The sequence below is a fragment of the Pogona vitticeps genome, chromosome 5 (assembly GCF_051106095.1).
Source record: "Pogona vitticeps strain Pit_001003342236 chromosome 5, PviZW2.1, whole genome shotgun sequence".
Taxonomy (NCBI): Eukaryota; Metazoa; Chordata; class Lepidosauria; order Squamata; family Agamidae; genus Pogona; species Pogona vitticeps.
The window spans coordinates 166797921-166870009 of NC_135787.1; the positions used below are offsets into that span (position 1 = coordinate 166797921).

Sequence of the window (72089 nt, forward strand, 5' to 3'; positions counted from 1 at the left end):
TGCTTTTATACAGGAAACCTGAGGTTCATCAGCTGGAGCTAGATGTAAGATAATAGCTCAGAGATAGATGAACAAGCACTTAGATTTAACAAACACGGTGCCTCTGCATTCATGCAAAGTTTAGATATGTGATCAAAAAAGATGAACCATCTCTCTCTCTCTCTCTCTCTCTCTCTCTCTCACACACACACACACACACACACACACACACACACACACACGCGCACGCGCGCACGCACGCACGCACGCACGCACGCACACACACACACACACACACACACACACACACACACACACACACACACACACACACACACACACACACACATCTACTCTTAGTTCTCTTTCCATGAAGCTTTTATTTATTCCAACCTAAATGAAGCTTTGGGAGCTATTTTGCTCAGAACTGCCTGAAGCAAGCCATTGAGTGAGAACACCTACTGATGTAGTGAGTGGGTTTAAAGTTCTCTCTCTCTCTCTCTTTTGGCCTGAGGCACAACAGCAAAAGCCCTGTCCTCCAAACCCCAGGTGAAATGCATTGTACCCATATAGCTTGGATTTATTCAGGCCCTTCCTGGCCATAAAAATACAACCACCTAAAGCAATTTATTTCAGTGACACCCAAAATCATCACCCTGAGATAGCTGAGATGTCCAGACATATTTGTGCTCATTCCTGTTGTATTGAGCCAGCTCTATTATTTGCATAGGGAAGCCAACTCTGCTCCAGATGTTCTCCATGATCTGTTCCCCCATAAAATAATTGGCTGCATGGTGAATGCTATTCCATTGCTAACACATTCAACTGACCATCTTATCTTTCACTTTAGGCTCTAAAGTAACTTTGCAGTTGAACACAATTATGTCTGCTAGCATATTTTTATCCAAGAGAACCAAATCAACTTGGCTTTAAACTGTTGGATGACGGCATGTTGCAAAACAAATAAATACAGCACCGAGAAGCAGAATAAACTCAGCAATTTGTAATAGTGATGTGCGTCCATGGGTGTGCATGCGCACATGCACTGCCAGACAGTAAAAAAAGGAGTGATACAAGCATGTTCAAATACTAATCTGTGAAATGTCAAATAATATTTTGGACTGAGTGACTTTGAAAATATTTTAGGTACAATACTAATCCAAATACCCAGCTTGTGTTCCTACCTTTCTCTGTTCGCTGTGTGATGTATGAAGAGATTAAGACTCAAGAGACCTGTGTTTGACAGCATGTAAAAACATAACAACAACATCTGTGGTGTATCTCTAGTGTATTGTATGTCCCTTAAAGAAGGCCATCAGTTAAGGTATACAGGAACATACCTGACCTATCTCTGCTGCAAATTACAGATGTTTGGCACAAGCATTGTCTATTTACAATATTCACAATACTATAAATGAATAGTGATTAAAATTCCTATTTGACTAGTTTTCCTGTATTTTTAAGATGGTTGCTTGAAAAAATAGATGAGTTTAGAAATTTCCATGATAATAAAAATGATATCCAATAAAATTAAACCATGGCATGTTTAACAATTTCAAAAGGAAATAGTGGTTGTTACCCATACTGGATGGATACAATCTTTCCTGCAAATAGTGTCTGTATGTCTTTAGGGATGCAACTCACCTTTGTTTGTTTAAGTAATGCATTGTTTAAATCAAAGCAAAAATGTAGAGAAGTTTAAGTTTCCTTCAGAAGCAGCACCTAGAACAAAGATCATGGTTCTCTTGTGGTTTGTGTTAAAATAACAGGCCTTGCTATGTTATAGGCACTATAATCATCTTGCTGGGTCACATGCAGTTTCCAGGGGAAGATGTTCTTCTCAGAAGGCCAGCTTCTGCCCTGCATCACCATGAGAGTAACATCCTCATCAGACAGCAGGCGAATCAGATCACCCTCAGCATCACGGTAGTTCAGAGCAATTTCCTCACACCCAAATTCTTTCCTGCAAGATAATGGAAGAGTTAATCCTAGGTCCTGGATCATGCCAAGAAAAGGATACAAGAAAACTTTGATTCAACTTTTAAAAAATTAAAACTGGAAGAATATCCACTGTTGGCCTTGCTTCAGTGCCCAGCCATCAGTGGGCTTAATTTCATACCAGCTGCAATGCACAAATGGGTAGAACAGTCCTTGCAATATCATTCAAGAAATCTGATTGATCAGTGCTTAAATCAGAGGGGAAAGAAGATGCCCTTGATGGATACGCTCTGCAAAATTTGAGATCCCATTCCAACATACAGCTATATATTTTATCAGGTCTTCTCACTGGATCTGCTCTGTGTCAGGATCCAATCTGATAACAAAAACAGTATGTTATTGAAAGCTGACCACAGATTCTACCAAGATTTGGGCCTGATCAAACAGAGCAAAAAACAAAACAAAACAAAACAACCCTCTGTTTAGTACCTTCCAATGGCCAATCATAAAACAAAGCAGGCTAATTTGCAAGATACTGGAATTGAGAAGCTCCTACTATGACGATCAGATTCTTTTCAGAACTTAAGGAGTTCTTGGTTTGAAAAATTTGTTATCTGTATCATATAGTTGAGTCTCAGATTTACTTGTCTGAAAACAGACTCATATCAAAGTCTCCCTGCATGAAGAAAATCTTACACGGTGAAGGGAACATTTAGCTTTATCTGAGGTTAGCTTTTCACTGGGAGGTGGCAAGAAGCTTATCACTTGCTGAGTGCCAACGATAACATTGCCAGCATTTATAGTCACCCCAGGGAGTCAATGATAGACTAAGACACTAGCCTTATCAACCTGCAGAGTGAGGTGTTACATACAGCACTGATGTTACCTGTCTGTCATGGGTTTGGAGGGAAAGTTCCATCCTATGGGGAGTGGAAGGCGGGACATCAGGAGGAGGGGCTGTACTGTATATATATATGTGGAGCGTGTGTGGTGAGAGAGGAGACACTGTGAGACACTGGGATGTGACGAAGCAGCAGCTGGGAAGAAGAAGCTGTTGTGGGAGTCTGTGTGTCAGACAGGGTACTACTGTGTGTCAGAGTACCAACCTGATAGGTTCAGGTGTCTGTTGGTTAGCCAGAACTGATAGGTTCAGGGTCTGTGCTTCAAGTTAAGGGTTCTGTGTGAACCAAACTGTATGCTTGTTGAGTGAAACTAAGCCACGTTACTTTATCCTATTCACCTGATTGTTTATTTTCCCTGTGTGTATTGTAAATAAACCTTATTCTTTTTATTGTTTGAAAAATCCATCCCTGGTCTGTGTGACTTCTTAAAGGGAATGGTTGGTGGCAGCTTAGTGTAACGTGTGGCATATCCCAGTAGGTCTGGGTTTGTCACATTGATTGGTGTCCAGCGTGTGGGATACGACTGGTCCAGTTGTCCAGCGGTCCAGCAAAGCCTTGGCAAGTGTGCCCAGAGCAAGGGGGGTCTAGTCAGGGACAGTCTGAGGCGCGTAGGTAATCTTCTAGGTGTACCTCACGGGGAGGTGCGCTAGTAGAAGAACGTGCCAACTGGGGAGACTTAGATTAAGGTGCTCTGAGGTAGCCTAGTTTTGGCGGGAAAAAGCTGAGGCAAAACTGCGTAGTAACAGTGAGCTAGCTTGCCAGCTGAGAGGCCCAGCAGAGGGGGGTAGGCTCTGACTCGATACTGTTGCAAGTTAGTGCTGAAGAACAGCAGCAATCTCTAGGGAAAGCTGGTTCTGAGGCAAGAAGGGAAAAAAGTGGTCGTTTTATTTTGAGGCTTGACTTTTAAAGCAGCCTGTTCTGAGGGGGGATTATGCCCTTGACTCGAAGCCAAGTAGCAGACATGAGTGAAGTGAAAGACCCCCAGATTGACCAAGGTTCTGAGGATGAATTTGGCTCAGTGCAAGGTGACAGCACAGGAGAGCAGAACCCAGAACTTAGAAAATTGCTCATAGCCCAACAGCATGAACTGAGGATGAGGCAATTTGAAATGGAGGAAAGGGAAAGAGAAGAAAGGGAAAGGGAGAAACAACGGCAATTTGAATTAGAGAGAAGAAAGAATGGAGAGAGAGAAAATGGCGTTTGAATTAAGAAAACTGGAACTGATGAACCAGAACAATAATAATAATAGGGATTCTGAGGGAGGCCAATTATCTAAAGCTGACCTGAAGAAATTCCCTGTGTACCACAAGGGAGATTGTCCCGAGGTGTTCTTTTCCTTAGTGGAAAGAGCGTTTGTGGACTTCTCAGTGAGGGAAACTGAGAAGATGACCATCATGCGGTCTTTAATCAGTGGTAGCCTGGCTGAGGTTTATGCCGAGATGCCTGAGGAACTGATGAAAGATTTTGCAGAGTTTAAAAAACTGGTGTTTGCCAGACATGGGATAAATGCAGAGCAGCTGAGACAAAGATTCAGGTCCCTCACCAAGAAACCAGAACAGACTTTTACCCAAGTGGGGGCCCAATTAGTGAGGCTGCTTGAGAAATGGCTATCTCAGGAGGGAACAGAGACCTATGAGCAGCTTAAAGACTTGATAGCGCTGGAACAGTTCTATTCAGTCCTGCATGGGGAATTGAAATTCCAGGTGAGGGAAAGGAAACCGAGGTCTGTGGCAGAAGCCTCAGAGATCGCAGATTTTATTTCCCAAATAAGAAAGCCCTTGGGTGAGGGGAAATCTGTAGGTAAACCCAAAGAAACCTACAGCAAGTACTCTCAGGGACCAGGGAAAAGCCAGCAAGGGGGAGGGGCCCATGGTGAAGGGAAGCCCTCAGACATGAAACCAAGACCTCAGATTTTGGAGGGAAAACCAAAACAAGATGAGAGAGAATCAAAATACACCAGGAAATGTTATTTCTGTCAGGGAAAGGGTCATCTAATCTCAGAGTGTGAGAAATTGAAGCAGCTAAAAGGAATGGTGCCTCAGAATGCTAGTGGAACCAAGCCAAAAGCTGTGTTCTGTGTCCAGAAAGAGCAAGGCTCAGTGTCACTGAGGGAGCCTGTTGCCATGGCTACTCAGTCTGGAACAGCTACCTCTGCTGATCAGGCTGAGGAAAATGGTCCTCTTGTGGAGGTAAAGCGCTGCTTGCTGATAAAAACAGATTCTCAGTTGTTTGAGACAGCAGGGGTGGACGTAGGAATACTTGACCGTCAGTATAGGGGGCTGCGGGACACTTGTTCCCAGGTAACCCTGTGCCATCCAGATATTATTCCTGGGGAGTTTATAATCCCAAATGAGAGCATGAAGGTGGCAGGGATTGAGGGGCAGGTAATCTCTCTGCCAGTAGCAGAGGTACCTGTCAACTTTCAAGGCTGGAGGGGAGTGTGGCGGATAGCGATTTCATCGACTCTGCCAGCAGCCGTGCTCGTGGGAAATGACCTGGCTGAACATGTGAAACGGGTGCTAGTGATTACACGCTCACAAGCCACCACGGGGACAGTTCAGGGGGGTAATGATGAGCCAGAGACGGAAGCAGAGGGGAGTTCAGAAGCTGTGGTGGAAACCTTAACCACAGACAGCAGATTTGGACAGGAGCAAAAGGCAGACGCCACTCTCCAAAGGTGTTTTGAACAGGTGACTGACGCCCAGCTAACACCTGAAACCCCAGTGAGATTTCTGGAGAAAAAGGGGATTTTATATAGAGAAACCCTGAGGAATATCTCAAAAGGGGGAGATGGGATCAGGAGTCAGCTAGTGGTACCTGAAAAGTATCGCCCCATGATCTTAAAAAGGGGTCACTCTGACATGTTTGCTGCACACTTAGGGGTGAAAGGGCCCCTTGATTTGATCAAACAAAATTGGGAGCAGATCACCCAGGATGACCCACAAGACGTTGTGACATACATAGACACCTTGATGAATGACCTAAAGCGAAATCTAGAGCTGGCAGCAGAAAACCTGCAAGCTCAGAAGGTCAGGCAGAAAACATGGTATGACCACAAAGCTAGAGAGAGGCACTTTGACCCAGGGGAGGAAGTGCTTTGGCTTAGGCCCTGCAGAGAGAATAAACTGCAGCTCAAATGGGCAGGACCATATAGGGTCATCTCCAAGATGTCAGACCTGAACTACCTAATAGAGCAGGAGGAGAACCAAGCAAGGAGGGTGGTTCATGTAAATGCCCTAAAACCCTACTACAGAGGGGAACAGAGGGTTTTATTCGCGATAAAAGCAGCTGAGAGTGAGGAAGCTGAATTACCCTTCTGGGAGGGTAGAGGGGAAGTAAAATACAACCCAGAGGAGGTAAAGATCAGTCCTGCACTCACCCAAGACCAGCAGCAAGAACTAAAAATGCTGCTTAGTAAATATCAACAGGTGTTTTCCAACAAGCCGGGGATAGTGAAGGGAGTGATGCATCGGATCCACACAGGGGATGCACCCCCGCAGGCAGTATCCCCATACCGAGTAACGGGACCCTATAGGGACAAGGTGCGGAAGGAGCTGGACGAGATGCTTAGGGAGAACATAATCGTCCCCTCTTCTAGTCCTTGGTCCTCTCCGATAGTCCTTGTGGACAAGCCTGATGGGAGCATTAGGTTTTGTGTCGATTACAGGAAATTAAACCGTGTAACCACTCCTGATGCCTACCCAATGCCCAGGCTAGACAACCTGATTGAAACCATAGGGGGTTGTCGGTTCATCTCATCATTGGACCTGGTAAAGGGATATTGGCAATTAAGAATTGATCCCAGGGATCAAGAAAAGACTGCCTTTTGCAGCCCTTTTGGTCTCTATGAGTTTCGAGTCCTGAGCTTTGGTCTCAGAAATGCACCAGCCACATTCCAAAGGCTGATGGACCAGACCTTGGCAGGGCTCAGTGACTTTACAGTGGCCTACATTGACGACATAGGGATCTTCAGTAATACCTGGGAAGATCACCTGATACACCTGGAGTTAGTGCTGCAGAGGTTAAGTGCAGCAGGGCTAACAGTAAAGGCCAGCAAGTGTCAGCTGGGTAGCCCAGAAATAAAATACTTGGGTCACATGGTAGGGGGAGGAGTGATAAAACCCCTGGAGGCCAAAATAGAAGCTGTTCGTGATTGGCCTAGACCCAACACCAAGAAAAAAGTCAAATCATTTCTTGGGTTGGTGGGCTACTACAGAAAGTTCATCCCGAGGTTTAGCGAGATTGCGGCTCCGCTGACCGATCTGACGAGGAAGAAGGCTGATGACCGCATCCCGTGGACCAGCGACTGTGAGGCGGCGTTCCAGAGGTTGAAGGAGGCGTTAATCAACTATCCAGTCCTGCGGGCTCCAGACTTCGACCGGGAGTTCATCATCTACACCGATGCGTCTAACAGCGGGGTAGGAGCAGTTCTGTGCCAGGAGGATGAGAATGGTGACCAGCATCCAGTGTCCTACCTGAGTAGGAAACTTCATAAAGGTGAGAGACATTTGGCAACCGTGGAGAAGGAGTGTTTGGCCATAGTCTACGCGATCCAGAAGGCCAAGCCTTACATCTGGGGAAGACATTTTGTTCTGTGCACTGACCATTCACCACTGCAATGGTTAAAGACAATGAAAACCCACAATAGCAAACTTATGAGGTGGGCTTTAAACCTACAGGACTATGACTTTGAAGTGAAGGTAGTCAGAGGGTCAGTGAACTGTGTTGCTGACGCCTTATCAAGAAGACCTGAAGAATGAAGACGGCGAAAGAACATGGACTATGTGTATATAATGATGACAAAAAGTAAAATGTACCTGGTTTTAACTTGGTTTGTATGAATAAAGGTAAATTGATGTAATGTATATGGTAAATGTTTAAATGCCTAATTGCTATGGTTAACTTAGAATGTAAGTATGAGTAAGTATAATATGGTATGTATAACTGTTGTTGTGTGTTTTATTCAGGTTGTTTTTTGGTGAAAAGCACCTTAGCTTTCCCCCTACAAAACAACTTATAAAGAGGGGAGGTGTTACATACAGCACTGATGTTACCTGTCTGTCATGGGTTTGGAGGGAAAGTTCCATCCTATGGGGAGTGGAAGGCGGGACATCAGGAGGAGGGGCTGTACTGTATATATATATGTGGAGCGTGTGTGGTGAGAGAGGAGACACTGTGAGACACTGGGATGTGACGAAGCAGCAGCTGGGAAGAAGAAGCTGTTGTGGGAGTCTGTGTGTCAGACAGGGTACTACTGTGTGTCAGAGTACCAACCTGATAGGTTCAGGTGTCTGTTGGTTAGCCAGAACTGATAGGTTCAGGGTCTGTGCTTCAAGTTAAGGGTTCTGTGTGAACCAAACTGTATGCTTGTTGAGTGAAACTAAGCCACGTTACTTTATCCTATTCACCTGATTGTTTATTTTCCCTGTGTGTATTGTAAATAAACCTTATTCTTTTTATTGTTTGAAAAATCCATCCCTGGTCTGTGTGACTTCTTAAAGGGAATGGTTGGTGGCAGCTTAGTGTAACGTGTGGCATATCCCAGTAGGTCTGGGTTTGTCACATGAGGGAACTGACTGCGGGGGGGGGATGGAGATGGGGGGCAGCCATGACATCCTCCCAGCTGTTCTCTTGATCTTCCTGCCTGCTCCCTTCCAAATAGCACAGCACCTATCCTGAGCTGCCTTAACTATCATGCTGCCTCAGGTGTGGTGGAGAACATAATCTCATTGCTAGCAGTGAACTAAAATTCAACTGAGAGTCCAAATGGCTTCTGGATAGGAAAGGGGAAGGGGCTATCATTCATCCCAGAAAGCAAAATCTGCTGATGTACAACAAAGCCTTAACAGAAAGTGTGGGCTTGCTTCGACCATTCCACTGAAAAGACATATATCTCATCTGATTTCAAAAGCTAAACAGGATGGGAGACCAACAGAGAATAACTGGGATCTCCAGGTAGGGCCAGGAAAGGAAACCAGCTTGAAACCCTGGGGTGCCACTGCCAGTCAGAGCAAGCAATAATGGCTAGATAGATCAACTGTCTGATTCAGGGCAAGGCATCTTCCAGTAGTCATGTTTCATGCCACATCTGGGACTGGATTAAGTTCTTGCAGGACAAGAAATCTTCCTAGGTAGGAACAACCAAGTTTTGGATAGCTGAGTCACATGGAAGCCAATTCACTGGCTCAGCATAAAAGAGAGAGATGAACTTAAAACCTAGGTTGGGGATTCTGAGTTTCATTCTGACCATAGTATAAGGATACTGGGCTATGGCAGTATAAGGACAGACTGAAAAGTAGAGATGGATCAAGGGCTGGGCTCAGATGGTCAGAGCTATGGAAAATGAGTGAAAGGTCAGAAATGAGGATCACTCAAGAGAGAGGAAGACCTTGATGTCCAAGCAACAGTCCACTCCAAACAGGAAGGCCTTTATAGCCCTTCGTGCACTCAGCTTGAACTGGCAGGGCCAATCCAGAGCTTGTGGACACCTCACTGTCAGGAAGGGGTTTCATCCTGCAGTTCGTCTAGCTCAGCAAGGAGGATTCCCAAAATGAAAGGTTCCTGGGTTGAGCCCCGATTGCTCCTGATGGAAGAAAAGAGCCTCCGTGCTGTGGCCTCGAGAAGTGGCAGGGTTCTTTCTTGCCCAGACATGGAAACTAGAGTTTCTTTGGAAGACGGAAAGGGGAACCAAAACCCACTAACAGACTCCTGCATCCATAGAGTCCCCAGGGAGCATTTAGACTCACACATGACTGCCATAAGAACATAGCTATCAATGTCATTTGGTCACATTCCTGGTAAGCTCTCAGATGCCCATTTATTTATATTTTTGGTTTACATCTGCCTTTCTCCCAGGGACTGAGAAACAAAGCAATTAGAAATGTGGGTATAAGGCTGCTTATATCCCCAGACCGCAGAAACAGAGAAGGCCACACAGTAGGCCAGAGCTGCAGGGCCACCTCTGGAAGCAGCTGGCTAGCAGCGTGCCAGTCTACCTGTCTGTACACAGTGCATGCCGATACCCTGCCCAGATCAGGTCCTGGCTGAGAACCAAGGAGAGGAGCGTCCCACTCCTTTATGAATCCTCAGTTTGAACAATTTGATCGTGGCTAAAACAACAGCTCTCTTAGAGTGTCAACAACGCAAAGCCTTCCATTACTGGGGAAATGGACCAGAAAGTGCAGTTGAATGACCTTTGCTCTCTGCATGGGAATTTCTTACAGATTAGTAAGTCAAGCAATTACGCTTTGAATTAGGGCTACCTTAAAAATGATGTTTCATTCCACTCTCATATGTGACAGCATAATTCTCCTAAAATCAGTAGACTTTTTACTCCTCTGATATTTTTTCCTTGTTGTTCATGAGTGAGGCAATTTTCACATTTTCTCTCCTGAGTACTGATGTACCCAGTCTTCCCAGAGATGATTTATTACTTTTTGATCTACTTCATCCCTAGGAGCTCACTGTGATGCACGTTGTCCCTCTTTTGATTTTATTGCCACAACAGCCTTGTGAGGAAGAGCAGGTTCAAGAGACGACAACACATTTAAGGTTATCCAGTGAGTATCGTGTAGAGATTCAAACTCAGCACCTTTTTAATGAAACCACACTAGCTCCTGGAACTTAGCAGTAAGGTTAGGCTCTTATTTAAAGGAAACAACAATCAAATGCATTCCCGGTCGAAGACATGCATTATGCTAACTTTTTTGTAGATTATATAATCTAAAGAGAAAAGGCAGGGATACTTTTGAGAAGAGTCTCTAGCAATTTAAAATCAAAAGAATACAAGTAGGTCTGCTTTGGAAAGCTTGGTGAATATGCGCATATGCACATCAACAGACACAATCCAACATGCACAACAATCTGAAAAATTCAAGGTAAAGGAGACTGCGAAAGACAATGAGCAGAAGGAAAGGTGTTGCACTAAACCTAGCACTAATGAAGACATATACCAATTTATCTGTTTAATGAGGTGCTAAATTTGGCATTTTTGAACGGAAGTGGAGTGGAAATAAGGGCAGGGCATGGCATTGTGTAAGAAGGGCTATGTAAGTTAATAGCAATGGGATCATATCCTTCATTAGAGAGAGACTGCATTAGAACGGTAAACTGAAGACACCGATTCTTTTTTTAAGTTCCACAAGAGAACAGCTTTCATTCAGGGGATGGAATACTTCAGTTGTTTGGAAAAAAAGAAATGCCGGAACCATTCAGTCATTTTAGTTTAATGAACATGGAGCTAAATTCTAGATCAGCTTTCTAGCAGCTGAAGGATTCAGTTAGCAAAAGGTCCCAACTGAAGGGGTTTCTTTCCTTCCCTCCCTCCAACAAAGCCCCACTCTATTCAGCAGGATCCCTGGCTGGCTGAGAATGCCATGTAAATGGAGTGGGGACATCTGCTTTTGCCAGTCTGATTCCATGTCCCATATCTGGCTACCACCCTGTGAAAACGTCTTGCAGAGATGGACTTTTCTGGTACAAATGCAGAGAAACTGGAATTTAGACAAATGGATATGAGTGTGTGGATTTTCCTTACATTCTGATGGGGAGCTCATGTGTGCGTGCTTTTACCTTATGAGGTCCATTAGATCTTGGAATAATGGGGTACTACTTAGATCTTCTTCCACCGATATGTCTCTGAAACCAAAGAGGTCAAGATCAGCATCACAGGCATACTATGAAGGAAATCCAGGCAGTGGATACATGCATGTTTAGGTTTGAAAGGAAGAAGGAGGAGCCAGTCTGAAGAGATGTGAACCAATGACTCCTGGGGGAATTGGGAGGGAGAGAGTGATCTGACAGAGACAATAAGGAGGCACCTGCAGAGTCCGGGCTGTAGGGGAAGTGCCAGCATTTTGACCCCATGCAGGTTGGCACAACCGCACCCCTGGAACAGCTTCATTTGCACGTGTGATGTGTCAGGTACTGTGGAAAGATTTACATCTGCTTCGACTGATAAATTTGTGAGAGGAGGAAATAACCATTTGCCTTGCCATGGGCTTTCACGTGAGGCCCTGAACTTCTGTCTCAGAGTTTTGTCCTGGTAGCAGAGCTGAGGGTAAACGCTGTTCCCACACCTGGTAAACTTTAGCAAAAATGGGTGTCATACTGGGGCATGAAACAATGTTCCAGTGCCTTTATCTAAAAACTGCTTTCAAACAAGAGCAAAATCACTTCACAAAGTGAAAGTACAATCAGAAGTATGAAAGGGAAGGAGTAAGAGCATGGTGTCACCTCACCCTCCAGATATCATCTCTGCAATCCAATTTGCTTCCTAAATGGCTTTTCTTTGTTTAGGATTTAAAATCCACTGAAATCATACATAAAGGAAGTTCATTGGGTAGGGCTATTTGGAACAGGAACAGGATAAACGTCCTCCTTCCTACAACTTCTCCTCACTTATATACTTCTTCAGGAGCAGTTCTGTTTGTAAAAGAATTGACACCTGGTGCATTTGCTCCTCAAGGGGAGCTTATATGTATTCTTCACTACTTCTCCCTGGCCACCACCTCCTCCTTTTTCCTCCATTGTTTGTCAGATTTTGCATTGTATGCATCCCTTAGGAAAGGCCTGCCACCTTTGCTCTCTCAAGCACCATGTTCACTGGTGAGCTATATAAATATGAGCATAATAAATAAGAACCGGTGCCCATTTTGGTCCCAGTAAGTTCAGAAATAGGAAGAAAGGGTCCTCCAGGGATTTGCCTGAACCTCAAGACCTTCAGGAACCAGGAAAAGAAAGGAAGGGAAGGATAATGCAGGCTCATCGCAGTACCTGATGGTGCTGACGTTGTCATCATGGTAATAGCAGCGCAGCCAGTTGAATGAGTCCTCTTCCTGTGGAAGGTCTTTAATGACCGTCACAAAAGCACATGGGAAAATGCCAGTGGCGCCTCCAACAGTTCCCTGGGATGAACAGATAACTCAATTTGTTGAAAGGGAACATTATCAAAGTTAGAAAACAAAGAACAGAGTAGCAAAATTTCATTATCTTTGGATGCAGTGCAAGATTTCTTCCTACAAGTGCAGCTGAGGGGAGATCTCTATGAGATGGAATTAGCTGGCAAGGAAATTATCACTGAAGCCCAGGGCAGCAAATGAAACCCAAAGTAAAGGGCACTATATATTCTTAACAAAAAAACAAAACTGGCACTAAGAAACAATCTGGTCCTGTGTAAAGTCACTCCAAGAGCCATGACATCACTACAAGGCATTGTCAGTAGAAGTTATCTGCAAGGGAGAAATGTCACAGCAGTATAGCTGTGCAGCTTTTCTCCCACCTTCTCCCAGAAACTGCCAGCCCCAAAGCACTTGTATTCTTTGTCTATTTTGCAGCAGCAAAAAGAGTGCAGGAGGGTGGAATATGTAACCAGTTTTCTATAAAAGAATAAAAATAATAATCCAAGGACACCAGCAATAAATTCCCCTCTATTCAGATCAGAAGCTGATTAATTATTTAATCAATATTCCCTTAGTCACAATGAATGGGAAGCAATAACATAGAACCTTCGAGCAGGAAGTTTTTAATTAAAGGTACAATCACTCTTAAAATCTTATATAATATCTTTTTTTCCTTTCAACACTGGAAAGGTGAATGCTGCCATTGTATTTTATTGCAAACAAAACCATCAAAACATGTCTGAGCAAACACAGGACAGTCTAGAAAAGAGTGGGATACAGAAAACTAGGAACAAGTTATCTGGAAAAAAAAAAAGCTTGAAACAGCTATGGTATTGAGCCATTCAACAGAAACACATGCACAGATATACCACAAATGTCTGGTGTGTTTCACTACTTGTGGTGCAACTGAAAGGATGTCCAGTGAGGACTGCAGTGAATGGCTCAGCTGACACAGAAGGAAGGTGCTCTTCAAAAGTCTAAGCTTGGTATCAGGACATGACAGACTTGGACATAAAATCTGGTACTGTTTTCATCCATCCAGTAGCATCAATAAAGTTAAACCACCACCTGATTTAAAAGGAATGACTATACTGTACATGCTGGATAGATATTGCAACTCAAACTGTGTCTCACCATAGATTAGGCCTTGATATTTACCTCAAACCAGTCTTTGTTGAGCTTGCTGAGCAAATAGATCAAATCTCCTTTCTTGAAGCTCAGTTCCAGTTCATTGGCTCCCATAAAATCAAATAGTGCCTATAAGAAGTAACCAAGAAAAGAAAAAGAACAATGCTCAAAGTTTAGATTCAGTGTAGGGTTACGCTGATAAAGATCACATAGTTCCCTCTCTTTGAAGATGCCTGAGCTAGCATCCAATAATTCAGATTACCTATTCCAAAATTTGACTGAAAGCACACCCCACCACTCCATAGTAAGAATGTTTTTTGTTGCTCTGTATCTGGCATGTACTCCACTAAAAAAATATGAGTGTGTGATAATTCCTATATTCAAGTCGTTCCCATCTTAAGTCCCCATATGTTCTTGGACTACAATTCCCAGAATAATGGCCAACCCAACTAATGATGAAGGCTTCTGGAAGTTTTAATCCAAGAACATCAGGGAACCCAAGGTAGAAAAACAATGTTCTGTTACCTGTTATCTCTATATTGTGGGGTCACACAACAGCACTCCTCGAACATCTAAGTTAATATCACATTAAGGGCACAGTCACACAGACCGTAAGAGCCACAGTTTTATCAATTCTGCTGTTGGTTGTTGTGGGTTTTTTGGGCTCTTTGGCCGTGTTCTGAAGGTTGTTCTTCCTAATGTTTCTCCAGTCTCTGTGGCCGGCATCTTCAGAGGACAGGAGTAGCAGAGGACAACAGTAATTCTGTTGTTATTTAAATTGTTTTATAAATTTCTGGTAACATGATGCATAGGTAAAGTTGATTCCTTTGGCCAACTGATCAATTATTTTCAACCTTGCCCGCATGTTTTTTTTAAAATGATCCAATGCCTGAATCACTTCTATCTACATTGGATTGACATGTGTGAACACTGCTGTCAACCTACTCCACACCCACTTGTGCTTTTGGCACCATAGGCACTGCTTGGCCACCATGCGTATTCCCCTTTTAACTTTTTTTTTCAAATGCTAAAGTAATTCTTTTCCCCAAGAGATTACTGCTTTGTCAGTTTCCTGTAACAGTCACCCCATTTTGTCCCTTAGCTTGTCAATGTGGAGAAGAATCTCACCTACTGTTCTTTGAGAAACAAGGCACCCTAAAACCAAAGAACAACCAAGGGAAAGCTTGTGTTATGGAACATCTTTCAATATTGCCTCCTAAAGTTCTTCACATTAATTTAAATGGTGCTTTAGTGATATATCATTTAGGTTTTTAAAAAAATTAAAACAGCAATTTTAGAGCAGGTTTTTTTCTTGTAACAGAACAAAAAATGAGTCAATTTCATTGAGATGGCACATGTAGCTTACAAAACTTTTTCAAAGTTGGAGAAATGTATAGAAAGAAAAAACAGCCATGTGAACGCACCCAGCGATTTATATACCACGTGAGTATACATAAATGATATACCAATAATGATATAAATATAGGATACTGAAACAATTCAAATGACCTGTGTGATTAGGCCCTTAGATAACGAAGCAGACCTTTTCATTCCCATTCCTAATTTGAAACTATTTTCTACAACAGCATATCTCTCTTGAACTTGCTGCCTCTCTTGACATGTTTATTTACAAATACAAACGGGGTGGGGGGAAGGGTGTCTGCCTTTAAGTGGTTTGTAGAGCTGGTTCCAATACTAACATCAGAAATGAAGAGTATTGTACTGATAGACAAAACAATATCTAGCCATCACTAAGGGACCACCTTTTCCTCCAGATTCCCATAGAACTTCATTTGCTGTTGTCTTTCCAATAAATCTAATTAGACACTAAGATGGTCTCTCTCTAAATATGTTCTCTTCAATGAATACTATGTATGTTTTAAAATACGATTTGTTGCTATCTGCTATCAAATCACTTCTTCTTTAGGGCAGCCCTATGGCTTAACGACTTCCAAAAGGTCCTGCCGTTAGTAGCCCCATCCAGATTTTGCAAATTTAGGGTCATGACTAACTTTACTGAAGCACTCCATCTCATCTTTCTTTTTTCTCAATGCCTTCAAATTTTCCTAGCATTACTGTGGAAATGGGATAGATAAGACTTATGACTGAACATATGAGAAAGGGACACAGACTGGAAATATATGTATTTTATCTATTACTAGTGACTGTTATATACTTTCTCAACAATGTTTGTCACTGCCAAGACGGGAAGATCCTTCACGCTTCCTTACTTCCCCTTTATTTTTAAACAGTGTGCTTTCCTAAGTTGAAGCTGACAACCTGATTTCTTTGCACTGGCTGGTTAGCTTAGACTGTGCTACTGGAGCAATATTTTCTGGCTGTCAAATATTCAGCCGCGTGTTCAAAGAAATGGCTTCATACAGCCACACAGCCTTTTGTACAGCATGTAGCATGTTGGATAATGTACCTACCTCAGCCCTTGGGGCTGCCATTCGGTCAAAGCTAGGTTCCTTTGGAGAAATACTTTTCCTGTCAGAAAGCAGAGGGAGACCAATGGCTTATCAGTTCCACTGAGGACAAGGGAAGAAACAGTGAGCTTAAAATTTCAAGCAAAGAGGCTATAGTTGAATGTGTTGTGTATTGGTGAAGGCTGAGATAAAAATACTCACACTCGGCGAGTGCGTGGGCGAAGCCTCCGTAGACCCTGAGGTATCTGTACACTGTCAAATTCCGACTGATAAAAAAACAATCGGACATCTTCATCTAACAATAGCCAAGAAGGAAGGCTAAGCAGTTTCTGAGTCAAAGGAAAGAGAGAGTAGGATGTAAACAAGAGAACTTTCTCCTCATGACATTCTGGCATCTTCCTGCCATATTTAAAGGCTACCACTGTCCAGATTTTGGATGCAAACCAAATGTCTACTACAGCTTGCATGGGTCCTTTAAGTTGTGGACCACAATAAGCACTAAGGATATTGAACTTTGCCTGCAAAAATTACCTTAGGCTGCAGTGCTCTGAATAGATCTGTACACCATTATTTCCTAATAATAGCTCCCTGGCCAACGGTGACTATGTAGTTGAGACAACAAAGCTTACTTTACCTTCATATATATGTTAAGCAGTGGAATTCGACTGTCTGCAATTTCTCTCTTTGCACCAACATAAACTTTTCCTGAAAAGAAACAGAGTAAATCAAGAGAATTAAAGAAGTGTCGTCATGGGGAAAAAGGGTAGAAAGGAAAGCAATAGCAAGTTTGACAGCTAATTGTCTTTTCTTTGAGCAATGCAAGGACTGAAGGTTATATTACAAACACACATTACTTTGATACTGATTTAGTTCTCATGATTCACCACAAAGAATCCAGAAAGTTTTACTTTGATGGACCACTGGGGATGCTCAAAGAACCTCAGAGGTTCTGGAGTTCTACAGGTACTAAAAAAATGGTACCTGTAGAACTCACAAACTCTATATAACAGATATTGCTCAAAAACAGAGTGCAACTCATTCTCCCCAATATCTTCTAATGACAGATATAATTAGGAGAATCCAATTTCCTAGAACAAGCTGTAAAAGCTAGGGGAATTTGGATGTGGCCTTTGGAATTTCCTATTTAACCTACAAACATCTTTCACTGGTAGGAAAAGGTAATCCGACAGGTAGCCACATTATTCAATTGTAGCAAAAAAAGAAACCAGAAATCATGTAGCACCTATAAGACTAAGTAGTGTTCATTTTTCATAAGTTTTAGTGTGTCCAAACACACTTCTTCAGAGGACTAGAAAGTCACCTGCCGGGAGGGAAGGGGCAACTATTAATTGTTATATACGCCCCCCCAGTGACACAGCTGCTCCAAATACTCTATATCTAGAAAACCATCTCAAGGGTTGCCATGAGTCAGAATCACCTTGACAGCACATGATCATTATCAATATAAATAAATGAAAGGAAGCTTTATCAGTGGCTTTTTGAATGGCAGTGTTGTGGAGAGTATATATTATCTTAAAATGGGTGAGCATTCCCTCACCATAGGAAGGTGTGTTTGTGAAAATACATGATGTTTACACAGGCAGGTGGGGATCATTCTGGAAGGAAGGAGGATGTGCAAAATAGAAGTATGAAGTTTGCATATACATCCATGAGAAAGATGGGTTTAGGTCATAGGAAGAAAGCTGTGTGGGTAAAATACATCCTTCAGTAGCTGAGCACATACAACAAAAAGGATTCTGTACAAGATTCCTACTTCTAAGGAAAGTGATGAACAAACTTTACCCCAATCCCACATCCCCCTATGGGCACTGCAGTTCAGAATCAGCAACCTCCTCCCAGGGAAGACATTCCACACTTCTGTACTGTTGAGATGGAAAAATGATGAGCTTCAAAATTAGAACTGTGTGCCAATTCCCTCAGTTTATGGTGCTTCATATTAGCCTCTGAAAGTCATCAGACAAAGAGAGGCATCGAAAATGGTAACACATTATTAGCTCTTGTCTTTCAATAGAGAAGACGAACTTTCATGAGGAGAAGAAAATTCGATATTTAGGAATACAAATTACAAAAAAGACAAGTACATTATTCAAAGATAACTACATGAAACTAATGAAGGAGATACAGAACAATTTGGAGAAATGGGACAAATTACAACTATCGTTGTTGGGAAGAATTGCAGCAATTAAAATGACTATTTTACCAAAAATCCTATTCTTATTTCAGTCAATCCCTATAATATTAAAACAGTCATTTTTCAAAGAATTTAATAAGATAATCATGAGATTTATATGGCAAGGTAAAAAACCAAGAATTAAAATTAAGGCAATGCAAGATGCTAAGCAGAGGGGTGGCTTTGGTCTTCCTGACTGGGTTCTGTATTATAGAGCTTGTATTCTAGATTGGATAAAAGAATGGATAACTCTAGAAAATGATAGATTACTTAGCTTGGAGGGACATGATTTGCAATTAGGCTGGCATGCCTATTTATGGTATAAAAAGGACAAAGAACAAAAAATTTTTAATTCACATATGATAAGAAGAGCTTTACTGGGAATGTGGAGAAAAATTGTACAACAAATTTATTACAAAATACCTGTATGGGTGTCACCGTTAGAGGCCTTTATTCAACCCAGTCTTATGACAAAAACAAACTTTTTAAAATATCAAGATCTATTAAAAAAGGATGGTGAACTAAAGTCTAAAGAAGAGCTAGAGTCACAGAATATATATATAGAGTGGTGGCCTAGAGCACAGCTAGAATCTAGATATACAAAAGATAAAATAGAAGGCTTCTACTTAGAGCAAACGATTTTTGACAAACTTTTATTAGGTTCAAAAGAACAAACTGTTAAGAAAATGTATAATTATATGTTGGAAATTAAGATGCAAGATGAAATGGTTAAGGAATGTATGATTAAGTGGGCACAAAATATAGGGCATAACATTGATATTGATCAATGGCTGAAAATATGGCAAAATAATATAAAGCTTACAAGATCGGTGAACTTTAAAGAGAATATATATAAGATGTTTTATAGATGGCACATGACCCCAGAAAAATTGTCAAAGATGTATACAGATGTATCAAATAAGTGTTGGAAATGTGAATCACAAGTGGGAAGCTATTATCATATGTGGTGGTCATGTGGAGTAGCGAAACAATATTGGAAAAGAGTACATGTAATGTTGGAACAAATATTGCTCTGTAAAGTGCCATTAACCCCAGAACTGTTTTTATTGAGTATGATACCTGAAAATATAGATAAGTCAAAGAATTATATAGTTATATACATAGTTACGGCAGCTAGAATTTTATATGCTAAAAATTGGAAAAGATCAACGGTACCGAAACAAGAAGATCTTATTGAAAAGATACGGGAAATAGCCGAAATGGACATTTTATCAGAAGTTATGAAGGACTATCCCTTGCAAAAGGCAACAGAAAGATGGGATCTATTTAACAAGTGGACAGAATCAACAGGCAGCTTGTGAACAGTACATATTGAAAGGAGAACTGAATCTAGAAGGCAGAAAAGAGTAAATAGAATAATTTAAAATCTTGATATGGCAATAGGTACAGAATGGATGAAAGTATGTTATTGTCTCCCCTCTTCCTCATCAATCCCAATTCCCTTTTCCTTTTTGTTATCCCTTATAAAAAATAAAAAAATACAAAATGTAAAAAAAAAAAAAGAAAATGGTAACACATTATTTATGTATGTATGTATGTATGTATGTATGTATGTATGTATGTATGTATGTATGTATGTATGTATTTATTTATTTATTTATTTATTTATTTATTTATTTATTTATTTATTTATTTGATTTATACCCCGCCCATCTGGCCTACAAGGCCACATGATAACCATGACATACAATGAAAAGATTCAACATAAGTTACACTGAAATGAGACAGTGGACTTCTTCAGTATGTAGTATTATCTCAGCCATTTGCTAGATCTTCTTTTATACACATGGCAGGGCATAAATTGCACACACATAGGCGCTATGTTAATTGAATTTCTCCACAGTCACATAACATTTGTCCTGTATCTAAGTGGCCCTGTTTTATGGGAGGTAAACATGGGCTTTATTTGTAAGACTGCTAATGAACAAAGCTTTGAAGGAATTAAGTTTCTGGAGAGAAAATGTGCTAATGATTTTGAACTGCACAGTTGTTGTCTTGTGTAATTTGACTGATTTGTGTGATGAGCCCATTTCTGATCACAAGAGCCCATTGGCTGAGCTATTCCACTACTGAAGTTACATTCTATTCTGCAACTATAACTCTTTTATTATTCACTGACTTAGAAAGATTCATTACCAGATTACCAAAATGACTAGAGGTAGAATCAGAAAGCCTTTGTGGCTTACCTGGCAGAACAGGAAGCATACAGGTGAAGCGGCTGTTTTTGCTTTCTACGCCATATCTTTCCTCCAGTTTAGCATGCAAGTTATAGAACTGTCGATAACGCCTGAAGATCATATACCTGCCCCCTCCTTTCGTTTTGACTTCTATCACAAACATCTAGAAAAGAAGAAGGCACCAACTGAATCTCTGACACCGTCAGTTAATTAATCTCAGATATTATGGCCTAACAAGCAGGAGCAGATGCTTTGAGCTACACTCCCTAAGATGCAGCTTAAGATGATCGATTGTGAGGGATTCTGGGAAATGTAATCCAAAACATATGGAGGACAACTGCTTGCTTACCCCAGCCTGGCGAATTGTTGTAAGTGAACTGTAGTGGGCTAACACAATGAGTAGCTTAACTTACTATAACATTTGTATCCCTTTAACAAGAGGGGAACAGAAGCAAATACAATTATGTAAACTATCTCTTGCGTCTGACTTTCCCTTTGGTGCACTAGGGTGGTTCTGGATAAAAGGGATACAATAAAATACAGTCTGCAGCTACTAGGATAAATCCCCCTGCATTTATTTATTTATTTATTTATTTATTTATTTATTTAGTTAGTTAGTTAGTTATTTAGTTAGTTAGTTAGTTAGTTAGTTAGTTAGTTCGTTCGTTCGTTCGTTCGTTCGTTCGTTCGTTCGTTAGTAACATTCTGGGTGGCCTCCATGAGGGCAATAATGAAATAATTACTTTGCTATCAATAGAGGGTCCCCTCTTTCAACTCTTATGCATGCGCCAGGGCATAAATAAAGGAGATGCAGAGAAGGTTTAAGCCTCTCCCATCCATGTGTTCTAGTCCTGTTCAGATTGGATCTTTTACTTTAGATTTAAAAAGAGAACGATCTACTACACATTTAACCCAAAGAAATAAACCAAAATTGCAATATTGACAATCACTCATTGCATATTTCAACATTGATTGTGAAAGCTAGCACTGTGAAAGAAGCCATTACCCAAGTGAAATATCTCTTTTGTGAAATAATAGATAAATGCTGTTTGTCAATAAAGCAAAACACATCCTGCATTTCTACCTTCCTAGCGTCCCCAGCCCCCCCCAATAACATGGATCAGATCAATATCCCTTTTAAAAAGTCCTTTTCTTACAAAGTAACTTGAGAAGCCTCTTTTTTCTTCAATATCTGCAATATTAGCAGAAACTGGTACATCATCTGGAAGCTGGTCAAAATCACTGAAAGGCAAGTTATGAGAATACAGTATTACTGAACGCAATGGTCCTTATTAGGGTGGGAAGATCATGAGGTCATGGATTTGGGAAGAGATTTGTATGGGATATCAAGAATACTGTTAACATCAAGGCACAATAAAAGCCAATGCACAGGTTTTGGTGTAGTGCAGGGTTTGAGCATAGTCTGATGTCATTTATAGGGGAGGTTTCTCTTCCTTCCCACCACTACAGAAATTGTTGTTGTTGTGGCCTGTGCCGTTTTCCCAAGGCTCTGTGACACCCTGCCTGTTTGCTTTGTCTCCTCTCAGTCCCCTCTGGAGGGACAGAAGGCTCAAAGCAGAGCTCTTCCTATGGCGCACTTGCCTCCTCTCCTCATAATATCCCCAGGATGGAGGCCGTTGATATGCCCTGCCTCCTCTCCACTCTTCCCAAACAGTTCTGATCTGACCGCCGCTTGAAATTGATCAGACACTCTGTCCCACATTGTTATAAAGCTCCGTGTTCCAGGAGGACACCATAGAGCTGCCACCATTGCTGCTGAGCAATGGAAGCTGTGGCAACTGGCCCTGGGGATGAGGGAGGTGTGGGTCCTGAAGGTTTCCAAAGACGACAAATATGTTTCCCACCTCTGAGAAATTACCCACTCACCCTTTAACCCACCTAAGAGTACATTTCCTTGAAATCAATAGAATGTACTACTGAAGGCATCACCATGCAGACATTTGTCCTGGGTTGGTGCAAACGTCCCTATACTGCGCTCTAGAATTTAAAACTGTTATGTCATTCACACATAAATGCTGTTATCCCGGGAAGATGTGTTTCAACTGTCCCTGAAATCACACAGCCTCCCTTTTCCCTCACTCTTCACCACCACCTACTTTTACCCCCTCCTTCCAGCAGTAATCGAATCCCCTTTTTAATGTTTAGTAAGTGAAAGTGCACTGAACTAACAGGATATTTGAATTAGTTCTGCATCAATTTATCACTATAACGCAAAGCTTACTGGTGCAGCACTAAAGTAATGGGGAAAATATTTTTAAAAAGACAATTTACAAATTGCATTACAGTTGTAGTCTTTACCAGCGTGATCAGAAGGTATGCAAAAGGATTCGTGTTCACTCCCACTTCATACCTCACTCTGTGTATCATCAGTGATATTGTTTGGCCATGTCCAACAATAACCCTAAAGGACTAATATCAGCGACCCCATAGCCAAAAGCAAGACAAAGTAATGCAAAGTGGAAATGCTACCAAAAAGTGCAAGTCCTGTTGGCCAAGCAAAATGCACTGCATACTTATGTCAAGAGATGGGATCTATTAGTGATTATTAGCACAGCACAAACAGTGGGTTAAATATTTGCTCCTATTGCACACGTGCATGCTATTTCTCATTATTAAATTTCCACACGTGCATGCTATTTCTCATTATTAAATTTCCACTATTAAATACAGTGGGACGTGGTGGCGCTGCGGGTTAAACCGCAGAAGCCTGTGCTGCAGGTTGAGAAGACCAGCAGTCATAAGATCGAATCCACGTGACGGAGTGAGGGCCAGTCGCTTGTCCCAGCTCCCGCCAACCTAGCGGTTCGAAAGCATGCGAATGCAAGTAGATAAATAGGGACCACCTTGGTGGGAAGGTAACAGCGTTCCGTGTCTAAGTCGCACTGGCCATGTGACCACAGAAGATTGTCTTCAGACAAAACGCTGGCTCTATGGCTTGGAAATGGGGATGAGCACCGCCCCCTAGAGTTGAACATGACTGGACAAAAAATTGTCAAGGGGAACCTTTACCTTTACAGTGGGGTCTTGACTTGAGAACTTAATCCGTATTGGAAGGCGGTTTTCAAGTCAAAAAGTCTGTAAGTCAAGTCTCCATTGACCTACAGTGCATTGAAAACCGATTAATCCCGTAACAGGCCGTTTTTGTTCCATTTTGGTTTTTTTCTGGTCTGTAAGTCAAATCTCAGTCTGCAAGTCAAACCTAAATTTTGCGGCCAGAGAAGTCTGTAACTCAAAAAGTCTGTAAGTCAAGCCGTCTGTAAGTCAAGGGTCCACTGTATTAAATATTTTAACACTTGCCTTATCTGGTCAGTGTTTTGATTTGCCTAAGGAAAACTAATAACAGATCTTGGAAAAGTTACTCTTTTTTTTTTTTTTACCACTATTTACTTCCAGAATAGGGTACAGGGTTCCTGCCTCTTTGTTTCTTTGGAAAGATGTATGAAAACGAAGAAATTTCTTCTGAGATTTCTTCCCAAGGAAGTCTATTTGGCACCTGCGCTGCTGTCTTTTGTGCAGTATCATGTACTGTACATTTGGGAGGAGGGGGGCATTGGTCAGTCCACCATAGGCAGCACCAAGCCTTCGGCCAGCCCTGTGAGAATTAGAGAGGAAAGGAGAGCTGAAATGATGCAAGTAGCCTGAACAGTCAGGTTACATTCATGCTCTTAGGGCAGCCAGATCCAGATCCCCTTAAGAAATCCATCAAGCTCTTCAAGGAGACTTGAAGAGGGAGGCAAGGAGGAATGCATGCAAGAAACAGTGTCTGAAGAACTCACCTCTCTCCTCGTAGCTGCCTGGGAAGAGACATTCCTCCAGCACAAGAGCAAACTCTGCAATGCTCGTGGTTTGGTTTTCTAGTGGGCCGCTCGGCCTTGATCTATGGCCTGTGAATTCTCTGCAAGGCTTCAGCAATCTCCTTCTTACTGAATACTTCTCTGTTCCCTAACAAAACAGCTTTTCTCAGCCTACCCCTCCCTTGTTCAAATGAGGAAGTGAAAGAAGAGGCCTTTTGAAATGAGAGAGTGAGGTTGCATGACAAAAGCCTGTGTCAAAAATGCTCTGCCCTGTTAGAAAAAAAGGAAAAGAAACAAGAAAAATGAAACACACAGCTGCAACTGAAGCCAAATTTCCACATGTATCAATACTGATATTTGAAGACCACAACACAGTCCAACTGAGGCTTCGGAGAGTCCAAAAGTAACCCCCTTTGCTTACTTTGCACAAATGTAAATAGCTGAGGACAGGCTTTGACTGCACTGTTGTTCACATGGGAGAGAGGGGTTTTTATTCAGAAGTGGGATATCAAAACTTTCTATTCAGATGCTACACTACATCTCCCAGAATCCTCCAATTACCAGCCTGCCTGGTAGGTTCTGGAAGTTCTAGTTTGAAACCAGAACATCTCTGACCTCTGCCTGGCACCTACAAAAGTAAGAGAGTACTACTCCAGCATGAGCCCCCGTTCATCATGTGGAACATTCAGAGGAAAGAGAAGGAAGTTACAGGCTAGATCCTCTTTGCCAATGTTGTGGTTATACCTTACAGTATAGGATTGCAACTCTCCACAAATATAACTGCCACTTTAATCATCTTCTTCTTCTTAATTCATATAGCTGAGGTCTGACTTCCTTCCTTTCTCTGTCCACACTGGGTGCCTCAAATGCAATTGCTAGTCCTAACTAAATAGGAGATACATTAAATAACAATGAACAGTGAACATATAGCCACATAAGTGTCAATGTATCATTCAGCATTTAGTTCAAGGGATGTATAGTGGAGCCTCGCTTGACGAGGATAATCCGTTCCAGCGAAATCACTGTAGAGCGAAATCCTCATCAAGCGAAATAAAAAAGCTCATTGAAACGCATTAAAAATCGCTCAATGCGTTCCAATGGGCTAAATATCTCAGCATCCAGCGAAGATCCTCCATAGGGCGGCCATTTTCCAATGCAAAAGCGATCGCAAAAACCTCATCGTCAAGCAGATTTGTCGTTTAACAAGGTAATCATTGCGAGGCACCACTGTACTCTAGTTGGGACGTAACCATTCTGTGTACATCCAAATCTACCAGACACTTAATATTTTCTTCCTTCCTTTTTCATGTCTCGTATAATTCAACATTACTTCCATAATTTGACAGAAATATCTCAAGCTCCTGTTTTTCTTATTTTGCATAGATTCACAGGCAATAATGCACACATTTCAACTTGCTAATCAATAACAAGAAACCTTGTTCCCAATGCAAAGAAAACTGCAGAAGAGAATGTGAAGAAAACAACAGCGTCATGAGAACCTCAAAAGACAGCAAGGATGGGTGGGTGGGTTAATAGCTGAAACTGATGGCTGATTCAGTAGACATGGCCTTCATCCAGAGTTCAGCAACACTCGGCTTGTAGTCTGCGTGGAGCTCCTGCCAACTGTTGCTGCAGACCTCTCTGGGTCACTGCTGGCATGGCTCCTATCACTGCTACCAAAAGCTCAGGGGTTCTGCCAGGAAACTGGTGGTGAAGGAACAACTGTTGACTTGAAGGCATTTCCCCTCTGTTTGAAGGGCTGTCCAGAAAAACTGCAGAAGTTCATAATTCACCAGTAGACAAAACTTAAGTCTCCTTGTGACAGTGTGGAATCTATGGACAAATCCAGAAGGAATGAAGGTGGGCCTGAAACATGGACTTTAGAAGAATGGACTTCCACAGGACTAGCTTGGGCTTAAGGCTTGCGATGCCTACAAAGAAGGATGCTAGTTGTGTGAATGCGAGAAATCCTAGGAGAAACATGCATTCATTATACAGTATACCTATATGATATAATAAAGCAGTTGGTCTTCAAGCTGCCACAAGGCTCTGCTATTTTTACTTTACGTTACTCAGACAACATGAGTATCCCATCTGGAAATAGGTGTATCTAGGACAGTATTCCCAACCAGGATTTCAGCAAGCTGCTCCTATAACTCGGTAGTCAAGCTGCTTGTTGCTCAATCAGTCACAATAAGACAATGACAAAGACTTTACTGTTTTTATATGCATTTTTTCAAAATACTGTAACCATTTTGCATTTATTTTCTCAGCAGTACTGAACAAGCCTGTTTAATTTGTCTCTTTTTATATTCAGCCTTTCTTACATGGGGGAAACACATGAAGTGTACACACAGGATTCCCAAACAGTCTCTCTCGCTGACAAACTGGTCCGAGATTGATTTGTGCAACTTGAGCAGAAATTGCAGAAGATAGTCCTCTGTTTAATGGAATGAAAGCCCATCTAATCCAAAACAACACTTGGAAAAGTTACTGCATTGGACTACCAGAATCACACAGAAAGGAGCTGCAGGCTCAGTTCAGAAGTGTAGGTTGCAGATTCCACCTCTGGTGGTGGTTGTTTTCAGAATGTCTTTCCCAACCTTGTTAGAGAAACGGTTGCCAGTCATTTAGCATTCCCTACTGCCACTAGAGTTAAAATCTGAAAACTACACATTTAAATTGAGTCTGCAGGTCCCATTTTCAAAATATTTTAAACAAAGGAACCTGGCATATGCGCATCTGGCCATGATTTTGAAAATGTTTATATTTTTTCTGCACTATCCATAGTTCTGTTTTGCCCAGCCTGCACAAGGTTGAAAGCAAGCCCATGTTTGTGACTTTTTTAGTGATCAGCTGGCTGGATTGCTCACTATGCTTTCTGGGAGAAGAGCCAGCCTGTATGGCCTTGGGCAAGCTGCACAGTCCTAGGGTGCCCCCAGAAGAAGGGAATGATAAGACCACTTCTGAGTATTCTCTACCTAGAAGACCCTGGAAAGAGTTGTCATACATCAGAATTGACTTGATGGCACACAATTATTAATAATAAAGATTTCACTCACCTTTGCCTTCAAAACTAATATGTTTTGCCACTGAAGGAGAGAAGCCCTTCATTTCATCTCCATAAAATAGCAAAGTATGGTTTGATAGAAACTGCTGCTTACATTCCCTTTTCTTCTCAACTGTCTCCATCTGATCCCTCTCCACCCATTTCATCTCCAGTGAAGGGACTATTGCATTACATCTTTAACTCTGAATGTATCTGGCAGTGCCTAGCAATACGATTGCCCCTCTATCATTTTACTTTCCTGACGAAATGTTTACCCCTTCCCACTCCACCCCCCCACAGAGATGAACTCAGAAGAGGACAGAGGCATAGATGAATAATCTACATCACACATATCCACTGTCTGTGTTTATGCATAGTTTAATCAGAAAGCATTTATTTCTGAATCAGGTCAGCATTCTTTTGGACTTGATCTAAATGGCTGCATGTATCAGTTTTAGATCAAGGTGATCTTCTCTCAAAACCAAGAGCTTGCTATGATATAGCACTACATTTTTTAATAACAAAAAGTTATAAAGGTCCCCCAAATTTTTGTAATGAGCGATCGTGTCTCAGTACAAACTTTTCTCTTACTCCTCTGGATATACTGTAGAAATATCCAGCTTTTCCAGCCCATTCTCTTTATACAAGGAATAGTATAAAAGAGACACTAATTCTTCTTCAGTATTCATTGTGCCCTCCCTTACAGGTTAATTGCTTGCCTTCTTAAATTGTGGACTTAAGCCTATTTAAAGAATCAGTTCTCTGCTTTTCCCTCAATAAAGGTTAACAAGGGTACTTAAATATATTGTCTTGAGCCTTAGAAACAGTGTTGGATTTATTATACACTATATACACCTTTTCTGCCACTGACTTTGACATTGAAATGTTTCTCAGATTACTGCCTTATTTTATTCATCATGTGTCCCTTCCTTCCTCTGAGGAAGGCAGAACAGCCTTTTATCCTGACAGCAACCTTGTGGTGTAGATTTGGATGAGTATTACTGACTTCCTCAAGAGAAAAATTGCTTCAATGAGGACTTCAGTGCTTAAATGAGGATTTGAATCTATGGTCACACACCTGAGCTGAGTGGTAGTCATGCTAGCAAGCTTGTCTGTGCCACAATGATAGGATCTTATGTTAGAACAGAGTAAGGGCAGAACAGAAGGGACACTTCAGAATTTTGTTTCGTTCAGGTTTTTACAGCAGCTTTACAAATTTTCTTCATAAATTTGAGAGGGGAAAAAAGCTACATTAAAAAAAAAAAGAATACTGCATGAGGAAAAGTGAAACTGACAATTTTGACAAATCTACCTCACCAATTAGAGATACCTTGAGCATTTAATTCTTTAAAATGTGTGTTTGAGTTTAATTCTTAAAAGCGGGCATTTGACCACAGATGGTTCAAGAACTGAATGGGGCAGTTCTTCACTCCAAATTGGGGAGGGCACCCTACTCTGTTCATAAGCTAACTGTGGGCTTGAATCCTTATGCACTGAAAAATATATGTAGTGCTGAACTGTGGTTACCAATTTTTTAAATGCCGTGTCTTCTTCATGCTAGGAACAGATCGGCCTATATATAGGAATCTTTCAGTTTCGAGAGACTATGGTAATGTGCTCTGAATAGAGGTCTTGGAACAACGTCTAGTGTGACTGAGAAGGCCAATTCAAGAGTGACAATCCCACACTGAAGACAAATACAATCTGTCCCCTGTCCAGCTCCCTGATTTTGCTGGTTTCAGGATTGCCTCTTTGCCTCAGCCTGCTAAACAAGTGCCTCTTCAAATTGCACCGCCTGCCTTCAGGCTGAATGCTCAGATGTCAAGGTTTCCTATCTGTTGAGGTCCATTCCTAAGGCCTTCAGATCCTGCTTGCAGATATCCGTGTATCACAGCTATGGTCTTCCTCTGGGATGCCTTCCCTGCACTAATTCTCCATACAGGAGACCTTTTGGAATCCGACCATCAGCCATTCTCACGACATGCCCAAGCCAACGTAGATATCGCTGTTTCAGTAATGTATACATGCTAAAATTCCAGCTCATTCTAGAATTACTCTGTTTGGAACTGCCAGGTGATACCAAAAATGTGTTGGAGACAACGCATATGGAATGTGTTCAGCTTCCTCTCCTGTCATGCACAAATGGTCCAGGACTCACTGCAGTACCGGAGTGTACTCAGGACACAGGCTTTATAGACCTCGATCTTGGTATATGCTGTGAGCTTCTTATTAAGGGCCTATAGAATTTTTGCAATTATAGAGGACAAAGAATTTTGTTAGATCCATAGTTATAAGAACTTAGAAGAATTTGTGTGGTTTTTCATAAATGGGATGGAAAAAGACTTAAAAAACTGAAATGTGTAAGAACGCAAACTTTGCTTTCTGCTTGTCCCATGATAATGGAAATATTTTAAAGACATGCCATTGTCTCCTTGGAAAGCTGGAAGACAGCATGGATGCATTGGATCCTTACCTCCCTGGCTTATAAAAGTGGATCAGGGTCAGTCAGGGTGAGTGGCAGGATTCTAACCAGCCTAAAATAGGTAGTGGAGAGCCGTTCCTGCACTGGACAGTTAACCATGCATATACCAATATCCCATTTTTTGACAAAGTACTGCATTATATGGTGGCTGGAGTTCATGGATGAGATGGATTACTTAGATCCACTTCAATCGGGGTTCAGACCTTGGTAGGTTATCTGTACCAGGCATGTCTTATTGCTAGTTCTGCTTGACTGCTTAATTTTTGATACCATCAACCATAGTATCCTTTGGGGCAGCTCCTCTGGCATGGGACTTAGAGGCACTGGTTTATTGTGTTCTACTCCTTCAAGGAGGTGCAAGTTCAAAAGATGATGCTGGCAAACTTCCATTTGATGGCTTGGTTGAAGACCTATATAGTTTCTAGGGCTTGGCATCATGCCTCCTGTGCTATTCAACCTTTACATGAAATTGCTGGGAGAAATTTCCAGTGCCAACAATATGCAGATGACACCCGAATTTCTCTCTCCTTCTCATCTAAATCCAAAATGTTTTGGTGCTAAACCAGTGTTTGATGCCAGTGAAGAGCTGAATGAAGGTGAACAAATTGATGGGTAATTCGGGGAAAAGAGAGATGTTCCCAGTCAGTTACAAGACAGATCAGGGAACAGGAATTCAACCTCCATTGGGTGGAATTGTCCTCCTAAAATCTCAGTTTCACAGCTTGGGTATACTCCTAGAGTCAGCCCTCTGTTTGGATGCTTGGGGTTCAACAGTAGACAGAAGTGCATTTGTAGTTAAAACTAGCACAACAGCTGTACCAATTTTTAGAGATGTCTGATTTGGCCCTGTTGATGCATCCCTGGTTGCATGCTTTTTAGATTTTTGTAATGTGCTCCACAGGTGGCTGCCTTTAGAAAGTTTTAAGATCCCTCAACAGGTATAGGCTGCTGTGGCCAGATTGCTGACTATAGCTGGTTATAAGGAGGACAGATGTTGCTTGTTATGACAGCTTCCCTGGTGATTTAACCTGTTTCCTGTCACCTTCCAAAGTGACCTGCAAATCCTACACAGGCTTGTCTATCTGAAGGATCACTCTTTTCCAGAGGAGTCTGCATGGGTTTTTAGATCTTCAGGAAGAACCTTTCTCAACATCCCACTACCCTCACAAGCACATTTGGTCAGGAACATGAAAGAGTCTTCTCAGTGGATACTCTGAGGTTGTGGAGCTTGTTTTGAAGAGAAGTTAGGTAGGCCTCCTCCGTGCTCAGCTTCTATTAGTGAATGAAGACCGTTTTATTTATTCAGAACGTTGGATACTGACTGGCCTTTGGAAAAGGGGCTGTTAATGGTGCATATTGTACATTTTCATGTTCCTTTGCTGAGCTTTAAAAAAAATTAAATTATATATGTATTTTCAATCAAGTCTCATTCTAAATGCCACATTATAGTGCAACAAGAGGGGCATACTACTTGTTCTAGTCACATAAATTTCTTAAGTGAATAGCCAATAATTCAAGAATGTATGCATTAAATACCAAGAGAAATAGCTATATTTATATGGTATTTATTTTTTAAAGTATTAAAAGCAAAAACTAGAGCTTTTGTTGTATTTTAAATGTTTTGTTAAAAAAACATTTTTATTCAATAGTGATTTTAATACAAAAACTTTTCTGACTGTATTATTTTAATATTATAATTTACTGTCTTTTTAGCTCATTAGTCTTTCTTCTTGTTGTTGTTGTTTTGCTGTCTTTTTACCTGTACCTGTTTTAATTCATTTTGTGAACTACCTTGAGTCTGAACTGGGAGAAAAGCAGGATGTTAATAATATAATCAATCAATTGGATTTGGCCATTGCTAGTATAGTCATGTAGTGTTGTGGTTCAGTGAGCTAGAAATCCATGATTTAATTTGATTTACACAAGGTCCTCCCACCCACCAACTTCAGGTATTCCTTCAGGGTTCCTCTTCTGAGCTCCAGATTGAGGTGTCACAGCGGACCAGATTCACAGATGCTGCAGTTTAGCTGCTGTTCTAAAACCCTATTGAAAGATGAAATTCCATGGAGCACTATCAACGTATTCTTGTAAAGTAGTGGCTAAGGCTTTTTTGAACTACAACAATATTTTTTTAAGCTCTGTAATGCTAATTGCATATAACCAATTTACAGGCTGAAATCCTGTTGCTTAGTGTAGTAAGCTGGAACAAGAGTAGACCCATTGAATCCATAGGGTTTTGATGCGTTAACTCCTCCATAAATTCCGTTGATTCAATGGACCTATTCTAGTTGCAACATATTACACTAAGCAACAGGACTTCAGCTATTATATATTAATTTGGCATGTTATGTTTGTATCCCACCTTTCTTTCAGTGAGCTCAAGGCAGCATATGTGGTTCATCTCTTCTGCACAATGAGATGCAGCAGGATGGGAGAAAACTGACTGGCCTAAAGCTATCAACTGGATTTCAAAGCCAAGTAGGGAACTGAACCCTGTTCCTCTGAGTCCTAGTCCAACACAAAACCCCTGTCCCAAACTAGCTCTTTTACAAGGTTCTGTAGTCTTTCTCTTCCTATGGTTCTTTAAACTGGGCTCATGTGCTTTTCCAGGATTTAAACTGCACAGTACATTAAATCCTTAGTACACCTTATTTCCTTTTCCACTCCATCTTGTTGCAATCTTATTGAAGTTCTCCCAGGGTTTTTCAGATACAAAGCACTCAGAAGTAGTATATCATTCTCTCATTCTTCTGTTGCTCAGGGACTGTGCAGCTTGTAACTCCATCAGCCACAGATGCCCCTGGTGATCTCACCTGGCAGCATTCTAAAGACCACACCTGTGGGGATTGGAACTCCCAATCCAAGTGCTCCAGCCACTGGGCTCTGCTGGCACTTGGAGGAAGCACGCACAGGTCCAATTCATATAATGACCACTACATGGGGGGAAAGAAGGCTTGTACGTAGTCCAAGAAGCTTTTTTCACCCATAAATTTGCCCATTTAAAGGTATGTGTGCTCTACTGATATATGTTCCTTGTAAAAGAGGAAATGCATCTCAGCTGTACACTGCATACTGTATTTAACATGCTATATATTTAATGTAGTTTAGAGACGTGGTGGCGCTGTGGGCTAAACCGCAGAAGTCTGTGCTGCAGGGTCAGAAGACCAGCAGTCGTAAGATCGAATCCACGTGATGGAGTGAGCGCCCGTCGCTTGTCCCAGCTCCCGCCAACCTAGCGGTTCGAAAGCATGCAAATGCAAGTAGATCAATAGGGACCACCTCGGTGGGAAGGTAACAGCGTTCCGTGTCTAAGTCGCACTGGCCATGTACCACGGAGGATTGTCTTCAGACAAAACGCTGGCTCTATGGCTTGGAAACAGGGATGAGCACCGCCCCCTAGAGTCGAACACGACTGGACAAAAATTGTCAAGGGGAACCTTTACCTTTACCTTTACCTAGCCTCTATCTGTTGTCTACGTCCTCACTGGCAGCTCTTCCTTCTTCTTGCTCTTTGTAAAATTTGGTCAGAACATCCCTACAAACAGAGGAGGATGCCATCAGAGCATTGTTTTCTGACAGATATTTGAATATTTATTTTATTTATAAATGAAGGAACGGCAGGATACATATACCCTGGGTATATAGTATATTCTGTCTTTCCTTCATTGAGCTTAAGGCAGCATGTGTGGCTACCCTTCCCATTTTATTCTCATACCCAACCTGAGATTGTTCAGGGTTTGAGTGAAAGGTTGATTGGCCCAAGTTTACCTGAGTCCTAACTTCAGGACTGAGTGGGGATTTGAACCAAAGGCTTCCGCATCTTAGTCCAGAATTCTAACCACTGCACCACTCTCACTGTCCTTTGTAAAGTGGGTCTCATGGCCACTCTGTACAGTAGTAGAGAAATAAAGAGGGCCCCTTCTCCTGTCAGTTTCTGTCACGGTCACCCTTTGACATACCCTTTGTGAGCAAACAGAAAATTCTTTGAGGTGAGTCTTTGAATTCTTGCAAAGAGCTTTTGAAGAGAATTGGAGAACAAAAATGTGAGCGGACGTCATCTATGTGATGCTTCTTTTGAGGCCAGTATAACTAATTATTTCATCTCTAAATGTTTTGTGTCAAGGAGTTAATCGATTCTGGGCTCTCCCAGGAACTAGAAGGATTGGATTGTACAGGAAAATAGAAGTCAGGGGAGAAGGGTTGGAGGCGGTGGCAGCAAAGTAGCTGGTGAGAAATAATTCTTCAAATTCCAGGTCTCCCTCTTTTCTCCTTCTGCTGAATGTGACATTTTCCCCTGGCGCCTCACTCCAAAAAACCCTGCTGCTAATTTTATGCCCAGGGCTCTGATGCTGTGTAATTTGAGACTCCTCCAAGCTGTTTGCCAGCTGGGCAGACTGTGTACACCCACTGTCCCACACTACTGGGAAGCAAGGGGAGAGAAGGCAGACATGAGGTAAACATTTGGAAGACTTCTGGTCTTGTCCAGCTTCAGCAACTTCTGCCCACATTTCTCTTTCCTTCGTGCTCTCTTTTCATCTCCCCTCCCCACCTAGACAGTTGGGGTTGGCCCAGGACATTTTGCTTCCTGAGGTAAATAGCAAGATGGCTCCTTTCTCCGCTTGAGGTACAGAAGCTCATGGGTCTCACTATTAAGTGTTACTCAAGAACACAAGAACTTGCCTTATATTAAGCAAGGCCATTATCCATTGTGTGCAGTGTTGTCAACTCTGTCTGTTGGCGGCATGCAGGGATTCAGCCAGGGTTCTTTCCTTGTCCTACATGGAGATGCTGGGGATGTGATGGCACCAGGGGCCATCTACAAAGCATGTGCTCTCTATCTCTGAGCTATGGCCCTTTTTCAAAAGAGCATTTAATATTCTGTGGTGATCTCCTATCCAAAAATTAACTAAGCATGCCACTGGTTTACTTCAAAAATCAGATGAGACTAATAGTACTCGAGGTGGTAGGAAGGATGAAGACTGGGCAGCAGCGTCTACCACACACTTGCAGACAGAAGGCTAGTTTGAGGCAGGGGGAGGCTGCATGGTATAGAGTGCTTTGTCTTCCGAGACATTGGCAAGGCTCTCCAATGAGCACATAAGAGCTCTGTTGGATCAAGTCAAAGGAGGATCGTATCCAACATTTTGTTTACACAGCACCAATGGGAGTCCCTAAAACAGGATGAATGTAACAACACCAATCAGCTTGCACACTGCTGCAACTGAGATATAGAGACATACTTCCCCCGACACTGGGAGAAGCACATAGTCATTGTGACTATGTAAAGGAGATTCCCATCCCCCATTAATTGGTCTAATCCCCTTGAAGGTAGCTACAGTATTTTGGTCTGCCTAAATGGTAGGAGCAACCCTGCTGATTATGTGGGCTTCTAAATGACACAATTTCAGCAGTAAATGTTGCTTCAGCCATTATGGCTCCACCCGATGGAAACCTGGGATTTGAAGTTTGGTGAGAAACATAATAAGCTTCTCTCCTAGAATCCTCCAATGCTGTATTTTAGGATTCTGGGCAGGTCCTTTACGGTACAATAGCAGAGAATTCTAAGCACCTTATCAGACTACGGCATGGTGGAGCCATGGCAATGAGAGACCCCTTACAGGGTTCCTATGATGGAATAAAAATGCATCCATCATCAAGATGAATTCTAGCTGGAGACATTCATTTGTTGCAGAACTCAAACAGGTTTGAAACAGGTGTTGCTTCTGACATCGGGCACACATTGTTATTGCTCCACTGTCATCCTAGGTCTTGTGGAGTTTTGAACCAATAGAAAAACCTGCAAAACCTGTTTATTAACAGGAGAATAAAAATGGAGTGAGGCTAAATTTCACAGGAGCAGAGACAATGGCCTTTTATAGAATTAAACTACTGTACTGGTCTCTCTTGTTCAATTTACAGTCACAGCAGGGCATAGTGAGGCAGCTTCTTCAGAGTTCTGACAGCTTTCCAAGACTTGTCGGCAAAAGGGTCACCGTGTTCTAGAATTACCTTGTCTCTGTTATCAGCCATGTTTTTACATCAGCTATTATACAGAGATTTTTTTTTCTTGGCATCTCTTGAATTTTTAACTGTACAGGTGTTCTTTTCAAACTGCATGTTTCATGTATGAGAAAGTCCAGCTACTTTAACAGAACAAGCCCAGCTGGATATGCACCTGTCTATGTACATTAAAAGAAATAAATTCTCTCTCTCTCTCTCTCTCTGTCTGTGTGTGTGTGAGAGAGAGAAAGAGAGAGAGAGAGAACATGAACAATCATGCTGCTACTGTTTGAAAGAATGAAGAGTAGGCATAATAATCCAATCCCTACAGAGTGTTCCGCATTAACAGGATACTAGGGTGAATGAAACAAGACAGAGAGGAATGAGAAGTGGGCATAGGAGAGGGAAGGGAAAGAGTCCGTTCCTTTCTCCAAAGGCATGCAACCCAGCTGTAAAATGCAACCCACTTGTATCCTTCTCCTTAATTTATGAGAGGCACTGTGCCTTGGACCAGTCAGCAGCTGGGCCATAAATCACTCCTCCTGGCTTAACCAGGCAGAAGGCTGAGTGAGTAAAACAAGGGCCAGGCTGAATGAGTAAAACAAGAATCCAGGCCACCGCTCCTCCTCTGTGCACTGTGTACACAGGCTCTTGATTTAGAAGTCTACAGAGGAGTGTTGAAGTTATACTCAATTACCAGGAAGCTCTTTGTTCCAAAAGTGGTTTTTTAAAAATAAATAAATAGATAGACAGACAGACAGACAGACAGACAGACAGACAGACAGACAGACAGACAGACAGACAGACAGACAGACAGATAGATAGATAGATAGATAGATAGATAGATAGATAGATAGATAGATAGATAGATAGATAGATAGATAGATAGATAGATAGATAGATAAATAAATCTAAAACTCACTGGTACAAGAAAAAATAATATTGATGGGATGAAGATAGGCATTTCTTGTTGTATTGCCTTTCCATTTGTTCCCCAACAAACCACCCTCAAACCATTACAGTATTTTTCTTCCCAACTAGTGCCCCCCCAATTATCATTACCTGCCCCTTCTTTCTCCACTTCTTCTACAACCTACAAAATGTTCTTTGCAACCTTCCTGAAGAGGTAGTGATAAGGGACGAGTCTGCCACGTATCATCCCCTGTGCTTTCACAAATCTGCCTCAGTTTAGACCAAGAATTCACTATTTGCTGCAGGGTGAGAAGACCAAGCAGTTGTAAGATCGAATCCACGTGACGGAGTGAGCACCCGTCGCTTGTCCCAGCTCCCGCCAACCTAGCGGTTCAAAAGCATGCAGATGCAAGTAGATAAATAGGGACCACCTCGGTGGGAAGGTAACAGCGTTCCGTGTCTACGTCTGTTGCCCCACATTCCCTTCCCCTTCCTCTCTGGCTGGTTCCCCCGTTCACCAGTCAGAGCGTGCTCCTGTCCTCCTCCTCTTGAGCTGTTCAACCAGTCCCCAGCAGCAGCACAGATTTGCCTGTTCTCCCTCCTTGTCTGAAGGGGCAATCAGCCAAAGAGGCAGGGCAGAGAAGTCCATCCTCCTGCTGGAAACTGGTCAAACAGCTGAGGAGGAGGAGGAGAGAAGCACGCCAGCTGGTGAGCGGGAGAACCAGCCAGAGAGGAAGCGGAAGGGAATTCCGTTGTCTTTCCGCTTGGCCAAAGCCTTGTGTCTGTCTCTCTTTCTTTTCCCCTTTCGATTCTGCAAAAGTCCAGTCTGGGAAAATTCCTCATCCTTTCCTGCTCACAAGAAATAGTCAATCATGACATTTATGAAAGAAACCAAAGATTTCCTCAGTGCCATCCCATAGGCATGTCATTCCACAGGTTGGTAGTCCATTCCATAGGCCATATATCTGTAGGCCAGTCCAATCCACATATCCACACACCTTCCATCCAGTGTATCCTTGAACCTTAAAAATAGGACCTGATTAACACTATGAATATAAATGAGAGGATGTGTACAAATGTTAGGAAGATCCTGATCTCTGTTTTGGTTATTCATTTTCCCCTTTTCAGCCACAGTGTAAGCTGTATCCATATCTGATCTTGAATGAGGGCAAATGGAATGCTTTACTGCCGCTAATGGCTTGGCTTGGGATGATGTCTTCCCCTTGCAGCTCCTGCTTAATCAAATGGCACGCTGGGCATGGCAGGAAGCCCTGGAATGCAGGCTGGGAAATCCACAGACTGACCTGGTAATCCCATGGAAAGTCGGGCCTGCCTTAGTGTTTCATGTGAAATAAGCAGCAGGGTTTAGCACAAGAAGCCCCTCAGTAGCTGATACCCTTTTGAAATGTTATCTAAGAGGACTAGAACAACAATAGGGTGGTGTTGGTAGGGAATGAAGGGTGAAGAAGAGGCAGCTTGTCTGTATCTGTTCCACAGACATGCTTTTCCCTCTTCCCAAGGAAAACTGGGAACTGTAGTTTTGCGAAAGGCCAGGAATATGGATCTCTAACTGAAGATTCTCAGTACTCCCACCAAACTACAGTTCTCAGAACTTCAACCATGGGAACAGTTTACAGATAATCAGCCAGTTTGGTACTCTGAAGATCTCTAGGTGGTTGAATCTGGTGACTCTTTTCATCTCCCATAATCTCCATGACATCAAATCACTTCAGTTGCCTATCATGACAAAAGACAAGATAGCACCTTCCACCGTTCTAAGTGGAGACCATTTTCAATGCTTACAATGAGATAGGGCTTCTAACCACAGCTAAAAGCTCCAATCCTATTTAGGGGGTACAGATAGATACACACCATTCTTTCCTTAAAGTACAGTAGCCATTGATGCATCACTATAAAGGAGGATTGGCATTACTTAAAAGGAAGATAGTGAGGACAATGATTGCCAACAAAGGATGACTTGGAGGACATTTTATTTCATTAAATTTGTACATGCTAACTTTAGGTAATGTATGCAGATATGGTCATCGTTAGACACAACTCCTGTAACTTTACTAGAAATGTAGTACAATTCATCACAGTACAAATGACTGTGACCAAATGACTAGCTTGGGAGGAAAGCAGAATATTAAACAAACAAACAAACAAACAAAGCAAGTATAGTACATAGTAATATCTTCAAATGCTCCTTTACCTGGATTTTTTTTTGCAGTTCACTCAATATGAAAGTGAAAAATAAAAGCTTTTGTTGATGGTTGCTACCATGCATCTTTGTAAAAGCAATGACACTATAGTAAGTTATAATATTAAATGTAGTAAAAAATGGAATAAGGTAACCTTTCCCCCCAGCTGGAAACTTTAAGAGAAAAGTTGTGATCACATTCCAGATATGCCAAACTGCAAGGCGGATGAAAAGCCATGACAACAAACTAATAGGGAAAGCAGCATGCACCACAAAGAACATTTAGCCAAGCCTCCCTCACTAAGGAGCCGAAGAGGGAGTAATGATTAATGGCAGGGATGGGAGAAAGAAGGAGACATGAAGGCACTGCAACCATCCAAGAGCAGACAAACATGAAGCCAAGCCATGGTGGTGCCGGTGGGAACCCAGTCAATCTGTTGCCCTGATTGATTTATGATGACATTTTTGTCTTCTGGGTGAAATGAAGAAGCACTTGCCTGATATGGATGCTCATTGCCACAGTGAGAGCAGGGCTTCTAACTATTCTGTCACTTCCACACAGAGCAAGCCGCAAACAGGAAAGACAAAGAAATAACACTGCTTCTTGATGCCTTTCAGCCCCTTCCGGTGTGGTTTTCTTGTTGTTAAATGCCGTCAAGTCGCCTCTGGCTTATGACGACCTATGAATGAGCGATCTCTAAAATGTCCTGTCCTCAACAGCCTCCACTCAGCTCTTGTGGACTCAAGCCTATGCTAGACACTGCAGTTTCCAGACCAATAAGAGAGCAAGTTTTAAAATGGAGCGAGACCCAGTGAAAATCCAGAAATCCAGCCCAATAGCCACCTTATCATCAAGCTATGGGAAAAGCAAGGGAGCTGAGGAGGAATAGCTGAGAAGAGCTTCTTCCTGGCATCTGCTACCCGTGTGTATGTACGTTTCTCACTGTGCCTATTGAGAGGGTCAGCCCTATCAAGAGTGGAAGAGAGTGCACATCAGCAGATACTTTGCCCAGGGTCTTCTCAAATCTGGAGTGCACTCTGACTGGGTCAGAGGCATCTAAACCCTGAATCTTGAAGGCAGTACCGTGGCCCAGCTATGAGTCACCTCTGTGTCAGAGTGAAACCTGGAATGCAGGCTATGAACATTTTATAGGACAAGCCTCTTATCAGTAGATGTATGTTCCACTTACAAAGACATCCACAGACAAAGCTTTGTCTCACTACCTGCACAATGTCTCTGACAGAAATTACTAGTTGGACAAAAAGGTACCAGAGCAATTACATTCCCTATCAAAGTGGCTGAAACGTCTCTGTGTTAATACACTGAATCCTTTTGTGAGTTCACTAATTGCAATCCCAGAGTTTCCAGATATCTTGACAGCCATTCACTCAGATGAGGGAAAAGTGGTCTACAGCCTGGAGTGCAACTGAATTAGCAGAAGCTTTCATTACTGCTGGTGGCCTTTTCTAAGGCCAACACAACAGACATTTTTCTGGGCCATCTGAACATGGCCGGAGACCTCCAGCTTCATCCTCTCTATGCAGTTATCTAAAGTGTATGAAGAGTTTATTTCTAGCAAACAGGATGAAAAGAAAAGTCCATGAGATCTGAACTGGCAATTCAATGCCAAGCTCCTCAGAAGAACTCGCCTCCTCTAAGCTTTCGCTAATATTACACAAATAACATAGTAAGCTAAGCTGGCTGGATAGGTCAGTGGTTGGGAGTTTGATTCCCCATCGTGCCTCTAGGGTGAAAAGTCATCTTGAATGACCTTGGGCAACTGCACAGTCCTAGGGCACCTCCAGAAGAAGGGAATGGCAAGCCACTTCTGAATATTCTCTACCTTGCAAACTCTGAAAGGGGTCAGCCTAGGTCTGAATTGACTTCCGGGCACATGCTTATTATTAACTTAATAAGCTAAGTTGCAAGGTGGGATCCAAATCTGCTAAGCAGTGCTCTGCTTGTGGTAGGCATGAGGAAGGAGAGTCAGGTGTTTTTTTCAGCCTGTCATCGTTTAGTCGTTTAGTCGTGTCCGACTCTTCGTGACCCCATGGACCAGAGCATGCCAGGCCCTCCTATCTTCCACTGCCTCCCGGAGTTGTGTCAAATTCATGTTGGTTGTTTGGTGACATTGTCCAAACATCTCATCCTCTGTCGTCCCCTTCTCCTCTTGCCTTCACACTTTCCCAACATCAAGGTCTTTTCCAAGGAGTCTTCTCTTCTCATGAGATGGCCAAAGTATTGGAGCCTCAGCTTCAGGATCTGTCCTTCCAGTGAGCACTTGGGGTTGATTTCCTTTAGAATTGATAGGTTTGTTCTCCTTGCCGTCCAGGGGATTCTCAAGAGTCTCCTCCAACACCACAATTCAAAGGCATCAGTTCTTTGGCGGTCAACTTTCTTTATGGTCAAGCTCTCACTTCCATACATCACTACAGGAAAAACCATAGCTTTGACTATTCAGACTTTTGTTGGCAAGGTGATGTCTCTACTTTTTAAGATGCTGTCAAGGTTTGTCATCACTTTCCTCCCAAGAAGCAGGTGCCTTTTAATTTCGTGGCTGCTATCACCATCTGCAGTGATCATGGAGCCCAAGAAAGTAAAATCTGTCAGTGCCTCCATATCTTCCCCTTCTACTGTATTTCCCAGGAGGTGATGGGACCAGTGGCCATGATCTTAGTTTTTTTAATATTGAGTTTCAGACCGTGTTTTGCACTCTCCTCTTTCACCCTCATTACAAGGTTCTTTAGTTCCTCCTCACTTTCTGCCATCTGGGTGATATCATCTGCATATCGGAGGTTGTTGATATTTTTTCCGGCAATCTTAATTACGGCTTGGGATTTCTCCAGTCCAGCCTTTCGCATGATGTATTCTGCATATAAGTTAAATAAGCAGGGAGACTGTATAGAGCTTCTGCATCTTTGGCTGCAGAGAATATAATCAATCTGATTTCAATATTGCCCATCTGGTGATTTCCATGTATAGAGTCGCCTCTTGTGTTGTTGGAAAAGAGTGTTTGTGATGACCAGCTTGTTCTCTTGACAAAACTCTATTAGGCTTTGCCCTGCTTCGCTTTGAACTCCAAGGCCAAACTTCCCTGTTGTTCCTTTTATCTCTTGACTCCCTACTTTAGCATTCCAGTCCCCTAGAATGAGAAGAACATCTTTCTTTGGTGTCAGTTCTAGAAGGTGTTGTAAATCTTCATAAAATTGATCAATTTCAGTCTCCTCAGCAATGGTGGTTGGTGCATAAACTTGGATTATTGTGATGTTGAAAGGTCTGCCTTGGATTTGTATTGACATCATTCTATCATTTTTGAGATTATATCCCATTACAGCTTTTCCCACTCTTCTGTTGACTATGAGGGCTACTCCATTCCTTCTATGGGCTTCTTGCCCACAATAGTAGATATGATAATCATCTGAGTTGAATTCGCCCATTCCTGTCCATTTTAGATCACTGATGCCCAGGATGTTGATGTTTATTCTTGCCATCTCTTGTTTGACCACATTCAGCTTCCCAAGGTTCATAGATCTTACATTCCAGGTTCTTATGCAGCATTTTTCTTTGCAGCATTGGACTTTCCTTTCACTTCCAGGCACGTCCACAGCTGAGTGTCCTTTCAGCTTTGGCCCAACCACTTCATTAGCTCTGGAGCTACTTGTACTTGTCCTCCGCTCTTCCTCAGTAGCATGTTGGACGCCTTTCGACCTGAGGGGCCCATCTTCCAGCGTCATATCTTTTAGCCTTTTGTTTCTGATCATGAGGCATTCTTGGCAAAGATACTGGAGTGGCATTGCCATTTCCTACTCCAGGTGGATTGTGTTTAGTCGGAACTCTCCACTATGACCTGTCCGTCTTGGGTGGCCCTGCACGGCATAGCCCATAGCTTTTCTGAGTTACTCAAGCACCTTTGCCACAACAAGGCAGCAATCCATGAAGGGGTTTTCAGCCCAGCCCCCCCCCTTTCCAGTGCCGCTCTCTGTGTCTTTTGGGAATCTGCTGGAGGTTTGTAGATTTTGGCACAGCTGGGGCCAAAGGGGAAAGGGAGGAATCAGCCCAACTGGCCTTCTCATCCCTTCTTAGAATGGAACACATTTCTTTTGATGAATGGGAAAAATGCTTGTTTGGAGGAAAAGAAGTCTGAATGCAGTCCCAAGAGAGTCCACAAAAATGTTGCTCCTTGCAGCCAGAGCAAAGCAAAGCAATAAGCTTTGCTCCTGGATGAGATAGTTTACTCCTCTAGAATCACACTTGTTGCAAAATCCACACAGAGCCAGACTTACAATGCCTAGGATGCTACATGCGATAGCATTCTCACTTGCAGAGGCAGGAAGGAAAGTCCCAACAAATCTTGCTTTGCTACTTGCACATGCCGCTTTTTGCCATTGCCCATGGCACTTCTTTGTAAGGAAATTTTGCCCCGAGTTTCTCATTTTATAAATCTTTTCCTGTAAAGGGCATATGATATTTCCCATCCTCCCTGTCCGTCTGCTGCTTTACTTATCTCTCTCTGTCCCTCTGGCAGGACTATGGTGCACTCACTTTTTGAGAAGAAGCCTAGATATTTTGCCTAGGATTTTTGGATTCCTTTTATGGCTCTATTAGGGTCACAGACTCCTTAATCCCCAACAACTAAATTTATCAGCTGTTGATTGCAGCCAAGAGTTAAGCTAAATTAAACCTTGGAATCCCATGCAGAGTGTATCAGATGCACTCAAGTTAAGGGGAGGTGAAGCCGAAAGCTACTGAGTGGCCTAATTACAAGCTGCCAAGATCACCCACCCTTCTCATCCGAGGCTTCTTCTCCACCTCTTCGAGCCTGCTGCAGCTTTGGTGACTTTGACATGATGGTAAGATGATCCAGGAATGTGGGCTGCCACTCAAACTCCTCCTGTACAGCAGGTGTGTGAGAGCAGCAAGTCTGGACATGGGTGTGCAAGGCCTTGTCTGCAAGCTTGATTCTGTCTCTGCCTGTGTGATTGTGTGCTGACTGGATGCATGATGCCCCAAGCAAAACCTCATTTTTGCTGCTTCTTTTTTTGGTGGGTTTTATGCTTTCTCTCTCTATTTTTTCCTGCTGCTAACTCTAGAGCAGAGATGGGTGAATAGCAGCCCTCCAGATGTTCTTTCATCCTGATTCCCGTTGTGTTACACCCCTGCATACCGAGGGTGCCTCTCATCCAGCTCTCAAGCTTACTTGATGTTCTGCTATGTCTTGCCTCTCTCTTGCCTGCATCTATCCATCTATCTATCCATCTATCTATCTATCCATCTATCTATCTATCCATCTATCTATCTGTCTGTCTGTCTATCTATCTGTCTGTCTGTCTGTCTGTCTATCTATCTATCTATCTATCTATCTATCTATCTATCTATCTATCTATCTATCTATCTATCTATCTATCTATCTATCTATCTATCTATCTATCTATCTATCTATCCATCCATCCATCCATCCATCCATCCATCCATCCATCCATCCATCCATCCATCCATCCATCCATCCATCCATCCATCCATCCATCCATCCATCCATCCATCCATCCATCCATCCATCCATTTTACACAAACATTATATTAAAATGGTAAATAATATGAATACTGAAAACACATTTAAAAGCAACAAAGTTCAATCCGTTTAAAAACCTCCCTCAGACACCTCTTTCTCGATCACTCAGGGAAAACCTGCCTGAAGAGAAAGATCTTTGTCTACCTGCGGAAGATCAGCAAAGATGGGTTCAGCCTGACCTCCTGTGAGAGGGAGTTCCAAAGTCTGGGAGCAGCAACTAAGAAGGCCCTTTCCAGTGTCCCGATCAAATGCACCTGTGAAGGTGGTGGGACCAAGAGAAAGGCCACCTCTGGTTATCTCAGCACCTGGACAGGCTCATAAAGGGAGACGTGGTCCATGAGATAACTTTGACCCAAGCTTTTTAGAGCTTTATATGTTAGAACCAACATTTTGAATTGGGGCCAAAACCAGATCCAGTGGAGCCACTGTAAGAAGGGGGTTATATGATCTCTGCAACCAGCCCCAATTAATAATCTGGCTGCAGCGTTTTGGACCTGCTGAAGTTTCCACGCAATTTCCAAAGGCAGCCCTATGTACAGTAATTATTGCAGTAATCCAACTGGGATATAACTAAGGCACATGTCATGGTGACCAGGCCAGAAATGAGTACAGCTAGCACACTAGTTTTAATTGTGCAATGGCATTCCTGGCCATCTCCAAGACCCAGGCATCCAGGCTAAGAGATGAATCCAGGAGCACCCCCAAGCTTTGCACTTGTGTTTCCAAAGAGTGTAACTCCATCCAGCACAGGCTGCATCCCCATTTCTTGCTCTGCTCTTTGACTGACCAGGAGCATCTCTATCCTGGCTGGATTAAATTTCAGTTTATTCATCCTCATCCAGTCCATTACTGACACCAGACACTGATCTAGAGCCAGGACAGCTTCCTTGGATTTAGTTGGAAAGGAGAGATAGAGTTGGGTGTCATCTGCATATGGGTGACACTCCTTATATGGTTGCCACACCAACAGCATTCTATGCCCTGAGATTTGAGGACCAAAAACATAGACCAGGACGGTTTGTGAATACTCCTGTCAGACTTAGCAGGCTCTGCGGGTGGGAAGAAATGCTGGCAATTGCAATCCACCATATCCAGAGGCCGATGACTCTGTTCTGTAGCATAACAATTAACATATCTCTCCCCCCCCCAAAAAAAAGGATGTAAAGGGGGGAAAGAATACAATATAAGATGCTAATTCCCGTAAAACTGCATATGCTATTTGAGCATTACACATGCACATGATTTAACAGTCAGAGCAGTACGACAATAGAGCAGGTGCTGAGCATTCCAAAGCTAGAGGCATTCAAGGGGGGAATTGGACAGCCATCTTGTCAGATCTGCTTTGATTTGGATTCCTGCATTGATCAGGGGGTTGGATTCAATGGCCTTACAGGCCCCTTCCAACTCAATTATTCTATGATTTTATAACAATGCAGGAGGCTGCTCTGGTACTCTTCGGCATCAAACGGCTCAATTTCAATGATAACGCCGATTATCATGGTAAATGCAGTAGCCACAGCAAATTTGGCAGGGGTGTGACCTCTGTTGGACTTCTCTGTGCCCACCCTGGAGGCCATCTGTCAATACCTAAGGCTAGCATGAAAGCCTGGCATGACTGGGCAGCTGTGAAGGTTTACACACCCCAGTCAGGCATCTATTAATTATCAGCTAAATCTGGTCGTCTTCCCAATTCCTCCACATAAACTGGTCATATGAATCATGCACCATTTTGTGGTGGTTGCTTGCTATTTCATTTTGGTGTAGGGTTGTGTTCAAGGGCCACTGAAATAAACATTATAAAATGCATTTGGTGCTGTTTCAACCTAGTGAAGTTGATCTCAAAAATGTGTGTGAGGTTTTGGGATTATTTGAGTGGCTTTCCTCCCCATCATGCACTGAAATGCACTGTCTGTAGCTACCCTGGATCCATATCCATGAGTGCATGGGGAGTTTTAGTCATATTGAGAGGAAGGCAAGTCAAATTCCCATTCAGACTTTGCCATTCAATGCAGCAAGTGATTTTCACAATTTAAATAGGATTATTTACAGCTCACTCTTGCCACTTAATGCAGCAAGGTCTGAACTGGGGTTTGTGCGTGTGGTATGTCTGTGTTGGGAAAAAAACTAGAAAAAGGTACTTTCTGGGGCTACATCTTCATGCGTTCTTTTGATAGCTGAATTATTTATTTAAATGGATCCAGTCAGTGTCCTGTTCCACGCTAATGCATGTGGAATTCCAATTGCAGAAGCTGCCATAGCAATCTATGAGATACCATTGGTGTGTCTGATTGCTCACCACCAGCACCGCATCAGATTGCTGCAGGAATTTTCACAGATTGATGTTTGCACTCAGGTAAACATTGAACAGGATACTGGCCTCTGTATTATAATTAGAGCTACTGTGAGATGTGAGGGAAGGACTGAATTACTTTCTTTACCTAACTTCACTCTGATATCACCCTTAACATCCCATTCCACATATACTGTGTACACATATATGAAGGTTTGCAGTTATTTCTTTGCTTCTGAAGAACCAGGCTGGAGACCACAAATGTCCATGCTATAATAAATCTACAATTCTTAAAGTTACTATATGACTCTTTATTGTTTGGTTATTATGACTGTTCATCTCTTGGAGACAATAAGCAAAATCCCCTTGTGTAGTTACTCCTGAGTAACTCTAAATGTGTAACTTATGGAGAGAAATTGCCTCAACTTAAGAAATCACTACAAACATACACACTGAGGCACATGACTCAGAGCGCAACAGATCATGTCTACAAGGATTCAACGAAACAATTCATCTCAAAATGTTAGGCTGTTAGCATTAGTGCTGGTGTAACTAATGCATGAGAACTGTGGCTAATAGTGGTAAAAAACAGAAAACAACAGAAGTACTCCTGTGATTCAAAAAGCAATGGAGAGTGAAAGCTACCAGGCTTTTCTGAATTAGCAGTGTGTAATGGCATTTTTTTCTGTCCATTATCCAAAGGGTAGACTGTCACAGGCCTATTTTGCATAACTCATTCTCCTCGCAATAAGGACTCTGCGGACTGACTGGTTCTCTAAACTTAGAAGCTGAGATCAGGACTCAGCCAACGGAGCCAAGCTTCACTCCTCTTTTGCTCTCCCTGCGCAGAGAAGGCGAGTGTGGAGCAGATCCAAATGCACTCAGATAGTGCTTTGGAGATGGCTTAATCCCGAGACTGGAATAGAGAGCATGTCTACACTATATACATACATACATACATACATACATACATACATACATACATACATACATACATACATACATACATACATACATACATACATACATACATACATACATACATACATACATACATACATACATACATACATGCACACAGCTACTGAATGGCGCTTGAACTGCCATGGATCCATCCTATGGACCCTTGGGCTTTTTAATTAGGTGATTTTTTTGCTAGAGCGTTTCTCTGAACTTGGGAACTAGAGAATTCTGAGTACCTCCCAAAACTACAGATCCCAAGGTTCCATAAAATGGAACCATGGCACTTCAAATACTGTAGTAGCAAAAGTAGTAGTAACTGTGATAGCTCTCAAACCCTGAGCTGACCACATCTGGCTTCCTTCTTCCCTCACCTTCACACGGGGGAAGGCAATTGAGCTATGGCTTTCAGGCCAGATCTTAGAAAAGTAACTTTCTCGACTCCCACTCCCACAGTGCCTGGTGATTTCAATTGCATGAATGTCCTTGCTCAAGTTCTTTCCATCCGCTTATAGTTTCCTTTAAAAAAGAGGGATATCTTTTTTCTTCCCTAGGGAAGGTGCAATCTGGTATCTCCAGGGAGGCCAGATGTTTTGAAGTTCAATGAGCAGGACTCTCATATGGCTGTTAGCTATGCAGAAAGTATGGAAGCAGTCAAGCACTCAGGCCAACCAAGTTCCCTTTCTTTCTTTAATTTTATCAGAGTGTTGCACAATTTCAGATTATGGACATATAAGAAATACAAATAAAGTTCAAACAAATTTAAAATGTTGAAATGATTAGACCAAAAGTGGGGCACTTCAAGAGTGCTATTTCAGTCATTTGCTAGATCTTCTTTAGTACACATGTCGGGGCATAAATTGCATGCACATAAATGCTTCATTGATTCAATTTCTCCACATTCACAGAAAATTTGTCCTGTATCCAAGTAGTCCCATTTTACTTGATTAGTCTTTGATCTTACTACTTCACCTCAAAATCTATTAGTTATCAGGGGCTTAGTGTCCATGAGGAAGATGGGTTTTGTGTGTATTACATCATCATAATCATAATCATCATCATCAGGGGATATAGAAGGAGCCTCCCTGAAGAATGGAAAGCATTGTGAGTGCATTTGTCTGTCCCCTGGGCAATTGGATGCAGCCAGCAAATCTTTCCAATTCAGAAGCGTTGCACTGTAAACCAAGTTCCCTGAGCCTGGCCTTTGAAATCAATTTCAAGGCTCGTAAAAACCCACCTTAAACAAGGGAGGAGTTGGATTGTCACTGGATTTTTGTATAGATTCCTGAGGGACAGTGGATGAAGGGAACTTCGAACATCTTAAAGTTATGATATGAATGCTAAATGATATGTTTGCAGTTACTACAAACATACTATAAACATGCCATAAATCCTCAGGCTGGATTTAAATCAATGAATGGTCAAATGATGCCAGCACTTGGGAAGGCTAGACAGCTGTCAGGGTGCCAGGCAGGGCAGTCCTGCCCACGGTTACACGCTCAGAAGAAATTGAGGGGCTCCAGAGTTTGATTTGACATGGTCTCTAATGGTCCACCTTCTTTGCTGCTTCTTGAATTCAGGGGAGTGCCATGAGCATTACAGCTTAAGGACTGCAAACATGATGTCAGTGGCATGACTGAGGAAAGGCTTGGCGGCGAAAGCTCTGCTGTGTCTGAACAGCAACACCCTCCTCTGGACAAGTAATCTCCAGAGCTTGGTAAAAGATTGGATGGTTGTAAAGGCTTTGGGATAAATTCCACAGGAATTATGGGGATTGTAGTTCCTCAAAAGCAACTTTTCCAAGCTCTGGCCATTTGCATTGCTTCTACCCCAACATAATTCCTAATTCGTACAGATTCCTGCTGCTGTTCTCCAAATTTCCAGAGGACTACAAAGGTAGAAATATTGCTGAAGTGACACGCAACAGACCTGGCTAGATACCCCATCCTGGACTCTACCTGCCTTTTATGACAACTGTTGACTAGTGTAATATTACTAGGTGAATTGCCAGCTGACGGAATCCTCACTCATTGCCTGATGCTAGTTATAGAGCTTCTTAGCCAGCACTTTTTCTCAGGACGTTGGCAGGAAACCCCCCAGATCAAAATTCGAGGACCATAGCAGGGATATTCTCCTGGCACAGCTCACACTTCTCTTAAGGCAAGCTCCAAGATTTTAAGGACTGCAAATCATTGCCTGTGCATGTGAAACTTGCTCAGCTCATAAACTGTTGGACTCTTCCCTTGGAAATGAAATATTGTCTGTTTGTTTTGTTTTGAAAAGGTATGCCTGGATCTCCCGATGAATTTGCATGACTAAGGGGGGCTTAGAACACTTGAAAATAAGTAGTTAGTTATAGTGCTAGGCATGTTCCAAGTAGCAACTTATGTTTTTGTTATGTGCCAACTAACTCATGGTGACCCTATGGATTAGTGACATCCAAAAGGTCTTGCAGGTACCGTAATTGCCCTCTTCAGCTCAGGCAATCTGGAGGCCATGGCTTCCTTTATTGAATTGATTCATTTCACAATAAGCTTTTTCTTTGACCACACAGCTCCCCTTTTTATTTCAATGGAATTAGGAGGATACCAAGAAATAACTGCTGCTTTGCCTTTGCAACAATAAGAAGACACATGAACTCTCAACAGCAGCGGAGCAGGACTCCAACCCCTAGGTAATATTATTTTGACTATAATCTGACTCCAACTGGCAAAACCTAGTGAGTTTGCCAAATTATCACACCAGTTCCCAGATGGAGGACTTGGGTTTTCAGTGTCACTCCCCTTGCCCCACCAAGCAGAAACATGTCTGTGTCAAAGAAAGGCCAAACGGGGAGGCGTGTGTGTGTGTTTGTGCACATAGCATGTGCTTCTTTGTTCAAAGAACTGGGGTATGACATCCAATCCACAGCTGGCTCATCTGTAACTCTAATCACTGCTTTCTTCACCTCCCTTGACTTCCATCTATGAAAGATGTGCCTGGCTAACTCCATCTTGCCACAGAATTTTGGACTGTAAGTCTTCACACTGGTACAGCCTGATAAAGTGGTGTTTTGATCCATGAAAGCTCACGTATTATGTAATGATCTTTAAGTGGTCTATACGCCTATTGCATTTGTATTTCATTTGGCTTTGACCACACAGCTCCCCTTTTAATTCTCAGCTTTTACGGTAGTCTCTATGTGCATACTTTAGCAAGTGGATAGCAGAGGAAGGAACCTTGCTGACATTAGCCAAATTCTTACAGCTGTTGGGTACAAAATGAGTCCAAAACTCCCCAGAGACTCCTTTTTTCATGATTGAAAGCCTTTTAATCTTCACGTAGCCTGGAATGGCCAAGGAGTTCAGCAACAGAGCCGACTTCTGCTGAGTTAGTTTAACTTAACATAAAAACCTTTACAGCAATAATTACATTAGCATTTCTAACCTGGTGTGAATAGCACTACCATGGCAATTACACCAAACGGTTGATAGGAACACAGGTCTCCTTTGCCTGTAAACTTTTTTTTAACTTATATTGCTATTCCTGTCTCTGTTTGCTTGGCTACCCTCACAAGTACACAGACAAAGTAGGATTTTTTAATGGTCTACTTATTTACATTTAGCTTTCCTTCAGATGATAAAACCTAGTCCTCATGAAAGGCTCATAGGGCAACTCTAATTGTTGTAATCATAGCCTTTCACTTCTGCTGCATTTCCCTCTGGCTTGTAATGTATAACCCTCGGGGTCACTAAATTTTTCTCACATATTACTTTCTCTCCACAAGTGTGAAAGAGAAATAGACAGACAGACAGATCTCTTTCAGGGACTCTCTAATTCCATCTGTGCTCCCACTGCTGGGGAGGGGAGGATGGCAACTGAAGATAGTTCCTTTTAATTTTTGTGATGGCCCTCTGCTCTTGCTTTTAGAAGGGTACAGCTAGGCCATGATATGGCTGAAATTGCAAATAAGTGGGGGTGGGTGGGAAAGGCTCTAGAGCAGGGGTGTCCAACCTTTCACCTTCCCTGGGCCACATTAGAAGATGAAAAATTGGTTTGGGCCGCACATACATTTGGTTTGGGCCGCATGGGGGGGCAGCCCTAGCCGTCCTCTGCAGCCTCGCTCCAAGTGTGCTTACCGGCAGCTGCGATCTCAGACAGCAGAGGCTGCCAGCTTCGACTCCGGCAGCTTTATGGGGCCGGGAGGGGGGTCCACCTATTGACGGGGACAGCGCAATGCAGTCACGCAGCCCCCCTGTCCCCTCCCCTCCCACTCCTTCCTTCCTTCCTTCCCTCTCTCCCCCTCTACTGTTGTGACGTGCCCCAGCAGTGTAACTTGAAACTTTGGAATTTCTTTAAAAATAAAAAATTGCACTGGGCCGCATTACGAGCTGACCTGGGCCACATGCGGCCCTTGGGCCGCGGGTTGGACAAGCCTGCTCTAGAGTTTCAGGAAGCTCTCCTTCTATCACCCCCACCCTCAATAATTCAAGCACTGGCTTGGTGTAAAAATGTTTGCTTTCCACTGACATGTTCATCACTTGGATGTACAAATTCAGATACTGTCCAGGTTTGCACCAAAATCTTTGTGATTACAAGATGTAAATGGGTTCCTCTGAGCTGTAAATTTCTATTTTCCCGGGCCAAGAGGCACAGAAAGGGGCAGGTGGGGCCAACACTGCCCTCTGTAACTGGCAGGCAGTAGGAAACCTCTGAGTTGGTCCTGGTGAGTATAAAAATTGAGAGGCTGGTTACTCAGGCCAGCAGGCCAGTCTGCTGACAGAAACTTCCACTGTGGGTAGAAAGAGGAACTGCAATATGTGTGTGATGCAACACACCCTTGATGACAAGATCAAGAACCAAATACAAGCAAAGTCACAGTCCCAACTTGATGATTATATAGCAGGGCAGCTAAAAGCCCACACTAAGCTCAGCTGTGAGCATTTGTCCAGATGGTAGAAGAGTTCAGGTGCAGGATTTGGACCACTGGTCTTCCTGGAAGGAAGAGCTTTCCCTCAAGGAGTCCCCCAATTCCTGAGGAAGCCTCTTTTTCCAAGGTGTTTCTCTGCTGGTAAGCACTTTGTCTAGGGGCTGCTAGCTAATCTCACACTTTCAACATGCTGCATTCTTATGTGTTAGGAGACTATCCACCTTCTTCCAACTCAGCCCCAGAGCCACTTACATCTAATGGTTCAGGTTTCTGGCCCCCAAAGTTCCAGAGTCAGGTGAATACATTTATTGTGCATCTGGCCTCCTGGATCCTCAAAGCGATAAGGTCTGTGGGACCCAACAGTTCCTTACTCATGCCATGTTTGTGGGCTCTGGCTGACACTCAGTGGAAGACTCATCTGGCAGAGCCATGATATGCAGGAAAATGAAAAGATGCCTTAGATTATCTGTCCTTGTAGCCCAATATTGTAAACTCTGGCTGGCAGTGAAAGCTCACTGGCAGGATTGTTTCCTAGTCTTACGTAACGGTATTAACCAGCCCCAACCCTACCTCTCTTCTGAAATCAGACAAGGTTGGTCATGTCAGTGTAAGAGGTGAAGGCACATCTTGTATATCTATACACTTGTATAACTACTAGGTTAAAAACCAGTGATGAGACACAGAAACTTCTTATACCTGGATTCTGATGTGACAAAGAATGTCCACAAATTTTTCAGTTGCTTGGGTGAAAGGGCCAGATGTTGAAAAATTCACATAGGGCCATTCCAGAGGAAATAAGGACTTATACAACAAGGACAGTTGATTTTCATATGCTGATTTAGTACTGACCAGTGTATTCTGCCATGAGGTATGGGATTTAAAAGGAATTTTTAAAAAGAAGCAAATGTCCTGTCACAGTTGTAACTCTTTGGGGACTTTCTCTATAATGCCACATTTCATAATTGGATTTTGACTCAGGCTCCAGAAAGGTAATAAAAATAACACATCTTTCAGAATATAAAATGGGAAATAGATGGCTGGGAAGAAGTCTAAGGGTGTATATATCAAATCACAAATCAATAAGGGGGCAAGACCATATTCTCAATAGAAAGATTTCACTTGGAATGGTGTGCTGGCTGCTGGGAATCATAGTTCAAAAGGAATGGTGACAGGTTCAACTGGGATAGATAAATTTAGCCAGGATAAAGAAGGTGCAGGCATGGCAGATATTACTTATGCAACCAGTTTATTCAACAGTATTTCCCAATGTGTTAGCTGGAGATTTTCCCCAAGTATTAGGGCTGAAATCTTGCAAGTATTTCGGGTGGACAACATTTCTCTTTCTCTCTGCCAAGAACAGGGCAAAAAATATGTTTTCAGACCATAAAACCAGGTCAGACTGTGAAGAAAACAACATAGAAGTAAATAGGATATTGGATAGGTCTGGCAAGCAACCAATCTCTGCTCATGCCCCAAGCTGCTCAGACTGAGGAGCCTTTGAATGATGTCAGAGAATGTATAGGTCCCAGTTGAATGTTATTGGTCCTTTTGCGTCACCTGACATCTTCAGATGGTAAAGATGCAATGCTACCTTCAGTTCAAGGTAACAGGCGTCAAAAGATAGCAGATGCCCAGCTCCCTCTGCTGGCAGGCTGCCATTGTGGTGCAGAAAGGAAGGAATGGACATCTCATTATCCAGAGTTCCAGACGAAAACCTCTGCCGCCTTACATATTAAAAAGTATAGGTTTATTGTGGCAAGGTGAGGAATTGAACAGAAGAGCACCTTAGGAATTGAACAAAGTGCCTAGAGAGATATTTCTCTTTGCGAGTTTTCAAGCAAGCACCAGAAACCTACCAGAGGCTGTTTGGCACATCATGTCCTCCTTTAGAAGAAGTGGCTGAGGTAGATCAGGGATGAGAAACCTGTAGCCCTCCAGATGTTATCAGGCTGCAGCCCCTAGCATGCTTCTACTATTGTCTGTATTTGTTTGTTTGTTTGAAATATTTTTACCCTGCCTTTCTTCTTAAAAGGACTCAAGGTGGCTGACATCGTTAAAAGACAATATTAAAGTTAACAGAAGTGGGTATACAAATCCTAAGGAGAATCAAATGAATACAATACTAAAAAACATAAGCAACTCAAAAAGACATTCAAAGCAGGAAAGCACATCAATCCATTTATATAGTCCACTTAGGCAGCTGGTCACTCAGGGAAAGGTTGCTTGAAGAGAAAGGTCTGCTTGCAGGACAATAAAGATGGGGCCAGCCTGGCCTCCTAGGCTAGAACTGGTAGGAGTTGCAGCCCAACTACATCTGGAGTGCCATATTTTTCTTCTTCTTCTTGCAATAAAGAACTTTTAATGTCTCCTCCCACCACTGCACATTCCTGCTCTTCTCAGCAGGAACACAAGGAAGCAGGAACGAAGAACACAGGCCAGCTCTGTTTATGCTCTGACCAACCCTCACATGACAGAGCATCAGCTGTATATGAGAGAATCTAACCCTCTGAACCAGAGGGCGGTGAATATGTGGATCTTCAGTTGATGCTGGACTGCCATCAGTCCAACCTGGTGTTGACAATGGTGAAGGATGATGGGAGTAACCATTCAAAAGCATCTGAGCATTCCCTGGGCTAGTAGATCTGCTGATTCTTTTTCAGTCCTGCAACTGACTTTTATAAATAAAAAGAAAATGTAAGCAGTAGGTGTGGAAACTGGCTTGCAGAAAAAAAGGGTACTCTGAGATTAAGAGAAGAAAGATGTTGTGTGAGAAAGACTGAATAAAATTGGATATGAGTTGAAGATAAAGCTGAAACCATTTTGCTAGCAAACATGAAACATCCCCAAACCGCTCCTCCACAAATCCAAATGTTAGATATTCCGATAATTTTCTGAAATTAATATCCATCCAATGTTCAGTGTCAGCATTTGGATGCTTGGTATTTGATTTCTATATTTGCCTTTGTCATTTGATCTTAATATTTGATCGTTCATCTGACAGTATATGAAAGCTGGAAATGATTGATAGTTCCTGACAAACCAAGGTTAGATCCATATCTAAACACAGCTTATATACAGTAACATTGTGTGCAAGGTCACTAAAGTAAAATCAATTGTTGTTGATAAATGTTTGCAAGATCACTCAGCACAGCTTCAGAATATTAAAATATGTTGGATGCTGTTCAACCCAAGCTTTTCTCATCATGATTGCTAACTGCCAGTGAGTTGTAGAATATTTCCATATTTCAAAGTACATACCAGTAAAATGCTTTCATATACAGTATATGAATGCGTTCTCTCATAGGTACCTTCTAGCACTGGGGTCCCCAACCTTGGGCATCCAGATGTTCTTAGGCTACAACTCCCAGAAGCCTTCATCACCACATCTGCTGGCCAAGATTTCTGGGAGCTGAAGTCCAAGAACATTGGAGGCCCAATGTTGGGGACCACTGGTCTAGCACACAGGAATCAAGCAGCAACCAATGGAGATGCCTGCACAAATTAGCAGTGACAGCCGAGATATCTTTTTCTATTATAGCCCCAAGAGTATACAGCACCATCATCCATAAAAAGGGCTGGTTAGATAAAACGGTATGAAGTTACATTGGAATTGATCCTGCTAGCCAAATTCTCCCAGTGTTGATGTGAGTAGTAGATCTTTATGCCAAAGACATCTCAGACCAAGAACTATCTCCATTATCACTGAGAACACAGCTAGCAAGCACCACCCTGTTCCCCATTATATATTCACTAGTCTGGTGTAGAAAACTAGATTAGTGGAACTAGAAAAGATAATCAAGTTTAAGGTGCACTGGAGATGAAATCCAAGATCATCCACACTCTTCTATTTCAAATCACCATGTATCGGCGTGAAAGCTGGATGACGCAGAAAGCTGACGGGGAAAAATTGGTTTGTTTGAAATGCGGTTCTGGAGGAAAGCTTTGCAGATACCCTGGACTGCCAGAAAGATGAACAAGTGAGTCCTAGATCAAATCAAGCCTGAACTATCTCTGGAGACATTTGAACTATCTCTTCAAATGCTGAAGCTGAGGCTGTGTCCTACTTTGGGCACGTCATGAGAAGGTATGATTCTCTGGAAAAGATAATACTTCTGGAAAAGTTGGAAGGTAGTAGGAAAAGAGGAAGACTAAACATGATATGGACTGACTCTCTAAAGGAAGCCAAAGGCTTGAATCTATAGCAGCTGAGCAGGGTGGCTGAGGACAGGACATTTTGGAGATTGCTCATTTATAGGGTCGCCATAAGAGGGAAGCAACTGAACAGCACATAACAACAACCTGGTGTATGTTAGAATGACACAGACTGGAGTCCAGTAGAATGTTGCAACTAGGATAGGCCTATTGAATCAATGGAGCTTATGGAGGAGTTCAATAACCAAATCCCCATCTATTCAATAGGCCTATTACAGCTGCTACTTACTACTGGATTTCAGCCAAAAAGGAAAGCCGACAGCTGTATAAGTGAGCTGCTTCCTAACACATTTCAAGATACTAGCCTAAATCTGCCAAAGCTGTAGTGGAGTGAAAATCTCCACTAGCACAGTTGACCTGCATTATAATGTTATATAATTGCACAGGCAACCACGCACAGAACAAAACTCGATACCAAAGTTGTGCTAACTCTGAAAATGTGCAGCAACTAACATAATGGACCTTACACTACAACATCACTGCATACAAGCCAGAGTCTGAAGCTGAACACCCCAAAGAAATCCACCAGACCTACGACGTTCATAGATTTAAGCAAGTCTTGTTGCTCAAGTGAATGTTCACCAGCTAAATTTGCAAGTGAGATCTGCAGCTACATCAGGGTGTCAGTTTGGCTTTCCAGATATTTTCCTCTCCAGATGTTTGCCCACATCTTCTTTAACGGATTGTGGGCATTGTGGTTGAAAACATCTGGAAAGACCCAGGCATTTCACTCCAATGTTAGTTTGCCACTTGGGCTAAAATGCTTATACAGTACTGTTGCATCGTTATTATTTTCATTAACTTCTTTCATTGATTTACAGATGCTATGACTGTGGGGTTTTTTAACTGATTATCAGTATAAGGAATACTTTATTAAATGCCTATTAAACACTATGATAAAAAGGTTGCAAACAAAAAAATGTGCTGGTGAGAGATGTGTTTAGACTGGAAGCACATGGACAACAGGGTACTTTAAAGGTTTCCAGACACTTCACTTTAAACAACCAGGAAGACATTTGATTTCCTTGACCTAATTTTTTTAACCTTTCCATAAATAAGGAAATGAAGCAATTTGGCAGAAACATTTTTTAAGATTGCAGCAGAGATGGGGGATATTCTCAGAAAGTTCCAAAGGCCCTTAGATATACAGTATTCTAAATCAAATTTACAAAACAGTGATGTAATGTATACCTTGGGATAACTCTATTTGTATCAGGAGTGTTGAACCATAAAAATTATGAATGTATATGAAATATAGGTAAAATTTAAAACAAATTAAAATATAATTAGACTTTTTTTCACCAGAGGTGGACTACTTCAATCTTGGCTATTTGCTAGATCTTTTGTACACATAGTAAGTCATCAATTGCATACACAGAAGTACTGTGTTGATTGAATTTCTCCAGAGTCACAGAAAATTTGTTCTACATCTAAGTAGCCCCATTTTACTTGATTTTTCTTTGATCTTTCAACTTCACTTCAAAGTCTATTAAGCGAATTTGTGAAGGCTTTAATGGCCGGGATCTAATTGTTGTGGGTTTTTCGGGCTCTTTGGCCATGTTCTTCAGACCACGGCCAAAGAGCCCAAAAAACCCACAACAACCATCTATTAAGTGACTTCCAGATGATCCAGTTGGAATCTTGTCCTGATGATAGACACTCAGCATTCATCCATTCATCAAGACGTGCTGTTTTTGCTTTCCACAGATTTAGCCTAGCCTCTTTTGGTTTAATATTTAGAGCTTGAGATGTGTGCAAAAAATCTTTTCCTTGATTTTAGTCACAATCTAGAGGATTGGTGTCCATGAAGTGGATGGGTCTGGTGCTGCATTACCTTATTTTATCCATTATTTGCTAACCTCTTGATGTACTTCTGGAGCCTATACCATTCATAATGTTGGGGTGACACACACAAAAAAGAGGGAAGACATTTGAATTAGTGAATTGGTTCCTAATGCATTTCAAGATACTGGCATATTTCTCCTCTCTGCAGCTGGCCCAAAATATTTAGCTGCCTGAAGCAGAGTGGCAAGGGCTACCCTCCTCTCCTCTGCTCAAGACATGGGGCAGCCTAGACCAGCCAAGTTATATGAGGCACTGAGGCAACAAAATTGACAAGCACTTCCCAATCTCCCTGGCAATAAAAAAATTAGTGATAAAATTCTTGGGGGGGGGGGAGGCTTTCCAATGTATCATCTCACTCTGCCCAATAAAAGAGCTGGTCATGGCTGCTCCAACCCATTTGAACATGGCTAAATGTTGCCTGAATTCAGGAATCACAGAGTTTTCCACATGGCCCAAATCCCCAAGGATGAACAATTGGGTTGCCTTGCCTGTCATTTCAGCCCAAGAGCCCCTTCCTGCCTGGTTAACATCTTCACCTTGGTTTATTGTTCAAGGATGTCAGTGGCCATTCTCAATGACTCCTTAGCAGAGCTACATTCATAAGAGTGACCTAGAGATGTCAAGCTTTGCATCTCATTCTCAGTCCTGCCAGGTGGAAAAAGTGCTTGCTTGCTTATGAAATATTGCCAGGTAAATTAGCATTTGACAGGGTCCTCTCGGTCTCTCCCTCTGGTTGATGGGAGTTATAGATTTTCTTTTCTTCACATAATGCCTACTCTCCCAGGAAGTCCCAGTGAAAGAACTGCTTTGAAAGGGCAGCCTGTCCCTCCATCAGACCCTAGTTTTGTCTCCTTTTCATTCCTTCTTTCTTCTTTAACATATATGTATTGTTCCATAAAACTCCCACTGAGCACTGTTATGTTAGGTAACCAACTCCTGTCCCAGCATTTCGACAGGCAGGACATTTTCAGCTTTGAAACTTCCAGGTGTACCACAGATGTGGTCATCTTCACTATTTTTGCAGCAGTTACAGTGACAAGGAAGTCTGTGCCTCAAAGGAATCCATTTCTACTGATAGCATGCTCTCTTAGCATACTGGTGCCTGGGGGGGGGGGAGAAGAGCCCTGCTCCTATTGTAGATGACCATGTCCTACAGATGAATGTGATTGGCAGTTATCTGGGGGTTGGGAGGGGGGAATTCTGGAAGGTTTAGTTCAAAAAGTAACTTTTCCCACCTCTACAAATCATTGATATATAAAGAACCCTGCAGCACAATTCTCCAGTTAAAAGAAAAAGAAAATGTTCACATGTACCCATCTTCAGACACATACATATCCCAAAGTCATGGCACCTTAAAGACTGTTATATTTGTTTATATTACTGTGCCTACTCCACTTTTCCCAACAGTACAGTCTATTCTGGTTACTTTTTTTTCACCATTATGTATGTATGGTAAGATAGATTCAGTTAACTCATGTTTGCTCAAGTGAGAGTTCAGGCTTCACTTTGTTGAGAACCCACTTTTCTACTATTCTGGCTGTCTTTCATATCTGTACTGCTCTCCTCTAACACCATATTTCAAATGAACTGATTTTTGTCCCTGTCTTTCCTTCCCGTCTTTCTTTCACATAGTATGGATGATTTTGATCTTAGTTTCCAGTAACATTCTTTATTAACTCTAACCTCTTCGTGGTTGGTTGGTTGGTTGGTTGGTTGGTTGGTTGGTTGGTTGGTTGGTTGGTTGGTTGGTTGGTTGGTTGGTTGGTTGGTTGGTTGGTTGGTTGGTTGGTTGGTTGGTTGGTTGGTTGGTTGGTAGGTAGGTAGGTAGGTAGGTAGGTAGGTAGGTAGGTAGGTAGGTAGGTAGGTAGGTAGGTAGGTAGGTAGGTAGGTAGGTAGGTAGGTAGGTAGGTAGGTAGGTATTTCAAAAGACTTTCAAAACATACAAACAACATGACCATAGAGCTTTAGGCCTGATATAGCTTTTCTTCTTCAGCTTGCCTAACTCAAGGAAAGGGTTTGGAAATTGAAACATAGCTTTCTAGTCTCCATTCTGTGAAGTGGGCATAGCCTCATTGGTTTACCTGAGAGGTTAGAGTGTACATATATGTTTCTCCATTGTATGTGTTGGACCTACTCACACCTTTGCTTCACCATTTCATTAAACCCAAAAGAGCCCTTCAAAATATTTTGGCACAGAGAGACTATGGCCACATCTAAGCAATTCTTGTCTCTGTCTTCTCCCAGTAATTACAATACAGCTCATGAGCTCATCTTCTGGAATCCCCCAGCACTTGGTAATTCAATATGAGAGAACTTTCAGTTGGAATTTGTGTATAATATACGTATATTTATATTCCCATTTCTAAAAGCCAGGAAATTCAATTTTTTTAAAAAAAGCTCCAGTTTAGAATGTGGAATAATGTGCTTCTGTACCCACAATTCAAAAAGTCATGAAATGGCCAAATATTGCTGCACAGTATTGTGCCCACATTACCAGCAAAAAAAGGATGCTAAGCTTTACATAGCAAAGGGAGCATGGGTGTTGACAACGCCAACGGCAGCAGTCAAAATGGTCTACAGGATGCCCTCTTAGGCTCACTATGATTCACCCTTGTTGAAAAACGTTTGCTTTGTATTTCAGTGAGAAATGATTAACTGATGAAAAAAGGTCAGCTTCCGGGATTTTCTCTTATGTATGTGCTGTCACTCTGTGAATGGTAATGAGCATTCACTGTAGGCCATAGGATCTTAATCTGTGGTCTGCGGACCCCTGGGAGGGGGGTGCTGTGATGTATTCATAGAGGGGCCAAAAAGGCTTGAAAGTTATGTTATTTTGCAGTTAAAATTGAATGAATGAATGAATGAATGAATGAATGAATGAATGAATGAATGAATGAATGAATGAATGAATGAATGAATGAATGAATGAATGAATGAATGAATGAATGAAAAGGAAGCATAAAACAAAATCATAATTTCCCTTGCTTGTTTGTATAAAACTTGGCTTTTCAAACCTACCACCTCCACTAAAAATGAACAAAAGTAAAAATCGGTTATGAAAATGACTGATAGCAAGCAACTCTTTGATATTTCTGCACACGGTGAGAACATGCAAGTGAATGACACTGAGAGGCTGGGAGATAGTATGTGACATGTCTTGCTACTGCATGGACAGTCAGAAGCCATGGGAAGAGAGAGTCAGAGTCAGTCAGTATCAGTGTGAGTGAGTGTTTGGATGGACTGGATTATCATGTTTCTTATTTGATTTCTGCTAATTAAACTGTTTGGTTATTGTCAGGTAAAGTGACTTTTCAATATTATCGCAGTGAATTTCCTAACAATACATTTCGGCTGAGCCTCAGAATAGATCGCTATCTGAATTTGAAACATTAAAGAATTGGTGCTCTTGATGAAGTTGTATCCTGTTCAAAACAAAATGAAGCTTCTTCCACACATCTTAAAAAGCACCACTGTTACAGCAAGGAATATCTGTCGATGAGACACTTCATGAGGAACTTTACATAAATATTTAATGCACTTTAGGGTTTTCAATCCTGAGTTAAGTCTTGGTGGTCTGCAGTAACAAAAGATATTTAAAGGGGGCCCATGGTAAAGAAAAGGTTAAGAGCTCCTGCTGTAAATAATCTTAATTGCTGCCGTTGGTGTTATCAACACTGAGACTGCCGTTTACTATGTAAAGCTTGGCATCCTTTTTCCTGCTGGCAGTGCAGCCATGATACTGCACAGAAATAGCAGGCCATTTCTTGGGTTTTTGAATCATGGGTACAGAAGCACAATATCTCACAATATCCCATACGTCTTTTATAATTATTTTTAAAGGATTTGAATTATTATATGACAAGTAGTAGTGAGTTTCCATGGCCAAATGGGGATTCAAACCTTGTTCTCCAGCATTCTACAGTGGACCCTCAACTTACGGAATTAATCCATATTGGAACGGTGGCTGCAGGTCGAAAAGTCTGTAGGTGGAGGCTCCATTGACCTACAATGCATTGAAAATCGATTAATCCCTAACTGGCTGTTTTTGTTCTATTTTGTCCCCCCCCCCGGTCTGTAGGTAAATTCTCCGGCTGCAAGTCGAACCTAAATTTTGCGTCCAGAGAAGTCTGTAACTTGAAAAGTCTGTAAGTTGAGCCGTCTGTAAGTCGAGGGTCCACTGAAGTCTATCCCTCTCTTCACCACACCACATTGGAAATCCCTGTAATCATGTGCTGTAAAGTTGATTCTGACTTATGGCAACCCCTTTTCAGGGTTTTCCGTTAGAGAATACATAGAAGTGATTTACCCTTCCCTTCTTCTGGGGACATCATGGGACTGTGCAGCTTGCCCAAGGTCACACAGGCTGCCTTTTCTCCCAGGAGGCACAGTGGGGAATCGAACTCTCAACCTCTAGATCCATAGCCAAGTTCCTGAATCACTGAGCTACCCAGCCAGCTAGCCATAAGGTGACAACAAAAGAACAGGAGGATAGCCCAGGGCTCAGTGGCAGAACATCCTCCTCCTGCAGAAGGTCCCAGGTTCAGTTCTAGCATCTTCAATTTAAGCAGAAGTGGCCATGCGAGAAACTTTTTTTCTAAAATATTTAGGTGGACGAATTTGATAATCGCTGACTCGACATAAAGCGGCTTCCGAGGTTCTTGCGTACACGTGGTATTTCCATGACTCAGCATCGTGGCAATTTCAGATCCTTTCCTTCAAGTTTCTACTCCATTTGAAAAAAAGGCTTTAAGGTACCAAAGTCCGACGTAAGGCCACCCCCGTCCCCCGAAAATGCTGAGCGCGCTTCTTCTAGGGTACAGTTTCAAAGCTCCGTGTGGAAGGGTTGGCAAGCAGAAACCGGTTAGATAGATGCAAACAAACTGACCTAATTTCCACAGGGCGTCAAATCAACAAAATGCCGCTTTCCGTGCGGGCAGTGGGAAAGCAGGTGCTTTGATCTGAGTTCAGATTTTGCGCGGCGGGAATTTTGCGCAGCGGGGGCGGGCGGGAATTCCTCGAGAGCGGCCAGAGGGTCAGCCCCTGGGTCCCGATCCCTTGCTTCTCGGGCACCTGCCACCTTTCGGAGCCGCCCGAGGGTGTGTGCCGCCTGCTCTCGCCCAATCCCCCGCCCCCTTGCTTCCTCCGCTTGGCAGCAGTCGGTTTAAATAGGAGCTCCGCGGGGACGGGATGTCACTTCGCCTCCGGGGACAAATAAAAGTAAGGCTGATCCGAGCGTCCCGCCAGATAGCCGAGGTAACCGCTTTCGGGAGCGAGCGCGGAAGGGTGGGTGCCGAGCCAGGATTATTAATAGTGCCACTTGATTACTTCAGGAAAGGTAAATGTGATACCGTCGCCTGAGTCCCTGAGTATCCGACACCGTCGAGAAGCGGGTGAGGTGGGGGGGGGGACATGGCTTTCCCGAAATAGAAGAGGCGAGGAGCCTATATAAGTGGGGTGCCCACCCGAGGTGTCCATTTCTTGAGTGAGTACGTCTCCCCAATCCATCAAACTTTCGCAGGTCGCCCGGCAAGCCTTCGGCAGGTAAGTTGGGGCGGCCCCTGTCACGGCACCGGGATGGATGGCTCCCCGTTCGTCTATGGCAGGGGTTCGAGCGGGCCCTTCCCTCTCTCGCCCGGGGCATCGCCCCCTTTCCCACCCGTACTGGGTCCGTTTGTGGACCAAGACGGGGAGAGATGCCTTACCGCACAATGTAGGAAGGACCCACCGTCTACCGGCTTTCTCATCCCACGGATAAAGCACCCGTGGTGGCGGGAGCTCCTGATCTCTCTCCTCCGCCCCTTCCCTATATAAAGGGATGGCCAGTCCCAGTCGAAGGAAAAAGTCGGGAGCGGGTGGTGGTGGAGGAACGAGGTGCCTTGGGGAACCCTGGGGTTAAGGGGAAGGGAAGGAGAAAACATGGACTGGAACCGGTGGAAGGGGCAAGCAGAAAGAGGTCGGATCGCAGGGATGCTCCTGGGTCCAAAGCTCCTTTTCAATAAGGAGCTTTTCCATCCAGGTGGTCATCACCTGCTGATTGTACCAGGTAAATCCTTGCCCCCTCATCCCGTCTCAAATTTGGCAAAATTTTGGGACTCCCAGAAATCCCGGGGCAGCAGGGCCATTTTTCACCCTGGCTGGGGATTCTGGGAGATGTAGTCATTAAAGGGAACTTTACCAAACTCTGCGGCTCCAGAGACTTCGTACTTGGGGAGTGGGTTGCGCCTGCCTAGTCTGGACGTCCTGGTTCCTGGGGCCGAATGTTGTACCTGCCCAGCCCTGGGTTGGCGGCCGTCCCGGAGCGCGCGTGGCCCTTGGCTTCTCCGTTTGGGTTCCTGCCTGCCTGGGACTGGAGCCTTGCTCCCAGATCCATTCGCTTAGAGACTGGCGGTGGGCCGAGGTTTGCAGTCTACTATGGCACCGAACCGTAGACCGGGAAATACTGGTGAAAGGGGGCGTGAGCTTCGGATTTTTGTGGCTTGGTCCAAAGAACGGTGCGGTGGTCTCCAAGGAGAGGCTGTAGATGCAGGCCTGGGATGTTCGGGCGGTGGTACCTGGAATAGTCGCTCCGGAGTCTCAGAAGTCGGAGAGGCGCACGCCTTCCCTTCCCGCTTTGCAAAGCTAAGAGGTGCATTTCGGTGCTTACGAAATACCGACCGGAGAAGGAGCGGTGTCATCCTGTCAATTCTCACCAGTTTTCTCCCCGAACGTTACCTATTGCACTACCTGACAGAGGTCGTGTCCCTTTCATCAAACGATTGAAGGGCTAAACCTCTAAGGAGGACCAAAACGTTTACATGGTTTATATCTTCAGGAGGTGCAGCCCCTATTCTCTGGCGCTTGTTTTCTTTGACTATTCTGAAGGCAACTCTCTTCTCTGAAGAGTTCTGTTGAGCTCTAAAGCTTGGGGTCTCAACTTTGCCAACACAGTTGACTTAATCATCATGCGCTTGCTTCTGGAGACACAAATGAGAACAAACATTTGATTGATGCTTGCTTTTCTGACCCCTTCTACTTCTAATTTCCCCTTTTGTGCATTAACTCTTTCCTAGAGACCAGGTGAGGAGAAAAAAACAGGTACCCATCTTGGTGTTCTGCCATCACCTTCTAGGCTAGGTATTACAGTTGCTAATGAGGAACAGCCTGGGCCAGGGTTGTTGACAGTGGCAGACTTAGGTAATTTTAGACACTGGACATCATGATTTTGCAGGGTCTCTCCAGACAAGGCAGTCTCATGGAACATCTTTGTAAATGAGTATTGCTTCTTTTACTTTCATTGGTCTTAACCTAAGCCCTGTTGGATGGCGATGTCAAATAAGCCTTCCTGGCTAGTGGTGGATGCTGAGTGGGTGCCTGGCTTTCTGCTGGTTTGGGGCATGGAAAACTCTGGCCCCTTGACTTGAGGATGGGCTAAAAAAGCAGTATCCAAGTTTGCTCCTTCAGCAAAGTGTAGTGGGGTGGAGAGAAGAGCAGCAAACCAGAGCATCTTTGCTTCTGGCACTTGGTCAAGAACAGATTTGATGCACTGCGACCCGAGATGTCTTGAGTCCAGGGGGTTGCTGAGTAAGGCCTGGGTGAATAGGGGTAGTGAGTATCGGGTGTGTAGAAGAGAGGAACAGGTGGTGGTACTGCACCAGTCTTCTATACCCACACACAGAGAGACGTTTTCTGCTCTCCCTCCCTCCCTTTCTCTCTTTGGAAAGGCAGGATTTATATTCAGATTTTTAGAACTGAGGATACTTTTGAGCTGAAAAGCATAAGGTAGACCCAGATTTATGTGTTTTAGCACAATTAAGTAGAAGAAAAGGCACCAGAAATGTGTTGGCTGATTTTAAACCCAAAAGCATGTATGGATATATGTATGTATTTCTTCATTCCTTTTGCGTTGTGCCTCCTCTTTAGTGAGTTCAAGGCAGCATAGATGCCTCTGTCTCTCTCTCTCTCTCTCTCTCCTTCTCACTTTCTCAAAGCAACCCTGTAAGGTAGGTCAGTCAGTAGGAAGAGGAACTGGCTTACAGTTACCTGGTGAAATTCCATGGGGAGATGAACCTGGATTTCTTAAGTCTCAGTCAAACACTGTAACCACTATGCAACACTACCAGTCCCTGCCCCACAGTTTACTTCTTCACAGGATCTCCTGTGCCCCCAGGCATTTTTTGATACTGAAATATGAAAGGGAGAGAAAAGCATTGGGAAGGGAAAGAAAGGATTCAGAGAAATGAGCCATTGTGTGTGTGTGTGTGTGTGTGTGTGTGTGTGTGTGTGTCTGATTGTGATTGTGATTGTGATTGTGTGTGAGATCTTCCCTGCAGAAGCTGCCCCGTCAGCTGTCAAAATCTCACTGCCATCACCTCAGGTGATTGGGAAGATTTGGGTTTCAGTTTCTTTAGTGGTCAATTTTTCTGCTGGGTCAGAAATTCTGTGATCATTGAAATGGTTGTGTTCTCCCACCTCAGAATAGGGAATTGTGGCCCTCTGGACTACAATGCCCATCGTGCATTGTACTTTCTTAGCTAGGAAGATTTGGGCAGATGGGAACTGGAGTCAAATGAGCTCTGTAGTGCCACAGGTTCCCCAGTCCTGTTGTTGTTGTTATCATATGTCATCACGTCCCCTCCAATTTATGGTGACTCTATGAATGAGCAATCTCTAAAATGTCCGCTCCTCAACAGCCCTGCTCAGCTCTTCCAAACTCAAGCTTGTGGTTTCCTTTAGGGAGCCAATCCTTCTCATGTTTGGTCATCCTCTTCTCCTGCTGCCTTCCACCTTTCGCAGCATTATTTTCTTCTCAAGAGAATACTGTCTTCTCATGACATGCTCAAAGCAGAAAAGCCTCAGCTTCAACATTTTTTACTGCAGAGATCATTCAGGCTTCATTGAACCTAAGACCCACTTGCTCATCTTTCTGGCAGTCCAGGGTATCCACAAAGCTTTCCTCCAGCAATATATTTCAAATGAATCCATTTTTCCCCTGTCAGCCTTCTTCACTGTCCAGCTTTCACACCCATAAATGGTAATCAGAAATACAGGAGTGTGGATGATCTTGGTCACCTCCAGGGACACATCCTTACAGCTCTGGCCTACATCAATGAGAGACATCAAGAGTCTCCTATTTTCATGATGTTTCTTGTCTTGATTCAGAGAGCAGGACATTTCTCAAGAGCACAAAAGGTCTCTAGACTCTTTTGTATGGCTTCAGAGGAGTCTCCCAGAAGCCCTTTCTCTGCTTGTTCTTCTGGCTTAGATGCTTCAACAAGTGTTTTCCAGTACAATCCCAGGTGCACACAGCATGCTTTTGAACTATCATTCTACTTTTTCAGGCTGTAGATTTCAGCCACAGGGGAAGTCTGGCTAAAGCCAGGATCAGCTTTCCTTTTCTTTGATTTCATTCAGAAAGGAAAATGGGGTGTCTTGCATGAAACTGCAATAGCCTCCGCTCCCATTTTCTTTCGAGTTCTACTGCCCCCCTCGGTGTTCCTTTGGCTTCCACTGATCTCAAATCACTGCAACCCCTTCTGCTGCATTTTTGATGGAAGCTGCAAAACAAATAAGGCTCTGGTTCCACGAGGATTGATTTCAGAGTGCTGGGAAATTGCTTCTGCATCTGATGATAGCCTTTCCAAGACTTTGCCTGATTTAGAGCTCAGTCTTGCTCAACTGCCAAAAAAAGAGAAAAAAGCTTGATAGCAGCTTCTCCCATCTGGCCTTGCACTTACCCATAAGCATGCATAAGCATTCAGAGTTTGGAAATATTCTTCTTTTTGGGGGAGTAGATTTCCAGGATTGCCCACTGGCCATGCTGGCCATGCTGGCTGGGGAATGCTGGGAACTGTAGTCTGAAAAAGCAACTTCTCCAAGGTCTGTAGATGGGGGAGTTCTAAGACAGCTTGGTCCACAGGCAGCGTATTGTGCCCTATTGCAAAGGGGTGGGGAGTCAAAGGGAACATAAAGAGCATCCCTCCTTCTCAGATAACCTACTAAGGGTGTAAGATTAACCGGATTTTTTTTTGTCTTGAGTGACTTGATCACCTTAAAGTAGGTCAAATCAGCAGAAAATGAATCCAAACCGTTCTGTTTAAAATGGGATGTAAATGAGTCTGTTGCTGAAAACTACAGATGGGTTGGAAGAGAGAAACCCACTTAAGAAGGCAGTATTGGGTAGTGGTTAGAGCAGTCAATGGCAGCCCTTGACCATCCAGACATTTTGGAGTATAACTCTCATAGTCCTTTACCACTGGCTATACTGGGTGTGGCAGATGGGTGTTGAACCAATAAATGTTTCTCACCCAGATACCTCACAGGATTATTGCAAAGTTGGGGAAAGACCCATATCCTGTCTTGAATTCCTCAGAGGAGAGAACAGTTGAAAATACTAAATGGACATAACAGGATATCAAAGACCAACTGGATAAAGCTACACATTAAAAATGGGTACCTGGCAAAGAGCATGTTGTATAGATTTTATATATAAAATATGAGAAACCTTGAAACTACAATGCAGACATTGGGATGCTTTAAAATTTAAAAAAGAACATTGAGAACATATCAGGAATCCAGTGAAAGGAAGAGATTTGACAAGATGCCACCAGCTCTGTATTGCAAGGATAAGGAATGTGCAGCCTTCTGATAGCATTGGACTACAAACTCCATCAGCTCTATCTGGGAAAGCTAAGGGTGAGGAATCATAGGGACTGCAATCTAACGAGATCTGGAAGGCCACATCTTCCATGTCTTTGCTACATACAAACCCTATAGAAAGGACAAAGGAGTACTGTTGCTCCATAGGACAGAGAGTTTAATGAACGAAAGCAAAACAAAAACAAACAAAAAAAAAAGCACCACCACAGGGTCCAGACATCTCTATCTACCACTCTGTCTATGTTTCTCAAGTTCACCTCTTCCAACTGGTTTTCTTCCCATCAGCCTCTTCTTTTAGTTGCTTACCGCTTTGTGAATGCCATTGCCAACATTTTTTTCAAGATTAAAAAAAACCTTTTGAAAGGGGAGGTCACAGGAATGGGCGCAGGGACTGAAGATGTGCATGTATGCCCTGCAGATCTCTGGAGATTGCCTACCCCAATGTTAGAACATAATGCTGCAACCCTGTAACCACATAGCTGGGATTAAACCTCATTGGACTCCATGGCACATCTTTTTGAAAAAAGTAGCATAGGGTTTTAGTCCTGGAGCTGACTCCAGGCAAGGCGTTCTTGAACGAAATACAGAGCAGTGCCAGAAAGCTGATACAGGAATTATTGACACCAAGAATACAGTATATATGCTTTGGTAGTAAGTTTCCAATGAAGTACAATATTCTCCAACTTAATTTCAAAAAGAGAAACTTCTACCAGAAACAACAACATAGCTTCAAGAAGAAGAAAGAAGGGAAGTAAGGTCATTTCTTAGTTACTGTAACAATTGAAATAACTTATTCCAAATCTATGGCAAAGATTGGGAATGGTATAAACAAGCCAAGAGTATTAAGCAAAAAAAAAGGTAAAGGAAGGTCTAAAAAGCAAGAAAAACTTCACAGTATGGATCTCTTGATCGGATGGAGAGAACAAAATGCGTAGATATAGATTCACAGCATGAAGGCAGTTGAAGAGGAAAAGGAAAAAGAAGAGGAGGAAGAAAACTGAAATGTTGACAAGATGTTGCCATCAATGGACTAGTAAGGCTTCAATGTTTTGAAAACTCAGCTTTAGCTCAAAGAGGACCAGTGTTTTCATTTTTAATTACACATTTTTAATTGGTGGCAGTGTTACTGTTGTGAACTAGCTTAGGTCAGGCTGAGACCCATCTTTGAAGATGAGTGATGTGACCTCTCAGATGTACTGGATTAAATCTCCCATCACTCATACTTAATGTGGCTGACTGCATAAGGCTAGTGTGGTAGGACTCTGTATAATAACACATCTGTGTTATTAAATTCTAAGAAGAAACCAAAAATTAGCCAGGGACTGGGTCTGAATGGTATAAACTTGAATGATAAAAACAATGAAGCTGTTGGTCCTCTAAGAAAATACTGTATGCAACATCCCACCAAACTGGCTTCCTTTCTTCAGAACTAGAAAACATTCACTGTGGTGCCAATGGTTTAAAGGGGGATGGAGAGAATTACATCCAGTTTTGCCTGCCAGATTTCCCTCATATCTCAGTAGCAAAAGCAATATTAAATATGTAACTATTAATCCTAAAATATTAAACCTTAAGGTGACATGGGCTTTTGGCTTTTTTATTTTTATCTTTATATTTTTTTCAAGATTATTTTTCCCTTTGGGTTTTGCCTGAAAAGTTTGCACAGACTAAGAAGGCTACCTCTTCAAATTCTATTCAACCTATGGAAGAACAAGCTTGCAGGGGAAGAGGTGGCGTGGCAGTCCCACCAATCTTTTAGAATTCTTTGAGAGTGCCCTATAGAAAGTGGTACTTTAGCAGGCATATATTTGTGCTTCTAGCAAATTCCTCCATCAAAGATTCCTGAGTAAATTGGCAATCCTGGACAAAGAGAACAGATCCTTTTGTAGATTAGTAATTAGAAAACAGGAATCAAAGAAGTAAACAGGCAGTTTCTAATGGGGGGGGGAGAAATGGGGAAACACAATTATATGTAATGACAGACAGAAGTGTCATTTAGTCTGTTCCTAGATACTATGAAACTGGCTGGATATTTCAGTGGTTTAGGAGGTGGGAGTTTGATTCCTCATGGTGCATCCTCTGAGTAGATATTCAGGAAACAAAAATAACAAATTAGTTTCAAGGTTAGCAAATATTAAGTGATGCACAATGAGGCAATAGCCCTTTCCTTCCCACAACCCCTAACTTAAGCACTGGCTGTAAATTGGACAGGAAGATGGTCTTGGTGTTGTGGCAGATAACCTTGATGAATGCACAATTAGCTGTAGAGCTTAAGGAAGGAAGGAAGGAAGGAAGGAAGGAAGGAAGGAAGGAAGGAAGGAAGGAAGGAAGGAAGGAAGTGATACCAGAGCAGAATCAAACTGGAAGGAAGGAAGGAAGGAAGGAAGGAAGGAAGGAAGGAAGGAAGGAAGGAAGGAAGGAAGGAAGGAAGGAAGGAAGGAAGGAAGGAAGGAAGGAAGGAAGGAAGGAAGGAAGGAAGTGATACCAGAGCAGAATCAAACTGGAAGGAAGGAAGGAAGGAAGGAAGGAAGGAAGGAAGGAAGGAA

At 42.7% G+C, this 72089-nt stretch overlaps 2 protein-coding genes across 4 annotated transcripts in view; one reads left to right on the forward strand and one right to left on the reverse strand.

Moving 5' to 3' along the window:
• Positions 1 to 339: 339 nt before the first annotated feature.
• NCF4 (neutrophil cytosolic factor 4) lies at positions 340 to 24776 on the reverse strand. Of its 2 annotated transcripts, XM_073000065.2 has the most exons (10): positions 24462 to 24776; positions 21822 to 21906; positions 20674 to 20827; positions 16910 to 16980; positions 16477 to 16604; positions 16279 to 16336; positions 13877 to 13975; positions 12594 to 12724; positions 11391 to 11456; positions 340 to 1942 (listed from the first exon to the last, which is right to left on the reverse strand). In XM_073000065.2, exons 1-10 carry the CDS (start codon positions 24491 to 24493, stop codon positions 1714 to 1716), a joined length of 1053 nt encoding a protein of 350 aa, XP_072856166.2. In that variant the 5' UTR covers positions 24494 to 24776; the 3' UTR covers positions 340 to 1713. The 2 variants fall into 2 exon arrangements, with proteins under 2 accessions (XP_072856166.2, XP_078232308.1); XM_078376182.1 differs by lacking the exon at positions 21822 to 21906 and having other exon boundaries at positions 24462 to 24589.
• Positions 24777 to 64077: 39301 nt separating this feature from the next.
• The window catches only part of PVALB (parvalbumin), a 22703-nt gene continuing 14691 nt past the window's right edge, over positions 64078 to 72089 (forward strand). The window contains exon 1 of one of the 2 annotated variants that reach the window (XM_073000064.2): positions 64078 to 64243. In XM_073000064.2, the coding sequence (XP_072856165.2) occupies positions 64096 to 64243 (148 nt within the window). In that variant the 5' untranslated portion in view covers positions 64078 to 64095. Of the gene's footprint in view, positions 64450 to 72089 lie in introns of both variants that reach the window. The other variant, XM_020787723.3, reaches the window with a different exon arrangement.

Coding starts and splice junctions, on each gene's coding strand:
- NCF4 (XM_073000065.2), bottom strand. CDS start 24,493: ATGTCTCTTCCCAGGCAGCTACGAGGAGAGAG. Junction 12,725..13,876: donor TCAACAAAGACTGGTTTGAG/GTAAATATCAAG, acceptor TGTTCATCCCAG/GGAACTGTTGGAGGCGCCAC. Junction 1,943..11,390: donor GATCTAATGGACCTCATAAG/GTAAAAGCACGC, acceptor ATTATCTTGCAG/GAAAGAATTTGGGTGTGAGG.